Consider the following 72089-nt stretch of genomic DNA (forward strand, 5'->3'; position numbering starts at 1 on the left):
AAGCTCTCTTCACACTCATCCGACCACCTGAACGGAGCATCTTCCCGTTGTTTCCTCTGAAAATCTCCCAAAAATCGCCTCTTCCCGAGCTCCAATCCGTCAAGAATGGAAAATGGGACGAAGTTCCATTTTCAGAACATAAACTCTCTACCTAGACATTTGCTCTATGCGATCGCGAAGAACAATTTTCCACTGCCCAGATTTAACCCTACGCGATCGCGAACATTCCCACGCGATCACGATGCACAACATCACAGACCTTTGCGATCGCGAACATTCCCACGCGATCGCGATGCACAAAACGCGTGACTTCTATGTTCCCCTCGACTTACTCTACGCGAATGCGACCTTCTTCACGCGTTTGCGAGTCACAAAATCCCAGAGCTACGCGATCGCATCCACCTTCACGCGATCGCGAAGCACAAAACTCAACAGCCCCAATTACCAATATGCGATCGCGGATATCCCCACGCGATCACATAGAACAAAACTCCACTGCCTAACTAAGCCTATGCGATCGCGTCCCAATCTTTAAGATCGCGAAGAAGGTTTGAAACCCCCGGTCAAACTTTCCAAAAATTTAACTTTAGGCATTTCAAGCCTAATTCCTCTACGGACCTTCAAATATTTTTCCGGACACGCTCCTAAGTCCAAAATCACCATACGGAACTATCGAAATCATCAAAATTCAAATCCGAGGTTTTTTACACATAAGTCCACATCCTGTCAACTTTTCTAACTTTAATTTTCAATTATGAGACTAAGTATCTTGTTTCACTACGAATTCTTTTCGGACCCGAACCAACTAATCCGGTAAGTCATAAATCAATTGTAAGCATAAATTGAGCAGTAAATAGGGGAATAGGGTTATAATACTCAAAACGACCGGCAAGATCGTTACATCTTTGATACTTTTGTGTCAACAAAAGTGTATTCAACTCAAGGGTGGCTAGCTTCCTTACGTTGAAATCATCCAACTCACATGGTTTGCAGTTAATTTATCATTATTTATTTCAATTTCAAATCTAATTTATCGCTTTGTATCAAGTTTATTCGCATATCCTTAAAACCACTAACAAATTCAATTGTTATCCGATTTTGAGGGTAAACAATTTGGCTCCCACCGTGGGGCTAAGGATAATAGTGGTTATTCGATATAAATTTCCATAACACACACTACTTTACACTTGCTCTTTAATGTGTCTTTGATTTCAGGCTAAAAATGTCAAACTCTTAATTAGCACCCCTACATATCGATAACGAGTCCGGTCATCAGGGTGAGAATAACAACATGGCGCCCGGTAATATAGGGCCACCTGTTGGTCCCGTTGGGATTCAGATCACAGAGCCGATTAATGTTAATTCACATGTGGCCATCGACGCAAACCTGTATACCGACCCCTAAAATAGCGTCTGTGACGAGGCCCGATCGGCAGTTCAAAACATACTAAATAATGAAGAAGACGGAATCAGCCTACGGATGATCTTCGAAATGCTGCAAGCTCAACAGTTGGCGATAGCTCAGTTGCAGGGCCAAAGCCAAGCGTCGAGAAGGGTTGAATCTGATCCGCACCGTGAAGTCACCCGCATAAATGAACCGGTCGTAGTAAGGTCAAATGAGCAAGAATCAGGTACTAACCCAGAGATTATAAAGATGCTCGAGGAGCTGTCAAAACATATAGAATCAGGGGAGAAGAAAATCGAAGTGAATAACAAAAAATGTGGAAACCTACAATTCCAGGGTATATCAAATTCCAAGAGCACCTCTAATACTGAAAGGACTGGATTATAGGAAGTTCTTGAAGAAACCTTTTCCTCCAAGCGCGACTACGAAGCCAATCCCCAAGAAGTTCCGTATGCCCGAAATACCTAAGTATAACAGAACGACCTATCCAAATGAGCATGTAACCTCTTACACAGACGCCATCAAAGGGAACAACTTGGAAGACGACAAGATCGAGTCTGTTCTACTGAAAAAATTTGGGGAGACCATGTCATAGGGAACTATGATATGGTATCACAACTTACCTCCTTATTCTATTGACTCATTTGCTATGCTTGCAGACTCTTTCGTAAAAGCACATGTCGGTGCCATCAAGGTCGAAACCAGGAAATCGTACCTTTTCAAAGTCAAACAAATGGACAACGAGATGCTCAGGGAATTTGTGTCCCGTTTTCAAATGGAAAGAATGGATCTGCCGCCGGTCGCTGATGATTGGGTCATTCAAGCTTTCACTCGGGGACTCAATATTCGAAGCTTGATGGCTTCACAACAATTGAAGCAGAATCTGATAGAGTACCTTGCAGTTACCTAGGCCGATGTACATAACCAGTATCAATCAAAAATCAGAGTCGAAGATGATCAATTTCGGACCCTTCGAAGTCTGTTTATCCCGTCAAAATCCTCGACAAAGTCAAGAAAGACATCGATCGTGAACTATCAAGGATCGATATCTGCTATATAATGGAGATCGGAGGAGTAGTGGGTCCGGACGTAACCCCATAAGAAACGAAAGGAGAAATGACCCAGGTCGAAGCAATCGTGGACTCATGACTAAAAACAGCTTCGACAGGTCCATTGGGGCAAAAGAAGAGACGAGGCTATCGGAATACAACTTTAGTGTCGATGTTGCAGCCATCATACCAGCTATCGGGCGCATCAATAATACCAAATGGCCTCAGCCTCTATAATCCGATCCAGCTCAAAAGGACCCTAACTAGACGTGCAAATATCATGGCACTCATGACCATAGAATGGAAGATTGTCGACACCTGAGAGAAGAAGTAGCATGTTTATTCAACAATGGACACCTTCGAGAATTCTTGAGCGACCATGCCAAGAACCACTTTAGGAAAAGGGATTCTAACAAACAGACAGAACAAGAGGATGCCGAACCTCAACACGTCATAAATATGATTATCGGTGGAATCGATATCCCACTGGGGACGATGTTAAAACGCACCGAAGTACCCATTACTAAGGAAAAACGAACTCGAGACTACATACCAGATGGAATTTTATCTTTCAGCAACGAGGATATAGAAGGGATCGTACAACCTCACAATGATGCACTGGTAATATCTGTACTCATAAATAAAACTCGAATTTAACATGTGTTGATTAATCCAGGTAGCTCGTCTAACATCATTCGGTCGAGGGTTGTAGAACAACTCGATCTACAAGACAAAATCATGCCTGCAGTTCGAATCCTAAACGGGTTCAACATGGCATGTGAAACCACCAAGGGAGAGATAACATTACCGGTAAATACCACCGGAACCATACGAGAGGCCAAGCTTTATGTGATTGAAGGAGGCATGAGGTACAACGTACTTCTCGGAAGGCCATATATCCACAACATGAGGGCGGTGCCCTCAACTCTTCATCAAGTGTTAAAATTCCCAACTCCAGGAGGGATTAAGATAGTCTACAAGGAACAACCAGCTATAAAAGAGGTGTTTGCAGTCGAAGAAGTGATTCTGATATCAACATCCACAACATATAAGGAACCAAATTCAGGTGCAAATCAAGAGGCCAAATAGCAGTCACTGATACTGGCCACAACCTAACCGGGTAAGCAGGGGACTTATGAAGACGATGATTTCGGGGTTCCCCGGTCTTTTATAATCCCCGATGACTTCGACGCAACAAAATCGATGGTCGAAAAGCTGGAACAAGTTATATTGGTCGAGCATCTACCCAATCGGAAGGTATACCTGGGCATGGGGTTAACTCCCGAGCTCAGGAAAAAACTTATTCAATTTATTGTAGCAAATATAGATTGTTTCGCTTGGTCCCATCTTGATATGATAGGGATCCCACCTGAGATAACCACTCACAAACTAAGTTTGGACTCGAAAATCAATTCGGTCAAGCAGAATAGGAGGCCCCAGCTCGAGGTCAAACATGTTTTCATTAAGGGCGAGGTATCTAAACTCCTTAAAATAGGGTTCATTCGGGAGGTTAAATACCCTGATTGGTAAACAAACGTAGTGGTAGTCCCATAAAAAGGGAATAAACTTAGGTGAGGCTGAAACTAGGTACTCCCACCTGGAAAAACTGGCGCTCGCTTCGCTAACCGCCTCTAGGAATCTAAAACCATACTTCCAATGTTACCTCATATGTGTCGTAACTACTTACCCGTTAAGGAACGTTATGCATAAGCCTGAACTCTCGGGCCGATTGACCAAATGGGCCGTAGAAATAAGTGGTTACGATATCGAGTACCGACCTCGGACCGCCATCGAGTCTCAAATTTTGGCAGACTTTATGGCTAACTTTACGCCGCCCCTAATACCCGAGGTCAAAAAAGAGTTATTGATTAACTCGGGGACTTCCTCAGGAATCTGGACCCTCTTTACGGACGTCGCCTCAAATACAAAAGGGCCCGGGCTTGGCATCGTACTAAAATAGCCAACAGGTAATAATTAGGCAATCTGTTAAGACTGTAAAATTGGCTAACATCGAGGCCGAATATGAATCTATGATTGCAGGACTTGAACTAGCCAAGAACTTGGGGCAGAGGTGATCGAAGCCAAGAGAGACTCCCTCTTTGTGGTAAACCAAGTTAATGGGACATTCGAGGTCAGAGAAGAACAAATGCAGAGATACTTGGACAAGTTATAGGTGACATTGCATCGGTTCAAAGAATGGACTTTGCAACATGTGCCCCGGGATCAAAATAGCGAGGCCGATGCCCTCGCTAACTTGGGATCGTCGATCGAAGACAAAGAGATCAACTCGTGAAATATATTCGTTCAAGAAGGGCTCCAAAAGATGTTGATCGTAAATGAGAAGATTGGTTCCGTAGGCTTCGAGCCAACAAAGACTGAGAAGATTGACTCAAGAACCAATTTTATTCTGAGCTCCATTGTAGAATTCAGACCTAACCACTAAGTAAGAAGTGATGGGAACGACGGAACTTGTGAATGCAAAAGATTCTATTGAAAGGCCAAGCCTTTAGGTTGTTTAAGTAGGTTGGGTGACAGATCGGCTATAGGAGTACTCTGGGATATAAACCAGGGCAACAAAAGTGGAGCATACAACGATGCTGCCCGTCGAGGTTCGAACACAAAAGCCCACTAGCCTGAACCCCCTTTCCATATCTCGGAGAAGGTATGCAAGCAAGTCATCTGTGCTAATAAGTTCCTGCCTTTTTTTTATTATAGGTAAGACTTAAAATTGAGACTATTACGATGTGAACTCCTTATATCCATTTATAATGAAAACTTTTCCGATGCCAGGCGAACGGGGCTCCTAGGCCGGGACCTTTTTCACATACACCGGGAGAAAAGGTTACGATAGCAAGCCCCTCCCCGGCCGGAGAGCCTCCAGGACAGATCAAAGAGCGACGTAATTCCCCATTCATCCGAAATAGTATTTTAGTAAAGAAGAGAGGCATTCTGGGCCGACTACTACGACTACATGCCCATCTAGAAAGCATATTAGCTTATTATGAACCTTTCTTTTCCTCTTCTTCGATAGCTTTGCAGAGGAGAAAGACTCTTCCTTCTCTGCTTCACTGTTAATTGATTAGCGCATGAACGAAGCTGTAACGGAGCATGTACGCGACGATCAAACACGGCTTTGCCAGCTGGCTAGTCTAAAGGCCTTGCCTTATGAAAGAAAGGAAGGATAAGAGGAGGGGAGCGAAGAGAGTAGGCTGCACGTGACAGACTCTTTTTTTGGTATACTGCTCCGCTCGCAGAGCGAATGAACATAAGTCAAACCGAATATGAGGAGGAAAGTGAGATCGTTGTCCGATGGCACCGGGCGTGGCTGAACCATCTACGATGGGGGGAGGTAAGCAACCGCTGCTTATCGATTAATAGAGCCAGCTCCACGTCCGAGCCTTAGAATAGAACAAGACATTTGAATTCTAGCGCACTAGCCTTAGCTAGACTCACCGGTTCAACAATTTCAACAAGTATAAGCTGGAGGACTGTTTTCTCATATGAATCTTTTGTCTCCGGCTATTGGGGATCCCATTTCCATACCAACGCAAGATATGCTTATTGGACTCTATGTATTAACCCCAAAAATGGTTTTCAAAAAATGGGTGATCAAAAGATCGAATTACTATGCCTATCTTGGTGGTCGTTACTTTTGGTGGCCAGCTCTCGCAAGAATTGTATGGGAGTCGCCCTCGGAGGGACTTCCCGAATGACAACCCGCAATGAATAGGGAAGGTATAGTAATGGAAACCCTTCTTATTGGACGATCATGATACTTCCCAAAAATTGAAATTCTTGATCAATGGACTCTTGAGTAGATTGCCCATGGAAAGGAGCTTACTCCAAGATCTGACTCCGCCCGTGTAAGAGTTCGGGAAGGCCAGAAGTAAACAAAGAGGTTCCCCCGAGCTACTTTATTAAAGCAGACTTCTTTGGTTAGGCCGGCTACTAGAGGCTAGCTACTTCTAGCTTCTATACTGGCCCTTCAATCTCTATACTCTTGATGCAATGGACTCCCCAAAGCCACTAAATTTTAATTCTTTGAATTGGAATGGCGTCGATAGAAATTCAGTATTTTGCAACGAAAACAATGTAAAAAACTGGAGTCAATTTTTGGATGAAAGGAAACCTCTTTATAAAGAGACGAGTTAACCCTATAAATGAAATAGGGATTGAAAGAGTCAATATTCGCCCGCGAATATCGATAAAATATTTATTTTGAAACCACCTCTATATTAACATAGTGGTAGAAAGAGCACCATACTGCGTCTACGGCGGGGAGCACCTCAGTATACGATCGCGCGCAGTAACTGAGAGTCCTATTACACAGCTTACTTCGATGTTTTCAATTTCCCATATAACCTCCATTTTTCGGGGTCTCAAAGGGGCGTGGAAACGCATAAGAACTCTTGAATGGAAAAGAGATGTAACTCTAATTCCTTCGGAATCGGTAGTCAATCCTATTTCCGATAGGGGCAGTTGACAATTGAATCCGATTTTGACCATTATTTTCATATCCGTAATAGTGCGAAAAGAAGGATCTTTTAGCCCCTTATCGCCGTGGAGGAAAAATCGGACTATTCGAGGGAGCTGGAGTGGGTAAAACATCTTTCTTTCTATTTCAAAGCTTGTGCTTTGGTTCAGATCACTGCTTACTTACTTGACTTGCCCCCTTTTTTTAAGCAAAGAGGAAGTCGTGCAAGCAAGAGAAATGGAATCTATTAGAATAGAAAATAGTGCAGCTCGATCAGTATAAGAATAAAGCCGGGAGAAGTCGTCCAACTCATGAGATCGGTAGTGGAAGAGGGCCACGTCGAGATTCAACTTGACGAGCCTAACTTGGGACTGGAGGAATAAGTACGTGGAATATCTCAGGACCGGAAAATTGCTCTTGAGCCCGAAAGAATCGAGAGCCTTGTGTACGAAGGCATCCCAATTTAACATGTACAAAGACGAAACCTTGTTAAGAAGAACGTTTGATGGCTCGCTGTCAATATGTCTAGGACCGGGGGATACTGAGTACATTCTAAGGGAAATACACGAAGGTACTTGTGGAAATCATTTGGGCGCCGAATCACTGTTTCAAAAAATAATCATAGCCGGTTACTACTGGATCGACATGGAAAAAGATGCAAAAGAGTTCGTTCAAAAATGTGATGAATGCCAAAGACACACTTCGATGATTCATCAACCTGGGGAGCTGCTGCATTCGGTTTTGTCACCATGGCCTTTCATGAAATGGGGTATGGACATCGTCGGCCCCCTCCCACGAGCACCCGGTAAGGCTCAATTCATTTTATTTATGACTGACTTTTTCTCTAAATGGGTGAAAGAACATGTATATGAGAAGTCCAAGGAAAAATAAATCATCGATTTTATCTAGGACCACATCATATGTCTGTTCGGAATACCGGCCGAGATCGTGAGCGACAAGGGGAAATAATTTATTGGCGGCAAAGTAAGTAAGTTTCTCGAAGACCATAAGATCAAAATGATCTTATCCACTCCCTATCACCCTAGTGGGAATGGACAAGCTGAATCTACCAATAAAACCATACTCCAAAGCCTTAAAAAGAGGTTAACTGACGCAAAAGGAAAATGGAAGGAAATGCTACCTGAGGTCCTATGGGGGTACCGTAAGACCTTGAAGTCCAGTACCGGGGCCACCCCATTTTCTTTGGTGTATGGCACCAAAGCTTTAATACCAGTCAAGGTCGAGGAGCAAAGAATCAGACTCTGATATGCAATGAAGGAATCAAACGACGAAGCTATAAGTACGAGCCTGTAGCTATTAGATGAAAGGCGCGAAGCCACCCTTGTCCGACTGGCCGCCTAAAAACAGTGGATCGAAAGGTATTACAATCTAAGGACCAACCTTTGACACTTCAATACCGGGGACTTGGCACTAAGAAAGGTCACACTAAGCCACCAAAACCCGAACGAAGGGAAATTGGGGCCGAATTGGGAAGGACTGTACCGAGTTATCGAGATCACCGAGAAAGGATCCTACAAGCTTGGAACAATTAACGGTGAGCAGCTACCAAAAAATTGGAATATAACTCACTTAAAGCGATATTACTGTTAAGGTGCGGTCCAGTTCTTTCTTTTATTTACATTTTAAACTAACACTTACATGTAACCAACAAAGGATGATTCGAGACACTAGGTCTGAAAGCACGCGTTGCACTCTTTTTACCTTGAATCGGCTTTATCCCAAAAGGGTTTTCCGGCAAGTTTTAACGAGGAAACAAGTAAATCGTGCTAACTTAGAATCGAAGGCCGGCTACGAACCGGTGACAATGATCACAACAACATTCGAGGCCTCTCTTTGGTCAACCTCAAACACTGAGGGGCAATATCCTCGGATATCGAATTTAACAAGGCATTTTGACTTCGTGATTGAAGGGCCTCAATCAATAGGATTTATTGTAAGGGCCAAACAGTCAAATGAACCGTGCCCGCTCAAATCACTCGAGCTCTGGCATAAAACATGTATATATGTACAACTATTATGCACAAGAATAATAAAGAAGACTCTTCTTTGCATATAAACATCTTGTCCTAAAAAACGTTTCTTGAATTTTCAAGGAATTTGCTACACATGATATCCTAAAGATATCAAGCCCAAGGGCCACCTTAATCCGAGTTCGAATATTCACTTTACTCGGGGACTATAGGCATTGCCTAAATTAAAAGGCTACAGCCATTCCGGGTGAACAAAACTCAAGGGCACAAAGCTTATTTGGCGGTCCCCGAATTTAAAGCCTAAGGCCATTCCGGGTCAGCAAAACCCGAGGGAGCAAAGCTTATTTGGCAATGCCCGAATTAAAAGGCTACGACCATTCCGGGTTAACGAAACCCGAGGGCACAAAGCTTATTTGGCAGTGCCCGAATTTGAAGGCTAAGGCCATTCCGAGTCAGCAAAACCCGAGGGCACAAAGCTTATTTGGCAATGCCCGAGTTAAAAGTCTATGACCATTTTGGGTTAACAAAACCCGATGGCACAAAGCTTATTTAGCAGTGCCCGAATTTGAAGGCTAAGTCCATTTCCAGGTTAACAAAACCCGAGATTACAAAAGCATATGAAAACACACTCTCGGCATATCATACCCTAAAAAGTATAAGTGTTTTGGGGATAAGATTTTTGGTAACACCGATAAACTTTTGAATGCAAATAAAAGGAGAAATTCAAAAGCTGTGAAAGGGACAAGCCTTATATATATATATATCAAAATTCTTTACAAGGGCTGAATAGCCCTAATACATATTTTTTACAAAAGACCGAACGACCTCAACAAAAAGATAGTACAAAAAGCAAAAAGATCCTAAATGGCCTAATCTTTATCGGGGGCTACATCATCGCCTACGGGGCCTTCGACACTATCGGACCCACCGACTCTTCATACCTCTCGGAATACTTTTCGGGATAAGCCAGCTTCCGGGCCTTGGCTTCGCATATCTTGGCATTCTCAATTTCAGCCAATATGTCAAAATTTTGAGCATGGACTCCCTTCGGGATTGCCACCTCGCATGCTTCACTATGTTTCTTGCTTGTTCCTGAATGGCCTCGATATCGGCCTTGAACTGGGCCACTTTATCATCGGCCTTGGTCTTGGCCACGACGACCTCTAACTTAGTTGCCTCAAGCTCCTTGACCAGGTTCTCTTGACCAAAAACAACCGAGTTCAACTGAGATTGGAGTCCCTCGATCGTATTGACCTTCACTGAGTATTTATCCCTTATAGACCGAAGCTGAACCACAGCCGAAGACAACTGCGCATAGGTAGTCTATTTTTTCGAGGCCAGGCGGTCCATATTTTTCTTCCATTCTTTGGCCTCTGCATTCATTGTGTCCACCTCCACCTGGAGCTGCTCGATCTGGTCAAGTCTATTTTGAACCTGTGGGTTCGGGTCGTTAGCCAATATGTCTGAATCATCCTCACTAAGTTCGAATATTCGTCTTACCTGCTCGACCAGATCAGCATTCTCCTTCCGAGCCGCTTCTAACTCGACCTGGAGCTTCTCACTAAGAAGCTTGTAAGAATCCTTCTTCTCAGCAAGCTCCCGAGTCACGGCCTCGTGATACTTGAACTTCTCCCGATATTGGAGAAAGGCCTCGTGATGAAGCACCGAGGCCTGCAAGCACAAAGGAAAATGTTACGATTGTTCATGATTAGATCTAAGTACATAATGAAGGGACGTTCGAAATTACCCGATTCAAAGCATGTTGAGCTTCGTTGAACAGGCATGGCGCTTCCACCTCATTCATTCTAGCTTGATCCTCTTCGGTCACCAAGCACTGAAGGTAACTAGCAATCCCTACCGGGGAAGAGAGAACTCTGGCGTCCTCCGGAATTGACATATAAATTGCTCGTCTCTGAGTAGGATCAACACTCGGAACTGGGAACTAATTCACTATTTTTGGGCTTGAAGAAGACTCGCCAGCTCCCGGGGACGGTATTTTCTTTGGTACCGGTAAGTCACCCAACCTGGTGACATCCTCCGAAGCAATAGAATCCAGGTCATCGAAGAAATTGTAGAAAGAATCGACTGCTCCTTGAGCCCCTTACCCGAGGTTACCTTTCAACGTTTGAGCCTCGTTTATCGTAAAATCGGTAAACGAAGGCGATCCAGAGAGATCAATCACCCCAAGCGCCTCCTTAGGCACATTACCTTCTGACCGAGAAGTACCGGTCACAGTCTTTTTTTTATCTCCCTATCTCGGGGCAAAATAATCTTGACCCTCCCTGGTTCGGAGACTTTAGCCACTGCTTCTTCTACGAACTCTATGGCTTGAGGCAGTTCGGAACCGCTTCTCACGTGGGTCACCAATTCAGAATCTTCTTCTTCTTTGGACTCATCCTTCAACCGATGGAGTGAGTCCGATGAGAGTTCTTGGGTCGTGGCATTCTTAGGTTTGCACGCCAGCCGCTTCCTCAGTCTATTCTCTTCAGGGCTCGAGGAACTCAGAGCTTTTCTTATTTTCTTCTCTTTATACTGCTTTGGAGCAGGGGGATCGACATATATTTCGTCATCGGCTGATGGGGGTCTCATTTCGACATCTTTTGGTAAACCTGCAAAAAGAAAGTAAAATGATTCAGAGATCGATGATGTGAAAGTAAGATCAAATATAACTTAGAGAAAACATTCTCACCATGGTTACGGGCCTCCCATCGGCCCTTCGAGAGCTCACTCCATAAGCGCTCGGAATAAGGTATTTGTGTCACAATGCCCTCGATCCACTCCTTGAGTCAAGGAACGACATCCGACATCTGGGCAACAACTTCATCATCACGTAACATCGATGAGAAGGGAGGGAAAACAAAAGCAATAAAAGAAATCTTGAAGACAAAGTTATACTTATGTTTCATGTTCCATTTATCAAGAAATGGCATATCCGCAGCTGGGATTAAGTCAGAGGTCCTCACTCGAACGACTCGGCCCAACCAGCCCCAACTCCGATCCTCGCCGATGCTTGAGAATAAGGCCTTAGTGGCTCGACATGCGAGCTTGATTAATCCCCCTCGGTAAAGCCGAGGTCTATACAAGGGCGTGAGGTGGTCGATGCTAAATAGACATCCCTCGAGCTTGCTCACAAATAAACGAAGCAGAATAATAATCCTCCAAAATAAAGGATGAATCTGCCCAAGCGTCACTTCATAACTTTTGCAAAAGGGTATGATAATTGGGTCCAAAGGACCCAGCGTGAAAGGGCAAGTGTAAACACTTAAAAAACTCTCCACGTAGGTGGTGATCGATTCCTCAGGGGTAGGGACCACTACGAGCTTATTTTCACAGTTGCAGTCCTCTTTGGCCTTATCGAGGACACTAGCAGTAATCGTACATATGTACCTCGAGACCGGCTCACACCAACCCGGTACCAAGGGGTTTTTCTCGATCTTCAAGTTGGCCCGATTGGGCACCTCGCAGAGACATACGACTTTAGAGGGGGTTCCAATATAGGTTCCTCAGTAGCAGCAGGTGTAATATTTTTAGGTGGTTTCGAGAAAGAAAGGTTTTCTTTTTTAGGAATAGATTTTGATTTTTTTATTAACAATGGAGAAGAAAGTGTTGGTAAAAGAGGAGGCGTGCTTAGCGAAATAATTTATGTAAATTTTCAGAAGAACTAGAAGAGAAGGTATAATTATGAGATAACTTATAAGAACTCTCAGAAAACCAGAAGGGAAGAAGCTTGAACTTAAGCTTTCAGAAAATCAGTAGATGAGAGTGATGAAGTTTTCTCAAAACACAAGAGCAAATATTTGAATGTAAAAAGTTCTAATGAATGAATGAAAGGGGTATTTATAGTTTTCTCAAATGGTGGTTCCCTTCCTGTAGCGGCCGACAATCAACTGACACCCATTTAATGCCTTGAAGACTGGATCGACGGGACATTTTCAACTGTTCTTATCACTTACATCATGAATCTGTCGTCATGATTTATCGGAGTGAGAATCGGGAGCCCATATCATTTCTCATCATTTACTCTCCGAAAAATAAGGGGATTTGACGTCGTATTTTTTCTCTTATTGTCATGATATATCGAAATGAGAATTTGAGGCTCATATCGTTTTCCGTCATCTACTCTCCGAAAAATAAGGGGACTATTTATGTACGGGTAAAACCGAGCTCGATGTTCGATCGAGCTTGTGAAACGGAGGGCCTAGGTCGGTACATTTGTAATAGGGTAAAAATCAAAATCCGAGATTCGATCTGACATCCAACATGGTCAGCCGAGAGCGGAATATAATATTCAAGATCGGGCCCAAAGCATCATCAAAACTAGCCATCGAGATTATCAGATTTGCCCTCGAGTCTACCGAAGGCGTAATCGCTCATGTTTCTGACGGTTTAGAGAAAGATCTGCCAACTCATCCGACAGGGGTCCGTGATTCTTGCCATTAACCAACTATTATGGCAGAAATCATAGAATTAGTCAAAAAGGGAACCAACGGTCTTCAAAATCAAGGACCTATATTTTTTATAGTACAATAAAATAATACCCTAAAGGGTAGGTCTCCCTCAATATATAAAGAGGACTTGACAATTCATTAATGACATTATAACATATACTGATAAATAATACATTCTCCAAGTTCTTACTCTTTGATATTTTTGTGTTAACAAAAGTGTATTCAACTCAAGGGTGGCTAGCTTCCTTATGTTGAAATCATTCAACTCACGTGGTTTGCGGTTAATTTATCATTATTTATTTCAATTTCAAATCTAATTTATCGCTTTGTAACAAATTCAATTGTTATCCGATTTTGAGGGTAAACAAAATAATAATCAAATTTTCATATAAAGAGCTTCTTTAATGTAATTTTACCTCTTCTTAATGTAACATGTCTTAACCAAAACCTTAAACAGATTAATAAGGTAAAATAGCATGGGCCAGTCAATTTTCGGACTACTAACTAAAAAATAACCAATATTTGCAAAGTCATTGAAACTACTATTTTACGTGGAGATAAAATCTGGACAAAAATACCCTACTCGAAACACGAAAAGTTCCAATATAATATGCTCCTGCGTATAAACTTCCAGCATATTATGTTGGAACTCCAGAATATTATGAAATTCCAACACATTATGTTGGAATCTCATATGTAAAAAATTCGAACTCGAGCATATTATGCTAGAATTCCAATACTTTACTATCTTGTTGTTTTATTCTTCTTTTATATGGCTTTTTGTTACTGTCCTTTCTTGTCTATATTTTCATTAATGTGGTGCTTATACTTTCCTGAGCCGATGGTCTATTAGAAACAATCTCTCTATCCTCACAAGGTAAGGGTAAGGTCTGCGTACACTACCCTCCCCAGACCTCACGGGTGTGGGATAATACTGGATATGTTGTTGTTGTTGTATTTCAGATTTTTAACGGTTGTTTTTGTTGAGCTTTTATTTTTATATGAAAAATTAGTTAAATTTAAATTAGTTTTAAAACTGTAACTAATTTTTAATTAACAGTTGTAAACTAGGTTAGTTCTGATTCTTTTTCCCATTAAGAAGTTGCATATAGTCATGATATGGTTTTCAAGTCAAATTGCTAATTATAATATCAGAATGAGAGAGACTAATCGGTTGCCATAGATAATATTTCAGTATTTGTATAAACTAAAGTTCAATATTTGCAAATATTGGCTAGACAATCGGTTTGCAAATATTAAACTTCAGTGTATATATTACAACCAAATTAGATATTACATAATGTGCAACTAAACAAGTTACACGTCAAATTATTTCAATAATGAAAAGCTGAAAAGTAGGGAGAATCCCTATATAATTGGGCATAACCAAAATTAATGTATACGGATAACTTCCATCCAAAGCAGCAGTGATAATCTTACTGGAACTTGTAATATATTTATTCTCTCTTCATTAAACTCTACCTCATTCAGAGAGTAATTTGTCCAGATATAACTCTCTTGCTCTTTGCCATAATACTCCTCATTTTTTTGAAAGTTCAAAAAAGATAACTTAATGTTACTTATAGCATATACCATTGAACTTTTCTTAAAACTTATAGTATATTGAATTATACAACTCATTATTCTGTATATTTAGTGATGAAAAAGTAAAAGCTACTGAGAAATATATATATATATATATATATATATATATATATATATATATATATATATATATATATATATATATATATATACACACACACATATATATAAAGATAATATTATATAAGTGTTTAAGTAATATTTTATATAGTTCGGACATTATATACCATATATTAAATATATTATACAACCTATTATTATATATTTTAATTATATAAAATATACAATTTTGTATAAGAAAATATGCAGTATACAATATATTAATGGAGAAATTGGGGGAAAATTGATATGATAGATACTTTTAGGTGAAGAGAATCTTAAGAGAGATGTTAGGGTACATTTTAGGCGAGAGAATGTTAGAAGAGATATATTAGGGACATAAAACATTGTAAATTTTAAAATAAACTGTATTTTATGTAATTTTGTGAAAGTAGTTGTAGAAAATTTAAATAAGTGTTAAAAAGGTTGTATACTATATAAATTCCTCTTGCGGAATACTGGCTAGACCATCAGTTTGCAAATATTAAACTTCAGTATTTAAAATACTGGGGAAAAAAATGATAATCATATTTGAGAAGTATTATATATAACGAGTTTCACTTACAAATCTTCAGAACTTTTGTTTCCGAGTGAAGTTTATGTACAAGCACAACTCAACTTGAATATTCTTTTAAACGTCAAACAAATATTGGCCTATTAAATTACAATAACAATAAACTTTTCTTCTCTTTCAACAGCCTCGTAGGCCGGCTGAAGACCGAATAAAGCAGTTCAAAGCTCGCTTGAGATCTATCCAAGACCTGGCCGATGGCTACTTCCAATTAGCATTGACAAAATACATTCTCATTTCTTAGGGGTCATTTAGTACCCCTAAGAATTCAGTATCACCCTATTCCTTTGTTTGGTTATTAATCTTGGGATAAATTATCCCAGGATTAAAATTTAGTACCGGGATAATTTATACATGTCAGAGGGTGAAATAATAATCCCAAGATAAGTTAACTCAGAAAAAAGCAGTAAAATTGACAATCACAAAATTAATACAACATATCAAACAACTCCAACATAACTAATCGCAGTGTAACTTGTCTTCAAACCAAACTACCCCTTAGAGTTATGATTGCCAGCTTAGCCAACATACTATCCTGAAATGTCTCCCTTCTAATCGCATTTTCATTCTTATGAAAGAAGCAGATATTGAATAAACCAATTCAAAAATAAACAAAAAGCAAACGACAGAGTCAAGCCAATACATTTACCTAATGCCAATAACAGTCTATTCGTCCAAACTGTTTTCCATATAAGAAACAAGAGAAATGTAACAAACTAGCAAATCAAGCACATGATCACTGCCACAGCTCTTTCACCAGCTCCAAACCCACTTGCACAACTGGAGGTTTGCTGAAAAAAATGGGGAAATAGAGAGGTGCCTCATACAAATAAGCACATAACCATTGTTGCTTCAACCAGAGGCAGAGCCAGGATTTTGAAACTTATGGATTTGGGATTCTAGTTCTTTTAAGTAACCTTCAAAATTAATAATTGTTTACATATTCAATCAATTTCACAAGACAAATACAAGTTTGGACCAAAGTTATTGGGTGTGGCCGTACCCGTAACCCACACACTAGCTCCACCATAGGCTTCAACTCTTAATAAACTTCATCTAACCGCGGTATTGGCCTGAGCAGTGTTGGGGTTTGCTTTGTTCTCTGTTCTTGGAGAAGTCCTCTAACAAGCAACTCTTATACCTGCTAAGCAGGTGCCACGGTGCCACCGTTCCTGCTTGACAAGGGCACAAGATATGGGGAGGAATGTGCCCTTGAACAGAAGACTCTATTCCTTACCGTAGTTATTCAGGTTGCCACATACATGGCAGTTGAAGTCTATTTGAATCTTCACAAAAGTTGAAGACTATTTGGATCTTCACAAAATGCTCTCCAAGATTGATGATGCCAAGTGCCATTTCCGCCACGGCTATTATCTCTCTTGAAGCTATGAATTACCAGGAACTCTCATGTGCTTATTTGCAGTTGGAGCAACCGATCGCAAGAAAGCAGTAGATTCTCCACCACCTGGTGTCCTGATAACTTTTGCTCCTTCCAAATCTATGTGGACGCAGGAAAAATGCGCCAGATCTACCTGGGACAAGCAAGAATCAAATATTCAGTTGTTTTGCATCACCTAGAGAAAGCACCATGAACCGCTTAAATTAATCAATGGTCAACACGTTATTAGAATATCAAGTGAATATGTGTCTAGAGTCATCCATGTCTAGATTCATTGCACATGAATAAGGAAAACTTTATAGAATATTCTATAGGCTACCTTTTTATGATAACCAATATTCTATAGGATACCTTAGCATATTCTATCTTCAATATTTACTTACCAAGTTAATGAGAAGCTTCTTTTCTATTTTCACACTCGTGTTACAAGAAGTCCACGGATATATTGACACCTGCACTGGAATTCTTGATACCTAGATTATCCACGTGTCATAAGATAGCATACTACTTATTCATGTAACATGGATTGATAAGATTGAGCATTGGTACAAAAACTATCGATTTGGCAACATGGACGATATGATCATCAAGGAGCCTACAATCAATGATGAATGAGCTAACCATGCACTACTACACAAAGCAAAACAGGAAAAAGGGAGAACTAAGGAAATAAAGAGAGATGGAACAGCAGGCAGAGCAGTCTTGTCCTAATACCTTTGCCCTTTCTTATTTCACTTTTGGAAGTAATGGATCTATTATGATCAAAGCAGTTACTCCCAAAAATTTAGGAAATGCATAACTGACTGCCGAAAGAAATTAAGAGAACCTAATAATTGATCGAGTATAAATTGTTTCCCTTCCATGCTTTAAAGGATGGACAGAGAGTGGTTGGGAAGCTGTACTCAAGACTTGCCTTGGTCACAAATTTTAGCTACTGTCTGCTGCAAATTTTCCCTGGATGCCATCAGTGTCAGCAATCGAGAACCCACTAGAAATTCAGTGTGCCCATGAAAAGAGTATCTACTTTGAGATGCATGCGCTGACGCACCATTCTGAACTGTGGACTACCACCTGCGAGGAACAAAGAGTAGTGGGAAGGAGACTGCAGAAACCACATCATCCAATCCTTCAGGTTTCCTGACCTTATCTTTCCCTGTTTGTCACAAAAAAATTTCCAAGGCTCACTCCTCTGGTTTAGGTAATACTATCAATTATACAAGACATACATTACTGAGAGGAAAACCAAAAGATAATGGAGTTTGAGACAGACCACTTAATTCATTTTATTCCTTAATCAGCATCTCTCCAAGTAGCTCTTCGCCAACTTGTATTCTTTCCTGCATTAGCAGGAAAGCAATTTGACTAATAGTCTAAGACAGAAATGAAGCCAATAAAGAAGACAAGGATCATTAACTTCAGAACAGAAGGAAACTGGTGCACTATTTTTTAAAAAGAAAAAATAAGTCAACTTGGCTGTTTCGATTAATGCACCAACCTCGTCATAAATAAATCCAGATTGTGTAAGAGCTCCAACAGCACAAAGAAGTGGCTATCCCACTAGAGAAAACGAAAGGACAGCACATGGCTAAGCTCTAGGTATGCGCAATTTACTATATTTGTGCACACAAGGCATGTTCAGATAAATCAGTAAATGAACTTGTCAATGACATTTCTTCCCCTTGGAATGTCCAATCATCACATTCCAGCTTTAAACTCCAAAAGAGACACTCGGGACCACTTCCATACCTTCTCTCTTCTTCTACAGAAGTCTAAAACAACCTCTGATAAAGGAGAGTATCACCGACGCATTTCCTCCAATCGCGAAAATCAGAGACCAAAAAGCGACTGGGCATTTAAGGTTACTATTGCATTCATGCATAAATTTATTGGCAACATAAAATATTGCCAGGAAAGGAAAGTTCCTATTTGTAGCCTAGCAGCCTCGGTGCTTTTGTGAATAACACATACTTACATATTTATCAATAAAAGTTTCAGAGGTCAAAAAACAGTAAACTTAAATAAATTGGCAATAATCCAATTGGTTTGGTTGGTCTATTTGTGTTTTCTGCCTGTTTAAAGAAACTATTGCATGAAATATATATACCGGATTCATGTAGTCAATCCCAATAGTTTGGCTTTAAGGTATAGTTGTTGATGTTCTCATATTACTTTAATGCTTAAGCTATTGAGTAGCGAAAACAGATTTTAGATGAGAAAAACATTATCAATTTGCTATTCAACTCTTCATCAACATCAACTACAGGTTTCGGGACCGATGATATTGGACATTTTGGGGACCCCCTGGCTTGATAAAAGACTTGGAGATGTGTGGAACAGGCTTGGGGAGCGACCATATTTTCTCTTTCTGCTTTTTAGCCCTTTTTACATCCTTCTCTGTGGGCGTGGATCCCAAACCAAATGTACCAAAGTTTTCACGTGGGCACACTGGATGCACAATACCCTATAGAGCTGAACCCAGACCTTTACCCCGCACAAAACCATTCTTCAACATCTCATTTGCTACCATGACGGACGCGGAGGATAGCCTCGGCCCCGGAATGCATTCTCTTTCAGGAATCTTCTCAACAGACACTGTTTCGAAAGTTTGGTAGACCCAAGGTCCTTTTTCATCTTCAGCTTCAATATATGGAACAATCGGGTCATTATAAGCAGATATGTCCTCATCACCATACACAACTATTTCCTTCCTGTCCCATTCAAATTTTACCATTTGATGCAGAGAAGACGGAACCGCCTTAGCCGCATGTATCCAGGGCCTGCCCAACAACAAATTGTAGGAGACGGGCCAGATATAGTACTTGAAATTCCATAGTGAACTCAACTGGCTCTATCAATAATTCGAGCATTATATCACGGTAGAATCTTTTCCTCCCCCATCAAAACCTCGAGCACATACACTATTCATGTGGATTCTTTCAGTGCCGATCTTCAACTTTTGCAAAGTAGACAAAGGGGAAATAGTTTCACTAGAGCCGTTATCAACCAGTACCCTCGTGACAACAGAATCCTCGCACTTCACCGTGAGACAAAGAGCTCGGTTGTGTTCTGTACCCTCCATAGGAAGTTCATCATCTGAGAAAGTGATCGTATTTGCTTCGAAGATCTTGCTAGCAATCTTTTCCAAGTGATTCACTTTGTTCTTATCAGGAACATGTGCCTCATTCAAAATCTTCAACATGGTATTGCGGTGTTCATCTAAATGTATCAGTAAAGACAATAGAGAGATCTGAGCCGGTGTTTTTCTTAATTGCTCCGCAATGGAGTAGTCTTGCACTTTCATCTTTTTCAAGAATCTTCAGCCTCTTCCTCGGTGACCGGCTTCTTTACTGGCATTTGGCTGTCCTTGAACGACTTGGCCTTCCTCAATTCTTCTGGGGTAAAATACCTCCCAAAACGAGTCATTCCTCCGGTCTCATTGACTTCTTCCTCCACTTCTTTCCCATTATATGTCACTATTACTCGTTTGTAGTTCCACAGGACAACCTTTGTATCAACCATTGGTAAATGGGTCACTGGCTTAATAACAACAGGGGTAATTGGAGTAGGAAACAAAATAAAAACAAGGCTCAATTAGTTTGGTTGGTCTGATAATTACTCCAAACCAAAGTAAAACTGCAAGCAACAAAAGGTTAGTTATAACTGCTTCCAGCAATTGCTAGAAGTCCAGAATGACATATATGAACAGATTAAAAGCTTAACTAGCAAATTTGAGACGAAATTGAAAGTCAGGAAGCACTTACTAGTTCACCAGTAATCTTTACAGGAGCAAACTCCATCTTTGAAATGGTGGAATCTCTTTATATCTCTTAACACAATCACCCTTTGACTCATCTTGCTGACATACTTCATTAGCGAATGGCAGTCGCCACACACTCTAAGATTCTTCACAATCATAATGATCGCACCAGGACCAGTACTAATGAGCCCAAACGCAAGTGCTAACTTTTCACTATGACTTCCCAAAGCTCCTTCCTTCTCTTCCTCATCAATGTTATGAAGCACCCACTCGGTTTCAGGCATGTAACCGTGTTGTTTAGCTCCCGTAATAATTTCCTCCAATTTCGAGTATATCTCCTGCTTACGTGTATGAGCATTATCACCAGCAACAAATGTATGCAATTGACCATCCACCTCCATCGAACTCCATCCAGGATCCTTATCAACATTTTTGTTCTTCATTGAACTTCTAACTCTTTCTACATCATCCCATCTCCCTGCTCCTGCATAAACATTAGACAGAAACACATGGCCCCCAGCATGATTTGGCTCAAGCTGCAGGAGCTTCTCTGATGCAATTTTTGCCATTTCAATGTTCTTGTGAGCTCTGCAAGCAGAAAAAAGTGCACCCCAAATGACACAATCTGGCTCCAAGGGCATAATTTCGATAAATTTAAAGGCATCATCCAATCGGCCAGCCCTGCCAAGTAGATCTACTACTACAGCATAATGTCTCATAGTAGGCTCAATCGACCACTCGTGCTGCATGCTATGAAAGATTTGAAGGCCCTGATCCACCCGTCCAGCGTGAGAGCATCCAGTCAAAACAGCAAGGAAAGAAACTCCATCAGGTTTGATTCCTGCAACCATTAGGAAAAAAAAAAAAAAAAATCAAAGAATTTTCTAGTTAATCCAAATAACTTGATGGACAAAAGGATATATGTAAAGTACCAGCCAATTTCATCTGTTCAAAACACTTAAGAGCTTTATCTACATGTCCATGAATTGCCCAACCCCATATCATAATACTCCACGTACGAATATCCTTTTCCTTCAATCCACTAAAAACCAGGCTTGCAGACTCAATATACCCGCATTTCGCATACATATCAAGCAAAGCATTACCAACCGCTACGTTCAAATGGAGCCCATTGTTCGAAATATTTTCATGAATCTTTCTCCCTGCCTCTAGTGCCCCGGTTTTTGCACAAGCAGAAAGTGCAGATACAACAGTTAAACCATTCGGCTTCGTACCTTCTTCCACCATCTTGAAAAACAAATCTAGAGCCTTTTGGTGCAACCCATTTAGTGTTAATCCATGAATCATACTAGTCCAAGAAACCACATTCTTTTCCACCATCCCATCAAAAAGTTCCATCGCTTTATCCACTTCCCCATTCCTCAACAGCCCACTAAGCAAAGTATTCCAAGAACCTGCATTCCTCTCAGGCATTTCCTCAAACAACGCCAACGCCTTACTCACCTGTCCAGTCTTACAACACCCATTAATCGCGACGTTCCACAAAAGCACACTCTCAGCCTTATTTCTCTCAGGACTTTCATCAAACAGTTGGAGTGCAAACTCCACCAACTCAATTTTCACATACATTTCAACCAAACAAACCCTCACAAACACATCATACTCCAATCCCATCTTTAAAACACCACAATGCACACTCCCACCAACTCCTTTTTCACCTAATGCCGTTAATGATTTCAACACGAACGGGTACGTTAGCCTGTCAGGCTTAACGCCCATCTTAAGCATTAGCTTAAAATATCCAATTGATTTTTCAAAACAAGAGTTCTCCTTCAATCCTCTAATCAAAGCATTAAACAAATACAAATTCGGGCCACGAAAATAATTAAAAATAGACAATGCATAGTCAATGGATTTACGTAAAGAAGCTGAAGATATCAGCTGAGTAATGATTCTGCTATTTGATGATAAGTTTTGGCGAATGATTTGGGCATGGATTTTTTGGAGTTGAAGGGTGTTTTTACAAGTGTGAATTAGAGATATGAAATGGGTTTCATTCAAATTCTCATTATTATTATTCTTAGAGTATGATGATCTATTAGGTGGGGGGGGATTGAGGATTTTGGGAGATTTTCTTGGAAGTTTGAGTTTGGGAATTACTTTCATTTTTGAAGATTGGTTTGTAACAGTAAAAAGCAACAGATTCAGAAATGAGAAGGAAAAATGGAAGTAATGCTACTGCAAATGTGGCGGAAAAAGAATACTAGTGTACAGTGGTGGATGGAGAGTGATGAAAGATTCTTCTTCTTCTTCTTCTTCTTCTTTTTTAAAAATATTCCCGGCATTAATAATTACAGTTTAAATTATTGAGTAATCGCGAATAAAAAATAAAAAAGAACGTGAATATAACTGCAGACTATAGGAGAACATGTTTTGGACCGAGTAAATTGTAATTGACCTATTAATTTTTCCATAAATATTTGCCCAATTTGTCAAATGATACTGAAACTGAAAGGAGTAGCTTTTTAAGAGAAAAAAAATTAGATAGTATAAATTAAAAACATTACTTGATTTATTCACTTGTTAGGAAGCATTATGACTATTTTCGTTTTAATTATTAGGTTGGTAGGACGTGATTGATCATAGTATCACTACATTTTAATGATACAGAAAATAAATGTGCACGCACAAGTGCATGTGTCAATGTTTCAGAAACAAAACAATTATATCTTTTTGAACTAGCAAGGTACCATTTTTATCTATCTTAAACGTTTAATTTAATTAACACCCCCTATTTAGAGCAATAATATTAGCTTTGATAAAAAAAGAAAAGAATAAATAACTTGCTTTTTGTTTGCCAAACGACTAAATACTAATACTTGAAACTAGAAGTAAGATAAAGATGCGTTAGGCGAGACAGTGATAGTTCGGACATGTAAAGAGGAGAAACACAAATGATCCAGTTAGAAGGTACGAGAGGTTGCCCTTGGTGGGTATGAAGAGACGTAGAGATATGCCAAAAAAATATTAGGGAAAGGTGATAGGCAGGACATGGTACAACTTGAGTTTACCGAGGACATGACCCTTAATTGTGGAGGTCGAAAAATTGGGTAGAAGGTTAGTAGGTAGTCAAGCGTTTTACTTTTTCTTTCCTGTACCAGTAGTTTAAGTATTAGTATCACTACTAGAAATTGGGCAAAAACCGACCACGGTCGACAGACCAATTTTGGTCGGTCAAAAAACCGGCCAAAAAACAGACCAAAGTTGGTCGTTTTTTCAAAATATTTTATTTTTTTTATTTTTTTTACGAAAACCGACCAACTTTGGTTGGTTTTCTTTGGCGCAAAAATGCGGGAAACTATTTTTGAGTCCCATGAAATTTATTTTTCAAGAAACCGACCAACTTTGGTCAGTTTTTCATTTAAAATAAATTAAATTTAATATTAAAAAAACCGACCGAAATCGCTCGGTTAATTAGGCCGGTCATTTTTAAAAACCGACCAACTTTGGTCGGTAATTTTATTTTTTAATAAAACCAACCAACTTTGGTCGGTTATTTTCGTTCGAAAATACAATTAAAGAGTATAAATGAAATAAAAGACATTTTTAAAACAAAATGCACCAATGGTCTAATGGTAGAATAGTATCCTGCCACAGTACAGACCCCGGTTCGATTTCAGATGGTACATTTTCTAATTACATAACTAAAATACCGACCAACTTTGGTCGGAATTTTTTCGGCAATATGTTTTTTTTGAATTTAACTGACCAACTTTGGTTGGTAATTTCCGACCAACTTTGGTCGGTATGCCCTTCCGACCTTCAAAATACCGTCCACATGTAAATGGTCGCGTTTTGCACTGTTATTGGCCATTACCGACCAACTTTGGTCGGTTGTGGACAGTTTTGCCTGAATTTCTAGTAGTGTATGGTATCTTTTTATTCTTAGATTGCTATTACTACCTACTGTTTGATTGCTATCTTTCGTTTTGGTTTTCTTAATATCTTGCTATTGCTACTGCTTGTTGACACTGCTTCTTTCCATCTTTTCTTTAATTGAGGGTCTATCAGAAACTACCTTCTGCCTTACCCAGGGTAGGGGTCTTCCCTAGGGTAGGGGTAAGACCCTCCCCAGATCTCACTTATAGGAATTTACTACTTTGACGTCTTCTACTAACATGCATGCAAAGCTAAACAAAAATAAACACGACTCGTAAAGAAAAATACATCTGTAGGCTATAGCTACAAGATAATTCAGAAAGGAGAAAAAACTTTCCAATCTCATCACCAGTACTGATCAAAATCCCTGCATAATCTCAATCCACATATTAAAGAGAAACCATGTCATACTTAGAGTTTTGTATATGACTGAATTATGAGAGACTATCCTTTACAGTTGATATTTTTTCTTTACCTAAATGTATGGATCATAGGATTCAAAAGAAGGGATTTTTAATTGCACTGTTCAACTCATGTCCAGCTGAATAAAGCACATCCATGTCCACTTTTTCTCTTGGCAAGTACAAGAATTCACCCCCTTCAATTTTCTCAAATCCGCAGAGCTCAAGAAATTCGATGCCTCCTCGTAATTTGCCAACCCTATCCTGTAATCGAAATGTCAAAACAGGATTAAGTGTCATGAAACTACTTTTGGCCAAGGTATCCATGATAATTGCTTATAGAATTCTGAGAACATTTTCAAGAATCCTATCCAGTGGCGAAGCCAGAAATTTACTCAAGTATGTTCAAACTTCAAAGAAGTGAAAAAATGTCACGATAAAGGGTGTTCAGTATATGTTATGTACTTCTAAAATCTCATATCTTACCTATATATGCAGTGCAATTATTTGGCAAAGGGTAGTCAATTGACTACTCTTTAAGACATATAGCTTCGCCCATGATCCAATCGGTTTAACAAGATTCTACTTAGCTGATATAATTGTATACAATTAGGTGATGATAACACATAGCCAACCAACCAACACTCCCATACAGTGGCAAATGCAGAATTTAGACATTGTGAATTGAGAGAGAGTTCTGAAAGATATAACAAACTCTTATCTATAATTGTTCTTCGCACATGCATATAAAGTTCGACTCGAAGCATTGGATTCTGCCGAATTGGAAAGCCTGTGGTTGGATCCCCACTGCTCCCGTAGACCCTTTTGGGAACAACTCGAAACAACAGAAGGGGGAAAAAGGAGTGTCGGGTATTAAAAATGGATCAGGGTAATAGTCTTTATGGGGCTTGGGAGCTGACTTAGCGTTAAAACATTCTGATCCAAGTACTTAAATTGGGTTGGGATCCCCTCCAGTAAAGTTTGCTCTCAGTATCTTTCAATAGGGTTCTGATCCCTTGACACGTGTCCTGCTCACTATTGATCGACAAGATTTCTTTAATTAAAAACTAATTTAACCATGGTTATGTTTCTCCTTTCTCATGACTAACCTCCCCAGGTCTCTCAGATATTCTTCTTATTAAATCTAATTCAAACAGGCCATCCTTGCTAAACGAGTCCTTCATCTTCCCTTTTTTTGTTCTTTTCTTCTTGTTTCCCTTCTCTGATTTCTACAACTAGTGTTTGATAAATTTGCAGGGTTAATTAATGGGTGGTGAAGAGAGGAATCTTCTTAACAAACATCTGCACTTACCTCACCTTAATACCTATGAAAATACTTTTAAGTCTATTATGATCACCGTTATTTCCACTTTATTCGTTCTAAAATTTAAGTATAAAGAAGATGATTTTTTTCATTTTGCCTTACTGTTGGTAAGGATTTCCAATATCTACACACTAAAATTACGTTTTTCATAAAATATTTGATGAGGTATTTGTGTCGAAAAACGGAAGAAATAGGCGAAGAAAGATGCTCCAAAGGCGTTCTGCCAGAGTAGCCAACGGAGTTTTGTTGTCTCTGTTTCAAGAAGAGAGACGTAACCATGGTTAAATTAGTTATTGAAGTAAAGAAATCTTGTCCATCAACTAATGAGCAGGACACGTGTCAAGGGATCAGAACCCTATTGAAGGATACTGGAGCAAACTTTACTGGAGGGAATCCCAACACCTTAAACCTGCCTTCCACCCCTTCACTACTATAAGGAATTATATGAACTCGAGCTCTAACGATGTTATAGAAAGGAAGGATAACAGGAGCTTTCCTCTTGACTGGATTTAAAGGTTAGGGATAAGCACAACTTATAAGTAAATAAAAAGCAAAAAAAATGGCCACACTCGCTTTTAATTCATAAATACTCACCTGGAAAGCAGCATTACTGAGTCTAATTTTACGGTATTTCTCCTCATCTGGATTTGTTACCACATTCTTAGCATAAGTTAGCAGTGTGTTGAAAGAGCTCTTGACTTTGGCCTCATCATCCTAGTCCACCAAAGGAAAATCAACAAAAAATCAGTTTAAAACAATAAAAGATTGAAAGGACAATTCATTCAATTGTGGAACAAAGCCACACAAAGTAATAGTAGACTCGAATCATAGGCCATTTCAGTTCCTAAGTGTGTTTGTTGTTGGAAGACCCTTGTTATTGTATACTTCAAAAACTTCAGCGTTTTATTAAAGGTCCACTAGATCCCTTATGGCTCTAACTATGACTATGAGAAAGAAGAGAAAGTTGGACGTAAAATAGCAGAAACATTACCATGTGAGTCTGTTTGATAGTCCGGAGGCACTCACTCATCTGCTCTGCCTTTGTAGCTGGACTGACTGGCAATGAACTCTACAGCATTAATTTAAAAAGCAACTTGAGTAGGGACAAGCATGTCCGAATTGGATCAAAACCATATCCACAGATTTCAACAGCACAAATGCACACCTTTTCTTCCTCCAAAAGAGGTCTTAAGAGTTTCGCGAGAGCAGGATTTCGTGGTGGCAAACCAAACAGTTTTCTGGTTTCTGCCTGTGAAATAAATATATTTGTTCATCAGATGGCACTTGATTGATCTGGATGAGGTGTAACATGGTCATCAACACATTGGCTAAGTTGATCGTAAAAAGCAAGAATGTGCATATTCTGAATAAATATGTTTGTGCATGAACTGACATTCACCGATACATTTCACTTTCAAAGACAAAAAAATAAGAATAACAAACAAAAGAAAGATCCAAATCAAGAAAAAAACCAAATAGGATTACGTGATCCACATCAGACCTTACATTTTCCTAGATGTACCAAATCCTACACATTTACCAGCATCCTTGTCATTGCCCTTTTCGTTTTATAAACTTGGAACGACAAACAGCGAAAGATTAGGTTGCATTTTCTGCAAATGATCAACCTCATAGTATCCATTTTAAAGCTTCTGTTCGGTTACAGTTAAAGAATGCAAGTATTTGGTAATACACGAGTGGAGTGCATTACAGGTGCATAATGTGCCATAGTAAGAAAAATAAGGCAATAATTTGTTCGATAAGTAATCAAAGATTTTGTAAATGCTTGTACTAAGACAGTGCGACAAGGTGTAATTACAGGTTGTGCAGATCCCCTATTGTATCTAAAGTTGCATCATCATCCTGTACAATTACGAGGTTGCACCAAAAAACTAGCAAAAAAATACATCTTTGTTTAAGGCTATGGATATTTCTCCCATTGCCTTATAAAATTCTGCTATTTCTTTCAAGCCAAACAGTCCATCCAACGGCTTGAGGAATCGCATACCTCTCTTAAGGCAATAATTTGCATACTTCTGTTAAGAAGAAAATCATTGTTTAGTATCCAAGCAAACTCAGGAAGCCCTACCACCCCAAAACCAAACCATTAAAAGGTAAAAAGGAGTCAGCTTAATGCAAACAGGAAAATAACAAGTTGCCTGATAGATCGTATTGGAAATTTAAAAAGTCAATCTCAATCACAAAATTACCAAGTAATTAAAATTTGCTAATTTGCTAGTTAGTGTCTGTTTACAATACAGTAGAAGTAGCCAGAACAATACGATTTTCAGACATTACGTTTCAGTATTCCTTGACCTGGTGAATTGCAACTTCAGGTCACAACAGGTTACAAAGAGCAAAAATGCCAATGCAGCTAATTAAAAAATAAACCGGTAAAAATCTGACAGCAAAAGGTCAAAGCAGGATATAAGCTCACTCCCTGAGTAACACACCGAAAGGATAATTAATAGTGTGGGGAAAGTCTCACCCTAGAATGTTTACCAAAAATCGATAGGAAAAGTATAAGTTATCACACCTGAACGCAAAAGAATCTTTGTCAATTTGTACGAAATGCAAATTTTCATTTCTAGCCATTTAGACTGTCTTCCAACCATTTGGCAATCAGCATAACTTACTGACATGTTCTTAGCATAATCAAAATTCTTAGACACATTAGGATTTCTAACCTTAATAATTTCTTCGAATTGCTGACGAAGTTTCTCCCTGGCTCTTCTTTCTTCCTCTTCTGCCACCTCTGCCGTCTTGTCCTGAAATTTAGTATGCCCAGTCCTCTTTGCATGAAAATCAAACTCCTTCATAAATCAAAACCCAAAAGTTCCCATAAGCTGCATGTAGAAGCTATACCAACTATTGAACATAATACCGTAATTTAACTATTGGAACTCCTATCAAAACTAAGGCGTAGTTTGATTAGCAGACACACTATATACGAATTACAGTACATGGATCGTACTGCACCTTAAATGCTGGATTATTCAGTGGACTTGTACTTTTATTATGGGATATTTGTTTGATCCTATTAAAATATGGATATATGATGTATAATCTAAAACATGTGCTTTGTTTTAAATTGAAAGTTTGTTTCAAATAATACGCTCACCTAATATTACATTGCTTCATGTAATCTAGTATTAGCATGATACGCGATTAGACACAATTATGTAATATAATCAAAATTTAAATTAATCATCTCTTGTTTTAAACAGAAACCTTAAATTAAATCAGATGAATAAATTAATCCTGCATTCCTCCTCTAAACATGGAGCCTTTGATATAAACACTTTAATAATGTTATGACAAAAATGAGAGATGGTTAACTAAACAGGTAACAGTTTAAGGGAAGCTTTTTTCCATTTTACGAGGTCTTATGCAGGAATTGCAAATATATGCACTGTTATTTTATATCATATTTGCTATAAAATAATACAAATCTACATCATAATTGATGCAGGAATTGCTAATATCCAAACCAAAGAAAGGTAGCCAGACACCCAATACTAATGTGGAATATTCCAAGATTATTTCACGTAACAATACGACCAGTAAGAATATTAGGCCTAGATTTCCAAGAATTGCAATGGCAACATTCTCAAGCTATATCAATGGTTCAATTTTCATAGCAATACTTAGTAACTGGAATCATCAAAACTTAAAGTATTAGCTACAGAATTCAGCAGCACAACGATGCATATGTTCCCGAGCTATGTACTGCATTCAATTCTCATAACTGCATAACCATAACTATCAGCATCCCTAATTGCCATTAAAGTTTAGAATGTTAGGTGCAGTTATTCCCAAATTGCATCAGCTACATTCCAGAAGCTATATCAACAGTTCACTAGCATAGCTTAAACATTGAAACTCCCATTGAAATTCAGAGTATAAAGCATATTATTTCATCAAATTGCAGTGTCTGCATTCATAAGTTACTTATATCTACAGTTCATTGAATTGCTACGTCTACATCAGGGGCGGATCTACAATGTAAGCTATGGGTTTGGCCGAACCCAGTAGCTTTGGCCTAGACACTATATAAGTGTTAAAAACTTTCACTAAATATGTAAAAATATTAAATTTCGGACCTATTTATTAACACTCGAGATCGCGGTCCTAGAATTCCGAACCCATAAAGTTTAAATCTTGAACCCGCCTCTCATCTGCATTCATAAGCTACATCTAAAGTTTAGTTGTCGCATAGCATATATAACAATTATAACAACTAGAATTCCCGATTTTTCATCCAAAGTTAAGCTATTGTTATTAGTTATCATCAATTTAATCATTCCATCAACTACGCCTCAATCACAAACTTATCAAAAATATCTCATCCAAATTTTGAGTATCAGCCCTACATTCTCACAAGATATCATAATAATCTGAAGGAGTACACCTTAACTAATACAGTTTTTGAGCTCGAAACAACGAATTTCTTATCATGAGTTTAAGTTTTGTACCAAAACCGTGTATTAACTTTTTACGCTATCAGGTTAAGCTGCCTGCAATAACAGCTAACTGTTTAAAATAAGCATGATTTAGTAACTTGAAAATACAGTAAACAACATGCAATAACATGTTAAATATGGTAGTGTAAAAATTCTTTAAACTATTAGAGGCGGACAGAGGCGGATCCGGGATTTAAATCCTATGGGTTCAACTTTCAAGGTTTTAGCATTGAACCCATTATACTTTTAAAGTTATGGGTTCATATCTACTATTTTTGCAATTTTAATGAATTTTTCCTATAAATCTTTACTTCACGTCGAATGTTATGGGTTCAACTGAACCCGTCGGTTCAACACTACATTCGCCCCTGAAGGCGGAATCAGGATTTGAAGCTTACGAGTTCAGGATTCTAGTCATTTTAAGTTACTTGGTTCTAAAGTAATAATTTGTGCGTATTTAATCGATTTCTTAAGACAAGTACTTACTGATCTACACACTAGCTCCGTCCCTGAGTGTATATAACTTAAACCACTCAATTATTACAAAAACTTAGCGAATGATAAATAAGAATGAGGAAAAAGGCAAAAAAAAATATTACGGTTTTACAGCGGCAAGGTTTGCCGCAAACGGTGCAAACGAGGTGGCGAATTGGCTCTGTGGACTCGCAGAAGTTGGTGTGGGAAGTGTGCTTTACGTGCTGTTCTGCTTCTTCTACGGACATTAGCAGAGTTCCGCAGTCACCGCATTGCAATAATAATTTCTCTGCCGCCATTGCTGCTGCTCTCTCAATTTGGTTTTCTTAACCAACCGAGTTTTGGGTATTTATAGTTTTTGCACGTGACATCGCTAGCCACTTTTAATTGTTCGATTTAAAACATAGCCATAATTTACAATGTAGGTAAATTTTCGCCGGATTAGGCAAACTTTGGGAGATTTGCACAAATAGGATGATTTTAGGCCATTTTTTTATGTTTTGTCTCCAATTTAAGGAAATTTTACAAAAGTAACATTGGCGCTATACAACCGGAATAATGGAAATGGTTGTTGACAAACGTTAGACAAACGGATAATAAAACTTGATAGTAAGTAGTAGTTTTGAATTGGTCACTAATAACGTGTTTGGCCAAGCTTTTCGGAGAAACACTTTTGACAAAAATATATTTATAGCCTGTTTGGCCAAACTTCTAAAATCTGCTTATTTTGAGAAGTGTTTTTTTCAGAAGTACTTTTCAAAAAGTACTTTTGGTGAGAATCGATTTGTGTTTGACTAATTAATTTGAAAAGCACTTTTGAGCAGTAATTAGTGTTTGGCCAAGCTTTTGAAAACTGATTCTAAGTATATTTTTCTCAAAAGTGCTTCTCATAAAAGTGCTTTTGGAAAGAAACTACATTTTTCTGCCTCTCAAAAACTGCTTCTGCTTCTCCTCAAAAGTATTTTTTTTTCCTTCTAAAAGCTTGGCCAAACACCTAAAAACACTTTTGGCCCAAAAAAAAAACTTGGCCAAACATGCTATTAGAAGCAGTTTTCAAAAGTTTGACCAAACATTAATTACTACTCAAAAGTGCTTTTCAAATTAATTAGCCAAACACAAACTGCTTCTCACCAAAAGCACATTTTTGAAAAATACTTTTGAGAAAATCACTTCTCAAAATAAGCTGAATATTGTTGGATGGACAAACATGTGATTTTTAATTGTTTGCAAGTTTTATGATTTTTTTTTGTTTATGAACAAGCAAGCGAAAAGAAAATTTGCTCACTTTCCCTTCTTACCTCCCTAATTGTGGCTATGCTTTTATATTTTCCTTTATTTGCGTCAACAATAGAAAGAGGAATTTGGAAGTATGATTTTCTTGACGCACTTGTATGGAATTAACCCAAATAGCCCGTCACGTAATTGCTTAAGCTATAAATAGCCGATGAATGTATATTATAAGTATAATTCATGTTTTATATGTATATTACTGTATATAATTAATGTATAATCTATGTATACCGGCTAAAAAAGTAAATAATAAATATGGCTGGCTATTTGTGTTAAAATCCCATATAATCATAGAAATGCTAGCCATTTTTAGTAGGCGTTTGGACATAAGAATTGTAAAATTCGAAAAAATGGTGAAAATATTTTTCAAGTGAAAATAATATTTGAAATTTAGAGTTGTATTTGGACACAAATTTCAGTTTGGGTTGTTTTTGAAGTTTTGTAAGTGATTTGAGTGAAATTTTTAAAAAATAATTTTTTGGAGTTTTTCAAATTTTTGAAAATTTTCAAAAGGCATCTTCAAGTGAAAATTAGAAATTTTATGAACAAATACTGATTTCGAAAAAAAATATTTTTTTTTGGAAAAAACTTCCATCAAAATTTATGTCAAAACGGGTCCGTGCTATTTAAAACATAGCCGCAATTTATAATGTAGGTAGATTTTAACCGGACCAGGCAATTTGTACAAATAGGATTAATTTTAGGCCATTGTTTATATTTTGTCCCTATGTAAGAAAGTGTTTTAAAAAATAGCCTCGACGCTAGATGAAACTTAATACATATTGAATCAGGCACTAGTTTTAGTGGATGAATAAATTTCACATGTGTTGTTCACACATTTATTGAAGATCTAATTTTATTTTTTGGTCATAAACCAGCAAGTGTAAAGAAAATTTCATATGACCTTTTTTTTATATACATAAAAGATTTAATTTTATGCATGAGAGATATATTTTTTTACGCATAAAAAAATCTAAAAATATTATATTTTTAATTTTAAAATTGTAAAATGGTATAATGTACAAATAGGCCCCGTTAATATAAGGTTTTGTGTTCTCAGTAACTTAAAACAAAAGAAAAACTTGAAAAGAAAAGCTGCATAAATAGGAAATACTAATACTATATTTTTGCAATATTCTAATTCCTCTCAGCCTAGACACCCTTCCACACCCATTTCAAGAAAGTGATCAAACAAAAGTGGAAAAACCATTCGATCCAAATCCAAACACAACCCCCAAAAATAAGCAATAAACCCATCTTTCCCCTTTTCAATTTCCTTGATTCTCAAAACCCTAATTCCAATAATTCTCCTAAAATATTTTCTTGACTTCTCAAAATGGGATTTTGGGTACCTTAATTTTTCAAGATTTGAAGTACCCATGATGAAAAACCATGATTTTCAACTACCCTTTTTGAATTATTTAAAACTTCAATCAAAATCTTGTGGTTTTTTAGTTGTGAATGGAATCAAAGAAATTAGCTTTAATGCAAAATCAGGAAGACCAAAAAAATGTGAAGTTAATAATACAATGGGAAGATTATGAACAGGAATTAGCTCGTTTGTGTAGCCTCACATTTGCTCTTAATGAAGCTAAGCAGAAGAAACAATTGGTTCAGCAGAAATTACAGTCCCTTATACAGGTAAATTACTTTTTACTTTTTTTTTCCCTCTGAAGTTTGCTTGATTTGAAGATCATGTTGTGGTTGTTTTGAATCTTAGTGAAGAGAAAATGAAGTGAACATTAATGGCTAATCATAGGGGCAACAACATTTTTGGTGGACCTTAGTGATATTAATAAATTTGGATTATTTTCAATCGCAGGGTAGCAACATTCTTCATGAACCTTAGTGATATTAATTAAAAAAAAAATTCATTTTTTTTATGAGCTCACCAATACAATACAAGACGAGGCTGCGCGGTGTATGCTATTTCCTGATAATATCGTGTGAGTGTCAACCAAAAGCTTGATGTGGAGAAATACTCTTGAGAGTAAGGATTTCAGGATGAGTAGAAGTAAGACCGAATATACACTGCAGTCAACATAAGAAGAACAAAATCGAGGTGAGATTAGACGGGATTGCGATGCCTAAAAGCAAACAATTCAGATATTTAGGCTCGCTGTTCATAGAGAATAGAATGGAATGATAGATGAAAATGTGACACGTAGAATCAAAATCGAATAGTTGAAATGGAGAAGTGCTATTGGTGTGTTATGTAATAAAAGGATACCCACCAAAATAAAAGGTAAGTTCTATAGAATAGTTATAAGACCAACAATGTTATATGGAAGTGAATGTTGGGCCGTTAAACTCTAACGCATCCACAAGATGAGTGACGTTGAGGTGTGAATGCTAAGATGCATGTGCAGTCATAAAAAACTAGACACGATAAAATGAGAGAAGATCTCTTGAGATGGTATAGTCATGTCCCGCGTTGACAGCCAAATCCACATGTTTGAAAATGTGAAACTATGATTAATGAATATGTTAAAAGAGGACGAGGTAGACCTATAATCACTTGGAAGGAAGTTGCACAATGGAAGCAAAAGATCTATATGAGACATACCTATTAGTTGAGGATGTGCTTTAGTCATGTTAGTACTTTATTTATCTTTTGGAGCTTGTTTGTGTTTACCTTTTACTTCCAAACGATTATAGAATATTGCCCGATTGTAGACCGGAAAACAATCAATTAGGTCATCTTAATTGAACTTGGTTAGGTTTTCATGTTCCTATATGCCAGTTCTTTGCTTTTCTGAGTTCTTTTAGAAAACATAATTGATATGCCTTTATGATGCAAGGTGTATTAGCTAATATCTAATGCATGGTTTTAGTAAAACCTAAAAAAAAAACATTAACTTTTTGTTCTTCTCATTCTGTATTATGCTGAGAAATAATGGTAGGTGACTGCATGACTTTGACAGATTCTGGATATCATATTTTAATTTTGTCTTTCTGTATTTTCAACCTTATTTGGAGAGTGATCTATTGTAGATTAGGTTGTAAAATGCAGTGTAAAATACTAGGGTAAGGTTTTCAATGGATTGTTAGTTAAGTAATTGAGTCAGTACAATGAAAATGAGGAAGTTTCATTGTTTTTAAGTTCTTTATGCCCAAAGTTCAGACTACCAAGTCGATCTGTAATTCTCTTTCTTTGGTGTATATGTAAACTGATGTTGGATTACAGGGACTCACTAGATAAATAACAAGATCAGAAATTTAATTTTAGCTTCAATGTGATTGTGACGTTTGTTTTGTTTTCTGGTTCTATATGAACAAAAATAACATCTGAAACTTTTGTTATAATTGTTTGATCAACTTCGCTGATAGTTTAAGCTGTGAGAGTACTCTTTTTTATTTGTACTATATTTTCAACATGCCCCTCATGTGGATGTGTGTTTTATTTTCATGGACCAAGCATGTGGAATTTGTTTTTTTTTATTTATGATTGGTTGGGGTGAAGATTGAATTCAGAATCTTCTGATGACACCATGTTGAAATTTGTTTGTTGATAACTGTGATGTCCGGGCCACCTTGTGCCCACCTCAACTAATTGCGAAGGTACTTGCTACCTTCAACCAACACGAATACCGGGTAACTCTCCACCAAGGCCTGGCCAAAGAAGAAATCACCTAGTATCTTTATCTCCGCTGGGATTTGAACCTGAGACCTTATGGTTCTCAACATATTTCATTGACCACTAGGCCAAGTTGAATTATGTGATCACCTCATCTAAAAACTTAAGTTGTTAGAGAGGGCATACTTTTATTTATCTAATTATGTCTTCAACAACTTTGAGTTTTAACTTTTTAATTTTGAACTTGACTTCCAGTTGTAAAATGAACATAAGAATTTGGAACATCTCTTGAGAGTCAACTATTTTTCTTCTTTTTCGACATAGTGAAAACCACCCTCCAACAACCCCGCTGGGATTTGAACCTGAGACTTATGGTTCTCAACATATTTCATTGACCACTATGCCAAGTTGAATTATGTGATCACCTCATCTAAAAACTTAAGTTGTTAGAGAGGGCATACTTTTATTTATATAATTATGTCTTCAACAACTTTGAGTTTTAACTTTTTAATTTTGAACTTGACTTCCAGTTGTAAAATGAACATAAGAATTTGGAACATCTCTTGAGAGTCAACTATTTTTCTTCTTTTTTGGCATAGTAAAAACCACAACCCCCCCCCCCCCCCAAACGATGGCTGTTACCACTTTTCATCATTTCCTCCAACTTCATGATTAGAGGTGGAGGGTCTTGCCACTAGGTATCCCACACTAGGCTCTTGGAGATAACTACTTCAGACTTGACTAACCTCTCTTTTGATTTAAATGAGTTTAAGGTGCAACAAGAGTGTAAATTTGGATGACAATGTGCTCCTGATTGTGACATTTTATCAAATATTTCCACATTGTTTTGCTAAGTTATATGAAAAAGTAACGGTACCAAGGGAGATGTGTAGTCAATTATCACAGTTATATTCTTGTGGTACTATAATTTGAACATGGAGTAGCAAAGGAAAGTGGTTATTCTTCTTCTTTAGTCTTAGAGGTACAGCTGTTTCTCTTTCTCTATGGCCTCAACATTGTGTTGGTAAATTCCTGAAGGGAAATTAGATAAAAAGTTAATGTTGAGATTCATACTTTTAGGGCTCCCTCTCTTTCCCCTTTGTTCTTACCATTTTTGTGCAACTAAATTTTAGAGAAGTGGAGATAATAAGTTGCTTTTTTATGCTTTTGACTTCTATGTTTTGACACTGTCTCTCCTTTCCTTTTTATTTTTTGGGCTTTAATGAATTAGCCCGCTTGTTAGCGGGTGGCGATATGGTTTCCAGGTAGAAGCAGAATCACTGAGTCGTTCGAATGAGCTTGATGAGATGAAAGAAAAACTGGATTCTAGAAAATTGGTGATGGGAAACATGTCGATGCATTCTAAAGTTGTCAAAGAGAAAGTCAAGAAGCAAGAGGAGCAACTCAGTAATGACATCAGGTCACTGTTGGTTGCAGGGACTTCTCTTTCTGGAGCTAGCAAGCGCTTGCAGGTATCTTAGTATTTCAAAACTGTTTACTCCCCCCCTCCCCCTCTCTATATACATATATCTACATCACCTTCTATAAATGTGTTCCATCCCAAAAAAATGTTTAATGACCTGCTTTGCATTATTTGCAACCCATAGAAACCTTTATATGATTTTGAAATAGAGTGGGGCAATTGGAGATATGGAAAGCCTTCCAATTGATTCTTGTCAGATGATAAAGCCTGTCTTCGGAGTGGCTAGCGTTCCAGCTCCTTCAAATTGATTTACTCAACTGGTTTTCTATTGAATTCCTAATTGTGCTTCTTTAAGCACTTTTTAGCCGGATATATAAGGAATTTTCTATTGTTTAAGTGACACTGTTGGTTTATTCTGTGACGTCTCCTTTGATAGAGCTTGAGTGACACTCTATCTGTCCCTTTATTCCCCATACCCTCCTCCTTCTCGCCCCTCCTTTCTGCTTTAGCTTCGATGACTTTGGTGTTCTGAATTAAGAATATTTGTCAGATGAAAACAGTGTTGTGTTCGTCATGTCAAATGGAAGATTGAATCATAGAGCACGGAGACCAAAATATTCTGTTGTGCAATGGGTGTTTCAGCATTTTTTGATAGAAGTTTGTTCTAATCGGTGAAGGGCAAAGCATGGTACTTGGTTGTTGGTGAAATTGGATTATCTGTGAAAAAAGAATTATATTTTCTCTGTTGTCTAGAGTAGTTAATTGGCCTTGTCCTTTGGTTATTAAAAAAATTAGTTGGCCTTGTCCTGCATTTTTCTGGATGTTTCTCTATTCGCTGGTAATAGGGTTTTCATTTATTTTCTTCTGATGTATTACTCCCCCTTTGAGTACTTCACGGTGCCATTGGCCATCTGGACCACTGCTGGTTTCTGCTGTGGCCTGTGTTTTGCTGCTCCTTCGATACTTCGGGGCACCATGTTGACCACTATTGATTTTATTATGCTTTTTAGCACGGATTATCTTTCTAAGTTCCTTGTTAAGTTGAAAATTTTACATTGTTATCTGTCTGTCCTCTTGTTTTTCGTAACTTCACTTAACCATTCTCTAATTCCGAAAAGTCTCATTTTCTCCATGCAGGATGCAAGTAGGTCCTTTGCTGGAGAAAGGGGTTATGGTCATCTCAGAACTTTGCAGAGAGTATTCAGAATGAGACAACAGTATATGGTGTCTCAAGTTCAGCTGCTTTATCCTGTGAGGATTGCAATTGGACAGGCACCTGAGCAAGAACTTGAATTTTTCAACAACAGTTCCAACTCAGGTAATGGATCTTATGAAAAATGGATCTTATGATGACTTGTTTTGTCAATATTGCCACGTGTGCGCTCATGCATGAAAAATTTGAAAAAGGGTTGATTATCAAGGCAGGGTTTATCAAAAGATTTAGTTACCTTTTGATACTACATTATCACACCTTTCACTAGTTAGAAATAGGACCACAGTTGCGACCGAAAAGTCTTAGAGACAAAGGTTTAATAGCTTGGTCTGCTTCTTTTAGTATCAAACTTAAGATCATTGTGACGTGGCTGCTACTAGAGTGAATTTGAAAGCCTAACGTATGGAATGCTAGGCAAAGTCCTTGTTTCTTGCCTGGTATCTGGAATAGTTTCTTTTGTTGCAGCATTAATTGGACCTAAATTCTCCTTGATCCTTGCATTAAGGCATTATGTCGAGCAAAGTTGAAGACGTACACACAAGTGTTCGCACAAGAATCTATTCATTTGTCCTGAGAGCATAATCTCTTCGTTAGTGCGGATCGTTCTTGTTTGCTTTTATTGATCCATTTATCATAATAGAATTTTGAGTGGAGTTATAGTTGGAAGTGATATAACTAAAGGAGAAAATGTATCGAGGATCAATTTTTCTTAGTGAACATGGGGTGTATAAATATGAAGAATACCTATTTATAGGTATAAGAGCTACTCTAAAATATACCTACCTATGAAGACAATCCCACAAAGATGTGGGTAGTTCAGTGCATTAGTGCAGTGATTCCAGTCTTGAGCTCAAGATATTCAGTGTATTGAATATTCAATAGTGGTTTGCTCATAGATAGTTATGATGAAACTGTTGCCAACTTAGTTGAATGCTGTGGACACCTATATAAAGAGTTTCGTAATACCTTTCTCCTTTAGTTTGAATGCATCTAGGGCTACTCATTTTCATTTCTCCCCAATAACCTGACCTAATGTTGACATTCTATTTCTTTTCATTGGTTTGTTTTCGGGCTTCATTTTAAGAGAATCCATGGGGTTTGTTCTTTTTTGATCTTCCATGATCCTGCTCTTTTCTGTCATTTATCGACTCTCCCGCCCCTTTACCAGAAGCTGCATCAAGAACATCTCCACCTTGGCTGTGACTCAAGTTTCTGATGTTGGCCATCCAAGTTTGGAAGCTCAGTGCACTCTCCTGAGAAAATTTCACCTCTGTTCCGCGAAGCCTAAAGGCTATTGATTTGCAGATATTCATGAATTTCAGGAATGGATTCTAGTTGCTTAATTCACATCCTAGAAGAATCCTGCTTTGTCCTTTGGATGCAGTGATGCATATCATTGTTCTCTTTTTGTTTTGATCAGTTGATACATATCATTATTCTTAAGATGTCGTAAAAGTAAATACCTTAATTTTTGTTTCATTAGGTTTTGAGGAGGATTTTATAGCTGATGGTTCGAGTACTCTTAGTCTTGCTTCATTGGATGTCATATCTTAGAAATAGTGGTGCCTTCTTGCCTAATCTACCAAGTATTTGGTAGTAATGGTTTTTTGTTGTTTTGATCATATGTTAAAAATGCAAAGAAGCAACCCAGAGTAGATAGTATCGAATAAACAAAGCAAACACCCATCTAAGTTTCCTTTATTGCCTTTTCAGGTAACTCTGCTGGGTCCAAACCTTTAGACCAAGGAGCCTTGACCATTGCAGGTCTGCATTTAACTGTGTTCACGAAGATGAGTTTCTTTACTGATAAGAAGGAGGTTCAGAGGTCTGCAACTGCCCTGGGATATGTTGCACACGTGTGTTCTTTCTCTTTGCTTCACAACCTCTTTGTCTTAAATTGTATTTTTTTTTTCATTTTGGTTGTTTCATATTAATGTAGTATTTCTTAAGTTGTCCACTTCTCTGTGTCTTCTCTGTGTGTGTATTCATTTGCCTTGAAAGTCATTCAATTTCTTTCTGTGGAATACACCAATGGAAATTTTACCGAAAAAGGGGGAAATTGCCAATGATGCTTTGGTTCCCTTTTTGTCATTTTGTTGATCATTGTTTGTAATTTAACATTATTCTGCTAGTGTATATCAATCTAGCTTATCGATCTTCATGCAGGTGGTCGCACTTATTGCATCTTACTTACAAGTTCCTCTACGTTATCCTTTGAGGTTAGGAGGATCTCGATCATATATCCGTGATTATGCACCTTCAATAGAGCCTTCATCATCTGATTTAACATCTAGTTCCTCAGTTTCCGCAAATTCAAGGCCCGTGGAATTTCCTTTATTTTTAGAAGGCCAAGATTCAACAAGAGCGGCTTATGCTGTATTTTTGCTGAATAAGGTCTGCTTTTTTATTCTCTATCTCTGCATATTTTTTCTCACGGCCTTGTAAGAGTGTTTAAAATCCATGCACGAGAGAGAAATTAATTCTCCATGTACTGTCTTTTCAGTCAATTGTACGATGCAAACTGCTAAGTGTTCAATGGAATTGGATCTCTGATGCCACTTGCATTTTTTATTAGATATCCGTCTTTTGAATGTCGGTCTGGAAATTAATCTTGGTATATTTGTGGAAATTGCCTTGAAGCATAAGAAGAGAAAGTTGTAAAACAGTCTCCTTTCCCTGACATATCTGTCCAATTTGATTCCGAGATGCTAATGAAGCGTGGAGTCATAGTATTGTTATCCACCATCAATGAGACGCTATGTTATGTGATCTTCTTGACGTAACTTTGCTCTCCTGTAACATTGAGAAATAATAAGTTATGATCCCATGAAGAAACTTAGAAAGCCAGGTGGAGGCACTCCTTTGTATATAGGGTCTCATTTTGTAACCTTTTAATAGTAAAACCATTTTGCAGGATTACTACTGATTAGCAAAATTTACACTTCCAGAAAAAGAGAGTGGAATTTGACTATTGTTCCCTTTATTTTTCCACTTTCCACGTGCCCAGGACAAATTATTTTGCACATGTTAGTAGATGCTTGCACATGTTAAGGTCTGCGTACACACTACCCTCCCCAGACCCCACTTGTTGTTGTTGTAGTAGATGCTTGAGATTGTCAATGAGGTCTTTCAGCTTCAGTTCTTGCCGTTCATACACTTTGACTTTTGTTGGTGCAATAAAATGACTTGTACAAGAAATCTTGTGAAGTTTGCTGACATGCATTAATTTTTTGTTTTTGGTATTTTTGGTTGAAGTTAACATTGGCAAGTTTAATTTGCGGACAGACATTAATTTTGTTTGTTTTGCTTGTGGTTCAGCTCTTCCCCGGACCCCGCGCATAGCGGGAGCTTACTGCACCGGGCTGCCCTTTTGATATTTTTGGTTGAAGTTAACATTGGCATGTTTATTTTTGTTATGCAGGATTTAGAGCAACTTCTGAATTATATTGGCGGCAGAAGTTTAGGGCCAAGACATGTACTTGCTAATTTGAAAGAGCTTCTTAGGACAATCCTTTCGCCCGAGTATATAGACACATGATTGTGAGATTTAAGTTCATGTAAAAATGTACATCATTGTTATTTTTTTGCAGGTGCCAAATTTTCACATACAGCACCTTGCCTCATACCCTTTGTCTGATCTATATATTAAAGACATTGAATCCTAAAAGAATTGTAATGGTTTTGTTGGTTATGCAATTGTATCTCTATCATTAAGGGTGTACGCAGTAATTTTTGTAAGCGGTGTCGAAATTTATAGAATGGGAATAATAACTTTAATTTATCATACTTTTAGCAAGAAATAGCCTTAGTCCATTGGTTTTGTTGAACTTTAAGTTAGAAAAGATCTCGAGTTCAATTCTTCTACTTCATCACAGTTTTTAATCACACAGGCTCTTTCAAATATTTACAAAAAAGATGTGCTATTTGAGATTTGAACCTCAGACATCTTTGAGCAAAATAAAAAACATAACCAACGCCGAAAGACAATTTATGTCAAGTTGTGTTATTTTTTCCTACTTATCCGTTTTCTCACAGTATATATTAATACATATATTTACTAAAATTTTCCGACGAAGCGGTATTCCATGACACAACTTCATTAGGCGTGCATCCGCCCTTATTTATCATGGCTTCTATATTACTGTATTCATTTTTCATTATTGTTTGTGCTTATGCTTTTCTTGAGCCGAAGGTATATTGTGCTCTATAATTTATTTATTTATACGTTATTGTTGTTTCCAATATAAAAATATTAGTGTTTCCGTAAAGCAAAACTCTAGGTCCGCCATTGGTGCAAGTTGTACTTTTTTTCTTATTTATTTTCAAAATATTAGCCGTTTAATTATATTTTCCAAAATGCACTATTAAAAGTTTCCAACTTCTTATAAGTAGCTTATTTTTCCTTATTTTCTTTGTAAGACTTTGTCCGCACACACCCAATATCATATTGACCTCTCAAATGACTATTTCTTTTCTTCCATCCTTTCAGCGATTCGCAAAATTAAAAACTTCATATGAGAATATTTTTTCACCACTAGCAAGAGCACAATGTTAATTATTTTTGGATGTAAATTGGACCCAAAAAGAGTTATAGTTTGGTTGTACACTTCTTCAATTTCTCTACTAGTTTTAACGAGTTTCAAACAAGTATGATTTTCTAATTGGCAGGTGCAAGTAATAATAATAATAATAAAAAAAAAATATATATATATGTGTGTGTGGGGTTTTCTACCCGGTGTCCGGTACTCACATTGGAGTCGGATTATATCCAGATTCGCGCCACGTAGGGCCTCATTCGGGGGAAGTGCTCCCTACTTTTCCAACCAGAGCTCGAACCCGAGACCTCTGGTTAAGGGAAGAGCAGCCCCATCCGCTTCACCACATCCTTTGGCGGTTGTTTCCCTATATGTTTACTCGTAGATATGAATTTTAATACATTAGATGAAAATATAAATTGATTAATTACACAAATAGCCGGTCGAATTTACTGTTTATATTTTTTAGCCAGTATACATAAATTATATATAATTATACACATATTATATATGGATTATAAATATGATATACATTCGCCGACTATTTTAAGTTTAAGCGTTTGGGTAGACGCTTATTTAGGTTAATTTTTCTTTAAACTTTGTGTATCAACCGATACAAATGAGACATAAAAACTAAACATTAACTCATCAAAATTGGAAGATTAAGGCAAACAAACAATAGCTGATTTAATGAGTCATTCATTGTTTCAGTGTCTGAATTAATTCATACTTACTGTCATGGGCGGCTTTCCAGCCATGCCCCATGACCCCTTGGACGCGCCCCGTGGCGTCCTGGCCAGCCTCCCAACGCCCGTCGCCACGGTCGGCCCCGTGGTCTCGGCAGCTCCAAGTGACAAGCGCGCATGTGCCTCTGTCGCCCCACCGATAGCCATCGCCAGCGCCCAGCCACAGGCAAAAGCCAACAGCGCCGCGCGCGCAGACAATGCCGCGCGCGCAGACCCTGATGCTAAAGACAAAGTTGCTGCCAACGGACTTGCTGCTGCTTTGTAGAAGACTAAGTCCTTTTCATTGTAAATATAGAGTAGTTTTGCTGCATTTTCTTTAAGTGTGATTTTCCAGCTTTCATAGGTCTAGTCATGTAACTTTGGTTTATTTTTTTAAGCATTATTAAGGGGGACCAAGCAATCAAAACTTTCAAGCAAGCAAACAATTCTCTGTACTGGTGTCTCTCCCCCCGACACCGTCTTGTTTTCTGTAATAGCTTTCATTCAATGCAATCAAGCTTTCTTTCATTCTCAATTCTCTTTTCTGCTCTCTTTCAATTGCTCATGACATTGGTTTTCCCGTACGACACTGACAATCTAGTCTAGCGTACGGAGGGGACCTCAGTTGGCGGACATCAACCGTACTGACATCAGTTGCCTAGCCTTACGTCGCCCTTCCAAGGAACTTCAAGAAGGCACCGCGTAACAGTTGGTATCAGAGCCTAGGCTCGACATCGGACGAGGGATTACATTGCAATTACCACCATTTCTGACCATGGTGAATTATGGGGATCGCATCGCGACCCTTGAGGGAACAGTTGACGCATTACGGCCCATCGTGGAAATGGTGCCCGATCTAAAGACCAGCCTAGTGCAAAGGTTGTACGACCTGGACCGCAGACTCATCCAGGCCGAAGTTGACATAGAAAACATCAGCCGCGACTCTGAAGGAGACCGGAAAATAGCAGCCACAGAGGCAGCTGAAATTTTTGGTAAATTTGAGGTCCTCCAGCAGGAGCGTGCCGAGGATTTAGCCAACAGGGAACAAGAGGCAGACAGGGTGACTGCCATGCAACAAACCATATACAACTTGACAGGCCAGCTCAATGTTGTCAATGCTGCTTTACAAAGCCTACTTCGAGGAGGCGGAAACCAATTTGGGGGTGGTGTGAACCTCGCCCCCATGGCACAAAAGCTGAAAATTCCTGAGCCAAAGCCATACAGTGGAGCTCGGAATGCCAAAGAAGTGGAAAATTTCATTTTCGACATCGAGCAATACTTCGATGCTGTGGGAAGCCTAGAAGAAGCTAAGAAGGTAGCAACTGCTACCATGTATCTTCAGGGTGATGCCAAACTCTGGTGGCGGGTGAAGTACGAAGCCATCAAGGCAGGTGAAGATGCCCTCGAGACATGGGCGGAACTGAAGGCAGCCATACGCCTACAGTTCTTCCCTGAAAATGTTGAGTACAATGCCAGGAGAAAGTTGCGGGAGCTCCGCCAGAACAAATCAGTGCGAGATTACGTGCGGGAATTCTCCGCGCTCATGCTGAACATCCGTGACATGGGGGACAAAGACAAACTCTTCACCTTCCTGGAAGGGTTGAAACCTTATGCCCGGATGGAGTTGCAGAGACAAAGGGTAGACACGTTGCCTAAGGCAATCCAAGCAGCAGAGTGCCTTGGGGATTACCAAGTGGAAGCCCGGAAGGATAAGCCTCAACAGCCTGTCCGAGGAGGATACAAAGGGGGCCAACCAAACACTAGTGGCCCTAGCAGAAGTGGAGGAGACCGGAGTGCACCAAAATCCAAGGCTCCCTCTTCCGGCAGTACTAGTGCTGCATCTAACAACAATGATCGGGGGAGGAAGCCCCCCTCAGGATGTCGCCATTACGGCGGACCACATTGGAATAATGAATGTCCACATGCACAGATGAACGCCCATCAAGCTTTTGAGGATGGGACGGATGACGACGCCGATGATGCGGAGCAGACCGAGCCAGTAGGTGCATTCAATGCAATTGTTGGCTCCATTTCTGAGCCCTTAGCGGGAACCAGTGCCGGTATCCGTAAGAAGAAGGACCCCTGTCCAATTGCCAGGAAAGGAAATAAGAAGGTGAATTTGAGGACTCCTCCTCATCAAGAGAGGACCCTAATGTTCGTTGACATGAAGGTAAATGGCAAGCCCATTCGGGCAATGATAGACACGGGTGCCACCCACAACTACTTAGCCTCGACTCAGGTGGAGCGTCTTGGACTAGTTGTAGGAAAGGGCAAAGGTCGTGTGAAGGCTATCAACTCACCACCTCAACCAGTGGGTGGAATAGCCAAAGAAGTACCAGTGAAGCTTGGCCCTTATGAAGGAAAGTTCAACCTGCGCGTAGTGATCATAGATGACTTTGAGTTAATCGTGGGGTTGGAATTCCTGAGACAGACCAATACCATGCCCGCACCGTATGCAGACATGCTACTGATGATGGGGGCAAATGGGGCCAAGCCCTGCATTATTCCGTGCATTCCCATGAAGATGGTAGCCGAGAACATCTCGGCCTTGCAGTTGAAGAAGGGGGTAAAAAGACATGAACCCACGTTCCTGGCTACCCTCTGCATGGAAGATATAGAACGCTCCTCGGGTCCCATTCCTGCACCCGTGAAGGAGTTACTTCTGGAATTTGAAGACATCATGCCACAAGACATGCCAAAGCGTCTTCCGCCTAGGCGAACTGTGGACCATGAGATTGAGTTGGTGCCGGGTGCGAAGCCACCTGCCCGGGCGCTATACAGAATGTCACAACCCGAACTCACCGAGCTTCGGAGACAATTGATGGAAATGCTAGACACAGGGATCATTGTGCCCTCTAAGTCCCCATACGGGTCCCCTGTGCTATTCCAAAAGAAACATGATGGTAGTTTATGACTCTGCGTGGATTACCGGGCTCTAAACAAAATCACCGTGAAAAACAAGTACCCTATTCCGCTAATGGAAGACTTGTTTGATAGACTGGGTGGTGCGACGGTATTCACCAAAATAGACCTGAGGACAGGTTATTGGCAAGTTCGGATTGCAGATGGTGATGAGCACAAGACGACCTGTGTGACAAGATATGGGTCGTACGACTTCCTGGTTATGCCCTTTGGCTTGACTAACGCGCCAGCCACATTTTGCACCTTGATGAACCAAGTCTTCCGAGAATACATTGATGAATTCGTCGTGGTTTATTTGGATGACATTGTGGTATATAGCCAGACACTAGAAGAACACCTGGAGCATTTGCGGAAGGTCCTAGCCCGATTGCGGGAGCACGAATTATATGCGAAGCTATCCAAGTGCTCCTTTGCTCAGAAACAAATTGACTTCCTCGGACATGTCATCGAGGAAGGGAGGATCAAGATGGACCAGCAGAAGATTCAGGCCATTACAGAATGGCCGCCTCCTAAGGATATACATGCCTTGAGGTCGTTCCTTGGCCTATGCAACTTCTATCGGCGGTTCGTGAAAAGTTACTCCCTCATTGCAGTGCCGCTGACAGAACTTCTCAAGAAGGCCACCCCGTGGGATTGGGGCCCCAAGCGGGCAGAGGCCTTCGACGCATTGAAGATGGCTATGTCTAGTAGCCCAGTCTTGGCCCTCCCTGACTTGGCCAAGCCATTCGAAGTGCAAACGGATGCCTTCGACTATGCACTTAGTGGAGTATTGCTACAAGAAGGGCATCCCGTAGCGTACGAGAGCCGAAAACTGAAGGATGCAGAGCGGCGCTATGCCGCCCATGAGAAAGAATTATTGGCTGTCGTTCATTGCTTACGCCTTTGGAGGCATTATCTACTGGGAGCCCCATTCGTGGTCAAGACAGACAACACAGCGGTTAGCCATTTCATGACCCAGCCAAAGCTGAATGGACGACAGGCTAGGTGGCAGGAACTCCTAGCAGAATTTCACTTCAACCTGGAGTACCGAAGTGGAAAGACCAATCATGTTGCTGATGCACTCAGTCGAAGAGCTGATCTAGCATCGATGTGTGTACTCGCCGCCCTAAAGGGAAGCGAAGTAACCACCACCATAAAAGACCAGATACAAGATCTACTCATCAAGGATCCTGCTGCACAGTATTTGGTTGACTTGGTAGGACAGGGCAAGACTCGCCAGTTCTACACCGAAGATGGGTTCCTGAAGGCGAAAGGGAACCGACTTTATGTTCCTAAAGGAGGAGATTTGCGACGGACTCTTCTTGCAGAATGCCACGATACTTTGTGGGCCGATCATCCCGGCGAGGAACGCACCATGGCATTACTTCGCCGTGCATATTATTGGCCTCAAATGGTCGATGACGTCGCTCAGTATGTGAAGACTTGTCTAGTATGCCAGAAAGATAAGTCAGACCGCTTGACGCAGGCAGGGCTCTTGGAACCACTTGCTGTACCAAAAAGACCTTGGGAAAGCGTTTCCTTGGACTTTATCACCGGATTGCCCAAGGTCGGAGATCTCACAACTATCTTGGTTGTAGTGGATCAGTTTTCCAAGTATGCTACCTTTATAGCAGCCCCACAATATATATCAGCAGAAGATACAGCTCGACTATTCTTCTCTCATGTCGTCAAATATTGGGGCTTACCTAAAGACATTGTTAGTGATCGCGACTCCCGCTTCACTAGCAATTTTTGGACCCAACTCTTTAAGTGCCTCAGGTCAAAATTGAGTCATAGCTCAAGTTTTCATCCGCAATCTGATGGCCCGACGGAGCGATTCAATGGCATGCTAGAGGAATATCTCCGGCACTTTGTGACCGGATCGCAGAAGAATTGGGTGAAGCTTCTGGATGCTGCTCAACTGTGTTTCAATTCACAAAAGAGCTCAAGTACCAACAAAAGCACTTTTGAAATTGTTACCGGACAGCAACCGCTACTCCCACACACAGTGAACGCACCAAACATGTCAAAATCTCCTCGGGCTGCTAGCTTCTCAAAAGAATGGAAGCAAAATTTGGAGATAGTGCGGAGCTATCTTGTCAAAGCCCAAAAGCGGATGAAGAGGCACGCTGATCAGAATCGCCGCTTCGTGGAATACCAGGTGGGAGACAAAGTGATGGTTAAAATCCCAAAGCGGTACTTGTTTGCAGGGGTCCATGACCCTCGCCTATTGCAAAAATATATTGGACCCTTGTCCATTGAAAGGCGCATTGGGAAAGTTGCATACCGGGTGGATACCCCAGCTTGGTGGAAAATCCATCCTGTTTTCCATGTCAGTCTCCTGAAACCTTTTCGGGAAGATATGGAGGATCCTTCACGAAGCCAACTCACAATACCAAGTATTCGAGGCCCCAATTCAATCGGGAAAAGGCGTGCTGAAGCTATTCTTGATGATAGAGTGATTCACGCCTCAAGAAAAGATCACCAGGAGTTCTTGGTGAAATGACAGGGATGTGATGCAGAGGAGAATACTTGGGAAAGGGGAACAAACCTCAAAGCCTACAAGAGCCTGATTGATGATTACCTTGCAAGGAAGGCGCCGAGGACGTCGCCAACTCAGGTGGGGGAGAATGTCATGGGCGGCTTTCCAGCCATGCCCCATGACCCCTTGGACGCGCCCCGTGGCGTCCTGGCCAGCCTCCCAACGCCCGTCGCCACGGTCGGCCCCGTGGTCTCGGCAGCTCCAAGTGACAAGCGCGCATGTGCCTCTGTCGCCCCACCGATAGCCATCGCCAGCGCCCAGCCACAGGCAAAAGCCAACAGCGCCGCGCGCGCAGACAATGCCGCGCGCGCAGACCCTGATGCTAAAGACAAAGTTGCTGCCAACGGACTTGCTGCTGCTTTGTAGAAGACTAAGTCCTTTTCATTGTAAATATAGAGTAGTTTTGCTGCATTTTCTTTAAGTGTGATTTTCCAGCTTTCATAGGTCTAGTCATGTAACTTTGGTTTATTTTTTTTAAGCATTATTAAGGGGGACCAAGCAATCAAAACTTTCAAGCAAGCAAATAATTCTCTGTACTGGTGTCTCTCCCCCCGACACCGTCTTATTTTCTGTAATAGCTTTCATTCAATGCAATCAAGCTTTCTTTCATTCTCAATTCTCTTTTCTACTCTCTTTCAATTACTCATGATATTGGTTTTCCCGTACGGCACTGACAATCTAGTCTAGCGTACGGAGGGGACCTCAGTTGGCAGACAGCAACCGTACTGACATCGGTTGCCTAGCCTTACGTCGCCCTTCCAAGGAACTTCAGGAAGGCGCCGCGTAACATTACTTGGGCAACGTATTTTATGGTATTGTTTGGTATACGCGTGTGACCACCTAATTTTTGATTATATTTAAATTTTTATCATCTTCTAATATGTAAATAATTTTAAAATTTTAATATATATTTTTTAGTTTTGTTACACTTTTTTTTATATAGGGTAAAAATTAATAATAATTTAAAAGGTCAATTATTATTATTTTTATTTTAAAATAAAATGAATTAAAAACCGAAAAAAGTTAAATATTTTTTTTAAAAAAAAATCGGATGGGAATTAAAAAATTGTAAAATTAGAAATATAGAATTAAAAAGTAAAAGTAGGTGGAAATTGTTTAATAAAAAGTAAAATAAAGTGAAAAATTAAAAAATAAAAGTAAAATAATGTGGAAATTAAAAAAATAAAAAGTAAAAGAAAGTTGGAATTAAAAAATAAAAGTAAAGGTAGCTGAATTTTTTTTAAAAAAAGTAAAAGTAAGTGAAATTAAAAAAAAGAAAAGTAAAATAAGTGGGAAATAAAAAAAGAAAAGTAAAAAAGTAGAAATTTAAATATAATAAAAGTAAAAAAATGGAAAATTAAAAAATAAAAGTAAAGGAAGGTTGGGAAATTATTTTTGTTTTAAAAAAGAAGAAAAAAGGGAAGTGTGAATTGTTTTAATTAAAAAATAAAAACAAATAAAAAAATAAAAAAACAAAATCTGAAAAAATTTCGAATTTTTTTTCTATAAATAGAAAAGAAATATGATGAAAAAAAAGGAGAGAGAAGGAGAAAAAAATAGGGAGGAGGGAATTGAGAGAAATATTTTTGCTTATTCTACGCTAAGAGAATTTCTATTCGTGTCATTCTTTCTTCGGCTTTCTTTCGAAAAATCTAGCAATCCATCACCAAACTCTAACCCCGAAACCAACTGGAAACCAAGCTAAAAAGCAAGAAAAAACGAGCCGAAAATCCAGAAGAACAATCCCCTTTTGTACAGAAAATAACAGCTCCAAAGTTGAGTCATCGAGTTCGAGCTCCGTTTGTCGATTTTGGTCGAGGCTCCATTTGCATCCTTGTCCATTATCCGAGCTTCAAAACAGTCTTGTAAAGGTCAATTTCTCCCATCATTGTTTTGTTAAGATATTATGCTTGAATATATAATTTGATCTTATTTAGTTTCATGAAGATTGAAATATTTTTCTATATTAATTGTTAAGTCTCATTAGCTTTGTTAAATTTTATTACTTTCTTGTTTGATTAACATGAAGATTGATGAAAATATAATTTTTGGGCACGTAGTGAATGTTTGAACTTTGGGGATAAAATTCATGTCTGCTAGTTAAAATTAAAAAATGAGATTTGGACTTTAAAAAAAAAAGATGATTCGGCCCGGTGATTGGGCTTTGCTTAATGAAGCATGTACTACTGCAATTGGATAGTGGAGTAGCTTGATGAACTAGTAACTAGGCATACTCATTAATTGACTTTTAAAAGCCAATTGTGCTATGATCAATTTTAAGTTATTTGGGCCAGAATAATTAAGAGCAAAAGCTGATCCTTTTTCACAATTGATTTCATAATTTATCGCCTCACAATAATCTCAAAATTAGTAATTGAATAATATTCGAACATCGTAGCTTGCTTTAGGCGCGATTAATAATAAATTATCATGACTATGGGTACGGTTCCTGTGGCATAGTCATGATACGTAAACCCCAATTCAAGTGCGCGTTTCACGCGACTTGACCATAACTTCAAATAATAATAAAAATAAATATGTTGCAAATCACAGATACGTTTCACGTGGCACAGTTTGCAATGTGTATAAAAACAATGAGTGCACAACATCGTGACTTGTTCAAATAATTTTCATAAATATTAAAAGCGGTTAAAAAGTAAAAATGCACGATAAGTTTAAAACATGTAATAAGTCAGATAATTAGGACAAATATTAATTGTTAAGCGACCGTGCTAAAACCACGAAACTCGGGAGTACCTCACACTTTCTCTCGGGTTAACAGAATTTCTTACCCGATTTTCTGTGTTCGCGGACCGTAAAATAGAGTCACTTTTCTCGATTTGGGATTTTAAAATAAACCGGTTTCTTGGGACACCATAACAATTATTCCAAGTGGCGACTCTGATTTAAATAAATAATTCCATCACGAATAATGTCACTTTAATTGGAAAAACTCCCTATCCCCCGAAAAAGGAGGTGTGACAGCTCTGACGACTCTACTGGGGACACGAACCCAGAATCTCTTGTTCAGGGTTTAGAATTCGAGTTTAGAATAACTGTTATACTTGATTTTTTTTTATTATCTGATTTTTTACGTGTTTGAGGCTAATGTGCTAAATGCCGCCTTTTACCGCTTTAATATTGTTTGAACTGTATATAAAAATGTTGCGAAACCCTTCTTCTCTCTGAGTTTTCTAAATCTTCCGGGAAGTGCACGTTGGTGTGACTTCTTTTCTGTTAGTGTCATACCCTAATTTAGAACGAGGATCGGATCAGTTACAAAGCTGGATGGCCTTTTGGTTACCGGTACGTTTCTCCTCCCCTCCCCCCGACTCGAGTTGTCCGCTCGGGTAAGCCAGGTCTAGAACAATACACCCAGGTTTTAAACATAGAATGACATAGCCTCATGCCAGATCCCTAGTAGGTACGTTTATTTGCATCACGTGCATTTCACTTTGGGGACTCAACACAGGGGTTGGGTCCGTCTAGGACAGGTGTACCCAATTTAAAAGACCATCCTGATGCATTTTACGTGCTACTTGTGCATTTATTTGTTTCGTCTTGCATGTTGATCGACTTCTAGAATAGGAAAATAAAATCAAGAACAACCAAGAGTGAGATAGGAGAGAAAACACATTGTTCTGAAAATCCTGGTATTCAAAATATCCTGAAACTCTGTCGAAATTTTGAAAAAAAAAGAAGAGAAAAAGTCATTTCAAAATAAGTCATATTTTTCAGTTGCGTCAAAACTTACCGAATTACGCGGGTCTGATTCTCAACGGATGTGAGATACGTAGGCAAATCTCATAGGTTCCGGCCCCCAATTTCTTTCTTTAAAAAAAGAAATCCATAAAATATTTTCCTTTAATTTCTTCTTTAGGAGTCTTTTCATAGAAAATCCCAACTAAATAATAATAAAAAAATTTTAAACCCAAAAATATTTTCTTTGTAGAAGTCTTTCTTTCGAAAATTTCGAATAAAAAAAAAAATTCTAAATCCAAAATATTTTCCTTGTTAGGAGCTTTTTGCGGTACGATTTTTTTTAAAAAAGTGATGAATAAAAAAAAAGAGTTAGCTTAGTTACTTTATTCATGATCTGACCGAACTGCGCGAGTGTGATTCTCACCGGATGTGAGATACGTAGGCAAACCTCATCGATTCTGACCCTAATTTTCAAAAAACAAAAAATCAAAAATATTTTTCCCTTTCCTTAATTCCATCTTTAAAATTCTTTCCTTAGAAAATCCAAAAAAAAAAAAACTAAATCCAAAAATATTTTCCTTCTTTTACGAAGTCTTTCATTAAAAAAAAAAAGAGAAAAAAACAATTTCAAATCAAAATCAAAATTTTTTTCTTCCTTCTTTAGAATTCCTTCTTTATAAAAAAAATTCAAAATTCCATAAAAAATAATATTTAAAAGTCTTTATAAAATTAAAAAAAACATGAGTCAGCTATTCCCGATCTTCCCGAACTACGCAAGATCTGATTCATGCGGCGTCATGATACGTAGGCAATCCTCATCGGATTCGATCATTGACATCAAATAAATAGAGTAAAAAAAAGGAAAAGAGAAGAAAGAAAAGAGTGACAAAAATAACAAAGAAAACAAAGAGCGAAAAATAAACAAATAAAAAAAAAAGAAAGCAAGAGTGAAAAATCCAAAAAGAGAACTCTGTGTCTAGTTTGACAAAGAAAATCGCGGAATGGTTTTGTGAATATGCTGTAAAATGGTGCGAGCAAGCCGCCAGGGTAAAGCCTCAAATTGACGAAGCATAAATGGTTACAGTCTTCCAACAGGCCCAACAAGCGGACTACTTCCAGAACATGATGTCCGATATAGGCAATCCGTTCGCCGAGACTATCAAAATTGGGGAGATGATCGAAAATGATTTAAAAATGGGCTGAATCTTGAGTCATGCTACCTTTAAGGCCACATCAAAGACCGTTATGAATGGTTTGGGGGGTTTTGATGAACAAAAACGAGAGAGAAGAGAGAGCCATAGTGGCTTCAAGCTCGAGGGGCCCCACATGTCATTCAACCAATCATATATGCTTCCTAAGATCCCACAACACTATTATCCCCATCAAGATGCTGCTTATGCCGTGGCACCGCCTCCTTATGCGGTGATGAACGTGCAACCTTACCCACAACCACAACATTATCCACAAAATCGAGCTCTGCCTCCCAGAAATGCCCGTCCCTACCAAGCTCCATATAATCCCCAACAATATGTTTCCCAATATAATCCTCGCCCAAGAGAGCCCTTCAGAAGGAATCAGTTCACCCATATTGGTGAATCATATTCAAGTTTGTTTAAAAAACTGATTGGGCTAGGTCTGCTGTAGCTAGTGGTCCCGAACCGGCCAAACCCCGAGTCCCCCTCGCACCAAGCTGATGCTAGATGTGAATACCACTCTGGAGCAGTGGGACATGATACATAGGACTGTTGGACCCTCAAAAGGGCAAATGAAGAATTGATGATCCAGCATTGAAAGCCACAGTAGCCATTGCCGCGGCAGAAGAGAAACCTAAAAACGGGCGCCAAACCTGAAAAGTTCTCTGTCAGATGGGAGTCTCGGTAGCCGGTCTTGCTGTCTTTTCTGCGTTCGGATTATTTTAGGTTGTAATCCGGATATTTACTTTTATTGTCTTACTTTCTGATGTAAACCCTTCTATCTTTAAATTTTTTTTTAAAAATCAAATCAAATGAAATTAATATTTCATAGTCCATGAATGTGTGTTTTCTTAATCTTGTGACCTTCCTTATTCTCTTTTTAGTTCTGTTTATGCAGATTTTAATAACATGATATACTTGCGGACTTCATGCCCAGATCCTAAAACGCTGTCAGACCTCGAAATAATGAATCAAGAAGCAGAATGTATTGAAGATAAAGCTTGTGAGAAAATAAATAAAGAATTGGAACAGTAGGCCTAAGCCAAGTCCGAATGAAATTGGAAGAAGTTGAAATTTCCTCTCTTCGGATCATTGTTGAAGCCGAGATTGAGGATAAGGATTGGGTCAATAACCAATTGGAACAATTAATACTGATTGATGAAAAATGATTGGCCGCAATTTGTCACGGGTAGTTGTACTAACGAAGAATGAATCGTGTCTACAATAAAAAAGTGCGGCCCAGGAAATTTAAAATAGGACAACTCATCATGAGACGTATCCTCCCACCTCATGAAGAAGCTAAAGGAAAATTGGCTCCAAATTGGAAAGGTCCATACATTTTAACGAGAGTACTATCAAAAGAGAGCGTTGTACTTTGGAAGCATCGAAGGAAATGTCCCTGAAACAACTGTCAACGCGGATATAGTCAGAAGGTACTATGTTTTACCCTCTATGTATCATTAATGTTCTCTGATTGGGATGACGAAGGCTTTCATTCTCACTACCCAAACACTATCAACCCTTTACAAACCCTTTGAGCCGGTTACCTTTTCTTTGACTACCCTTTTTGGAACCTGAAAGTCATGTTTTTTTTTTAAAAAATGAATAAAAAAAAAATGAAAAGAAAAAGTAAAACAAAACAAAATCAAAAACAAAGTTCCTTGAACTATGTTTAACTTGATTCCGAAAGGATACGTAGGAAGCCTTTCTGTGGGAGTTCAGTCACACCAAAACAAAAATCCAAAGTCCCCCAAAAGTTGAAACTAGGGCAGAAGTTACAATGATTCGGCGATGGGTTTGCCTAGTTGATATTTTTAGACATAGGGTCTCCACTCCCTAGTCTCTTTTCCAACATAGGATCTCCACTCCCTAGTTGAAGTTATTTTAGACATAGGGTCTCCACTCCCTAGTCTGCTTTTCCAACATAAGGTCTCCACTCCCTAGTCTGCTTTTCCAACATAGGGTCTCCACTCCCTAGTTGATCTTATTTTAGACTGTAACGACCCGACCGGTCATTTTGAGCATTTACGTTCCTTTCAACTATTTGAAGTCTTGAATAACTTCCTATAAGGCATTATGACTTGTGTAAATTGTCGGTTTTGGTTTTAAGATATTTCAGAGTTAGTTTGGAAGAATGAATTTTCATGTTGGAAGCTTGGGTTGAAATAGTTGACCGGATATTGACTTATATGTAAACGACCTCGAAATTTAATTCTGATGATCCAATAGATCCGTATGGTAATTTTGGTCTTAGGAGCGTGTCCGAAAAATTATTTGGAGATCCGTAGTGGAATTAGGCTTAAAATGCCGAAAATTGAATTTTGAGAAGTTTGACCGGGGGGTTGACTTTTTGATATCGGGGTCGAAATCCGATTCTAAAAATTTTAATAGGTCTGTTATATCATTTATGACTTGTGTGCAAAATGTGAGGTCAATCAGACGTGATTTGATAGGTTTTGGCGTTGTTTGTAGAAATGAAAAGTTTCAAAGTTGAATAAGCTTGAATTGGGGCGTAGTTCATGGTTTTAGCGTTGTTTGAGGTGATTTGAGGATTCGACTAAGTTCGTATGATGTTTTAAGACTTGTTGGTATATTTGGTTGAGGTCCCGGGGGCCTCGAGTGAGTTTCGGATGGTTAACGGATCAAAAATTGAACTACAACAGCTGCTGCAATTTCCTTTTGTGTGAAATTTCTTCTGCCAGAATCGAGCCCAGAATCGAGCCCAAATAAATCGAGCCCAGAGTTCAGGATCACGATCGAAGGAAGGGTCGAGGATCATGATCGAAGGCAGTGTCGAGGATCACGATCGAAGCCACGATCGAGTCCAGGGTCGAGGGCCACAATCGAAGGCAGGGTCGAAGACCAGGGTTGAATACATGATCGAAGGCCAGGGTCGAGGGCCATGATCGAGGCCCAGGATCGAGGACCTCGATCGAAGGCCAAAATCGAAGGCCAAGATCGAGGCAAAATCGAGGTAGTCTGGGCAGAATTATAAAGCAGGGACTTCGTCCCATTCGCCATTTTTGACAAATTGGAGCTTGAGTAGAGGCGATTTTTGATAGATTTTCAAGGAAAACTTGAGGTAAGTCCCTTGTGATCATTTCTACTCCATAATATTTAATTATCATTGAATAATCCGACTAGATTACATGATTTTGCGGTGTAAATCGGAGATTGGAAATTAAAAATTTGGAAAAAAGATTTGTAGATTTGAGGGTTGAGTTGAGGTTGGATTTTGGTAAAATTGGTATGGTTAGACTCGTGGTTGAATGGGCTTCCGGATTTTGTAACTTTTGTCGGGTTCCGAGACGTGGGTCCCACGGGCGATTTTTGAGCTAAATTTCGGATTTTTATGAAAAATTAGTATTTTCTTATGCAATTAATTCCAATAATTTTTATTGACTGAAATGAGTTATTTGTGACTAGATTCAAGGCATTCAGAGGCCGATTTTTGAGGCAAAGGCATAGCAGAGTAAAGAATTTCACGTTTTGAGGTAAGTAGCTATTCTAATCTTGGAGCTGAGGGTATGAACCCTGAATATATGTATTTCATGAATTGTTGGGAGTTGACGCACATGCTAGGTGACGGGCGTGTGGGCGTGCACTATAGAAATTATTTCTGTGAAGTTTTGTAGTTAAATAATCTTGGCATTTTCCATGCGGTTTTATGTGTTAAAGAAATTGAGCTGAAAAGCATATTAAAAATCATGTTGAGACTATGTGCTAGTATTATTGGGACCCACATAGGTCATATTGCTGTGAATTATTTGTTTTAAATTGAAAATTATGCTCAGTCATATTCATGTCATTACATATCATATCTCAGTCTCTGTTATTATTTATTGATACATCATATCATTATTTTTTTGGGCTATTTTCATGACATTGTGAGCTCATGAGAGAGAGACTGTAGAGATTGATGACTGAATGAGGCCGAGGGCCTGATTGTGAGGATTATTATGTGGATCGGGGCTGCCTGCCCGCATCAGGCCATGTTGGCTTTATATATATTATACTATTGCACGTGAGTTGGCCGTGCAACACGTGAGTTGGCCGTGTGGATACATATATTATACTATTGCACGTGAGTTGGCCGTGCGGATCCATATATTATAATAGCACGTGAGTTGTCCGTGCAACACGTGAGTTATCCGTGCGGATCCATATATGATATTATAGCACGTGAGTTGTCCGTGCAGTACGTGAGTTATCCGTTCTTATAGCGCTTGGGCTATAGGAGCCCCTCATGAGTCTGTACACACCCCCAGTGAGCGCAGTCGACTATAAACAGGGATCGGGCTGCACGCCGCAACAGGTATTGTATAGCGCTGAGTGATTGAGTGTGCCGAGCATAGTGAGAGAGAATGCAAGGCAGTGAGATTGAGTACTCTGAGAGTGTGAGTACATGAGTACAATCTCTGAGATACATTGCATTGACATGTACACATGACATATATGCATAGAGATGTGTTTTCCTCATGCTGTCCGGTATCACATTATTCATGATTTCTCACACATGTTGACAGATGGGCATAGTGATGTATTTGTTTTACACGGGTTATCTGGAAAGAAAATGAAACCTATCATTTATTATTGAACGGATTTTGGGAAAATTATTACTTTCAAACTTATTCATATTTTTGGAAATTTCGGTAAACGATTTGGGTTTTTCACTGATGTACTTAAAAGGAAGAACTATTATTTTTGAAATCATGATTTGGCTGAGCATTTTATCTCTGAGTTACTTCTGCTATTATTTGCTTTATGTTGTTATGGACTTTTGTGGACTAGTGGTTTAGGACCTGACCTTGGTAGAAGAGCGTCACTACTTTCAACCTAAGGCTAGGTTTATTACTTACTCAGTACATGGGGTCGGTTGTACTGATACTACACTTCTGCACATTGCGTGCAGATGTTGGCTGTTGTTGTTGCTGTGCTCGATGGTTGCGGGATTTGAAAATGTACCTGCGTTCCTGTTGTGGCTGCCTCTTGTTCATGGTAGCCTTAGATTTATAAAAGCTCTGTTTATGTATTATTCAAACAGACTATGTATTTATTTCATTTCCTCTTGGTATACTCTATTCTTAGAAGCTCATGATTTGTACTACCAGTTCTTGGGGTGTATAAGATTAAGATCTTTATTCACTTAAATTGCTTTAGTAATTGTTATTTGAAATTGGATAATTGAAAGTTGGCTTACCTAGCGGGTTGGGTTAGGTTCCATCACGACTAGTTGGATTTTGGGTCGTGACATAGACATAAGGTCTCCACTCCCTAGTCTCTTTTCCAACATAGGGTCTCCACTCCCTAGTTGAAGTTATTTTAGACATAGGGTCTCCACTCCCTAGTCTGCTTTTCCAACATAGGGTCTCCACTCCTTAGTTTGCTTTTCCAACATAGGGTCTCCACTCCCTAATTGATGTTATTTTAGACATAGGGTCTCCACTCCCTAGTCTCTTTTCTAACATACGGTCTCCACTCCTTAGTTGAAGTTATTTTAGACATAGGGTCTCCACTCCCTAGTTTGATTTTCCAACATAGGGTCTCCACTCCCTAGTTGATGTTATTTTAGACATAGGGTCTCCACTCCCTAGTCTACTTTTCCAACATAGGGTCTCCACTCCCTAGTTGAAGTTATTTTAGACATAGGGTCTCAACTCCCTAATATGCTTTTCCAACATAGGGTCTCCACTCCCTAGTCTGCTTTTCCAATATAGGGTCTCCACTCCCTAGTTTGCTTTTCCAATATAGGGTCTCCACTCCCTAGTTGATGTTATTTTAGATATAGGGTCTCCATTCCCTAGTCTCTTTTCCAACATAGGATCTCCACTCCCTAGTTGAAGTTATTTTAGACATAGGGTCTCCACTCCCTAGTTAATGTTATTTTAGATATAGGGTCTCCACTTCATAGTCTACTTTTTCAACATAGGGTCTCCACTCCCTAGTTGCTGTTATTTTAGACATAAGGTCTCCACTCCCTAGTCTCTTTTCTAACATAGGGTCTCCACTCCCTAGTTAAAGTTATTTTAGACATAGGGTCTCCACTCCCTAGTCTGCTTTTCTAACATAGGGTCTCCACTCCTTAGTTTGATTTTCCAACATAGGGTCTCCACTCCCTAATTGATGTTATTTTAGACATAGAGTCTCCACTCCCTAGTCTCTTTTCCAACATACGGTCTCCACTCCTTAGTTGAAGTTATTTTAGACATAGGGTCTCCACTCCCTAGTTTGATTTTCCAACATAGGGTCTCCACTCCCTAGTTGATGTTATTTTAGACATAGGGTCTCCACTCCCCAATCTCTTTTCCAACATAGGGTCTTCACTCCCTAGTTGATGTTATTTTAGACATAGGGTCTCCACTCACTAGTCTGCTTTTCCAACATAGGGTCTCTACTCCCTAGTTGATGTTATTTTAGACATAGGGTCTCCACTCCCGAGTCTACTTTTCCAACATAGGGTCTCCACTCCCTAGTTGATGTTATTTTAGACATTGGGTCTCCACTCCCTAGTCTCTTTTCCAACATAGGGTCTCCACTTCCTAGTTGGAGTTATTTTAGACATATGGGTCTCCACTCCCTAGTTGATTTTTATTTTAGACATATGGTCTCCACTCCCTAGTTGCTTTTCCAACATAGGGTCTCTACTCCCTAGTTGATTTTATTTTAGATGTAGGGTCTCCAATCCCTAGTCTCTGTTTTCTTAGGGTGCACCAATCCCGACTTTTATTGCTTTCAATAAAAAAGTAGTTTACAATTTTGTTACAATAACTCACGAAATTTTCCTAGTGCAATCTGGGGCAGAAATATTTCGTTTGCTTGTTTGTTTTGGTTATGAGTAGGTTTTACCTCGAGGCACAGAGTTCGAGATGACCAAAAGAAGAAGTCTCAATTCAAAAAAAAGAAAAAAAAAAGTGAATCCAAAATGCAAAAGCAGTTGAAAAGATGTGGAATGCTCAAGACATGATTGAAGCCATAAGCATCAGAGTCCCGTTTTGATTAGAAGAAGCTATAAAATAATGAACTAGAACCTACAGCTAGCGAGTATCATGGTTTAGATCAGAGTTTGCATGAAGAACCAGTCAAGACTCAAGATCAAGTTTTAGAAAACTCAAAGATAGGAATCTTGTAACTCATAACTGATATGCTTGTTTATTTTCTTTTTTATTTTGATATAATAGCAGGACAGCTTACCGGGGACTTGACGGAACCTCACCCGACTCCTCAACTCATCATTCCACCATTCTCCTTGAACTACACGCGACCTGATTTCCCTATAACCCGAGATATATAGGCTGTCCAAAACCAAGACTCGGTTGCACCATATCTATTATTTCTTTTCCTTTTGAATAATGGTTTGGTAAAATATTAGTCACATAGCTCACCTAGTCTTTGCCTGAAAACTTTTCATGTTTCCAAGCAAAGAAGGGCAGTTGTGAGCACCTAATTTTTGACTATATTTAAATTTTTATCACCTTCTACTATATAAATATTTTCAAAAATTTAATATATATTTTTTTAAATTTGTTACACTTTTTTTATATAGGGTAAAAATTAATAATAATTTAAAAGGTCAATTATTTTTATTTTTATTTTTATTTTAAAATAAAATGAATTAAAACCCGAAAACAAAAAAGTTAATATTTTTTTAAAAATAATTCGGATGGGAATTAAACAAATAGGAAAAGTAGAAATATAAAATTAAAAAGTAAAAGTAAAAGTAGGTGGAAATATTTTAATAAAAAGTAAAAGAAAGTGAAAAATTAAAAATTAAAATTAAAAAAATGTGAAAATTTAAAAAATGAAAAGTAAAAGAAAGTTGGAATTAAAAAAATAAAAGTAAAGATATCTGAATTATTTTAAAAAAAAAGTAAAAGTAAGTGGAAATTAAAAAAAAGAAAAGTAAAAAAAGTGGGAAATAAAAAAAGAAAAGTAAAAAAAGTGGGAATTTAAATATAATAAAAGTAAAAAAATGGGAAATTTAAAAATAAAAGTAAAGGAAAGTGGGGAATTTTTTTTTTAAAAAAGAAGAAAAATGGAAAGTGGAAATTCTTTTTAATTAAAAAATAAATAAAATAAAATAAAATAAAAAAATAAAAAAACAAAATCTGAAAAAATTCTGAAATATTTTCTATAAATGGAAGAAAAATGTGAGGAGAACAAAGGGGCAGAGAAGGAGAAAAGTAGGGAGAAGGGAATTGAGAGAAATATTTTTGCTTATTCTACGCTAAGGGAATTTCTATTCGTGTCATTTTTTCTTCGGTTTTCTTTCGAAAAAATCCAGCAATCCATCACCAAACTCTTACCCCGAAACCAACTGGAACCCAAGCTAAAAAGCATGACAAAAACGAGTCGAAAACCCAGCAAAACTGTCCCCTTTTGTACAGAAAACAATAGCTTCAAAGTTGAGTCGACGAGTTCGAGCTCCGTTTGTCGATTTTGGTCGAGGCTCCATTTGCATCCTTGTCCATTATCCGAGATTCAAAACAATCTTGTAAAGGTCCATTTCTCCCATCATTATTTTGTCAAGATATTATGCTTGAATATATAATTTGATCTTATTTAGCTTCAAGAAGATTGAAATGTTTTTCTATATTAATTGTTAGGTCTCATTAGCTTTGTTAAATTTTGTTACTTTCTTGTTTGATTAACATGAAGATTGATGAAAATATGATTTTTGGGCACGTAGTGAATGTTTGAACTTTAGGGATAAAATCCATGTCTGCTAGTTAAAATTGGAAAATGAGATTTGGACTTTAAAAAAAAAGATGATTCGGCTCGGTGGTTGGGCTTTGCTTAATGAAGTATGTACTACTGTAATTGACTAATGGATAGTTGAGTAGCTTGATGAACTAATAACTGGGCATACTCATTAATTGGCTTTTAAAAGCCAATTGTGCTATGATCAATTTTAAGTTATCTGGGCCAAAATAATTAAGAGCAAAAGCTGATCCTTTTCCACAATTGATTTCATAATTCATCGCCTCAAAATAATCTCAAAATTAGTAATTGAATAATATTCGATCATCGTAGCTTGCTTTGTGTGCGATTAATAATAAATCATCGTGACTATGGGTTCGATTCCTGTGGCATAGTCATGATACTTAAACCTCAATTCAAGTGCGCATTTCACACGACTTGACCATAACTTCAAATAATAATAAAAATAAACATGTTGCAAATCACGGATACGTTTCACGTGGCACAATTTGCAATGTGTACAAAAACAACGAGTGCGCAACATCGCGACTTGTTCAAATAAATTTCATAAATACTAAAAGCGGTTAAAAAGTAAAAATGCACAATAAGTTTAAAACATATAATAAGTCAGATAATTAGGCCAAGTATTAATTGTTAAGCGACCGTGCTAAAATCACGAAACTCGGGAGTGCCTCACACCTTCTCCCGGATTAACAGAATTCTTTACCTGGTCTTCTGTGTTCGCGGACTCTAAAATAGAGTCACTTTCCTCGATTTCGGATTTTAAAATAAATCGGTGACTTCGGACACCATAACAATTATTTCAAGTGGCGACTCTCATTTAATTAAATAATCACATCATGCATAATGTCACTTTAATTGGAAAAACTCCCCTATCCTCCGGAAAAAAGGAGGTGTGACAACACATCTCTTAATTTTCACCTTTGTTACTCTCCTTAATTATTTACCGAAAAACGATTGTTATACAAATAGCCGGTCAGATTTATAAACAGTTATTTATGTATTGCACATGAATTATACATATATTATATATCTGCTGGCTATTTTAAGTTTAAGAGATTAAGTGGATGATTATTTTGGTTAATTCTTAAATAAAGTAGAAGTTTTAGAAGGAAACGGAACTTTTTTTAGTTTCACCAAAGAAAAAAATTTGCCCTACTTGTATTTAAGGTCTGCTTCTTAGTTTAGCCTTCAGCCACCTTCTAAACGGGAAAAAGAAGATGAAACCTACTAAAAACAATTCTCCAATTCCCCGAGAAATAATTATTGAAATATTCTAATGGCTTCTTGTTAAATGAAGATGGAAAGGCCTCTAAATGGAATTTTCATAATCTTTACACAAATTTTCTGACGAAGGGGTATCAATCAACTCTGCATTTGGACCCACAAGAAATTGGGTTTTTACATTAGGTATAGACGAATCATGGAAAGAGATTGAAACCATGTTTGACTTTGTTCGCATCAATGGAGTTATCTATATGTTGGATTACAAGAGTAACTTCGTAGTTGCATTTGATGTTAAAACTGAAAATTTTAGAATTATTAGATTGTGGGCTAATTTAAGTACTACATAGTAGTACTTAAATTGGAATTACGATCTAATAGAAGTGAAGGGAGGATTAGCAATCGTGTACACTTCTTTCTTTGGCGAAGATGATTTATGTTTTTTAAGAAATTCGATGAATGGGAGAGACATAGTCAGGTTTTTTGACCTTTTATTTTTATGATGCTGGGAAAAGTAGTTGGAGAAATTTGGAAATCCATGAATTTCTAGAAAAGGGTTGCATTCATGGGGCATCTGCATCTATACCCAGTTTTTGGGTCACCTTTTAACTTATATCTGCTTTGCAAAAATAATTGCAAGCGTACCCACTTTTCGCGTAACTTCAGACATACGAACTTGAAGTAACAAATATTTATGTTTGAAGTTTGAACTTCAGAATGTTTTGTCTGAAGTGTAGCAAAACTTTAGATATTTTTGCCTGAAGTTTGGTCGACTTGCAAAGGCAATCACGTAAACTTCAGTTCATAGTGCAATGGCAAACTTCAGTTTCAATAAAACTACAACATATTTTGGTTGAAGTTTTTGTGTTGTAATTGATGAACTTCGGCATTCCAGGAGCTGAAGTTTTTATTTTGTAATTGCTGAACTTCAGCATTCTAGGAGCTGGAATTTGTTTTGTTATTGCTGAACTTCAGCATTCTAGGAGCTGAAGTTTGTTTTGTAATTGCTGAACTTGAGCATTCTAGGAGCCGTAGTTTGTTTTGTAATTGCTGAACTTGAGCATTTTAGGAGCTGAATTTTTTTTTATTTTTGCTAAACTTCAGCATTCTTAGAGATGAAGTTCTAAACAACAATGAATTTAATAGATCATGATTAGCAGCGGTTAATGCTGTTCATTTTAAAGATTAAAGAATGAAAAATATTTTCGACATGAAAACAAGTTATTACAGATAAATTAGAATCAAAAACCAAAGTGTCTGTAAAGCTAAAATATCTAAGAGGTTAAATTATTGTGAATAAGACCAAACTGAACATAATGGGACAAACAGATATATATGAATATCTCAAGCTTGCAGTAGCAGCTTCCTTTCTTCTATAAATAGAGGAGAATTCAATTCATTATGTACATACGTTTGAAGTTTGAATAATATATCAGTTTCTCTCTATACTTGTCTTTACTTTACTGTCTTTATTTTATAACACGTTATCAGCACGAGACTCTGCCATCTCGAGAAAATACTTTGAAAGTATCAGAGATACGAACTTTTTTTTTCTAAATAATGTCAAATCTTTCTAAACTTGAGTTTGTAGCCCTGGATATATCGGGCAAAAGCTACATGTCTTGGGTGCTTGATGCCGAAATTCATCTTGATGCGATGGGTCTGGCAGACACCATCAAAGATAAAAATCAGGCATCAAACCAAGACCGTGCCAAAGCAATGATATTCCTACGCCATCACCTTGATGAGGGCCTGAAAATGGAATATCTTACTGTTAAAGATCCAATCATACTGTGGAATAATTTGAAAGATAGATATGACCACCTGAAGATGGTCGTTCTTCCACAGGCACGTTATGATTGGACTCATCTAAGGTTACAAGATTTTAAATCTATCAGTGAGTATAATTCTGCTATGTTCAGAATTATTTCCCAATTGAAACTATGTGGTGATAATATTACTGATCATGATATGTTGGAGAAAACTTTCACCACTTTTCATGCCTCGAATATGCTCCTGCAGCAGCAATATCGAGAGATGGGATTCAAAAAATATTCTGAACTTATCTCACATTTTCTTGTAGCTGAGCAACATAATGGGCTATTAATGAAAAATCATGAAAGTCGACCTACTGGTTCTTGTCCATTCCCTGAAGTGAATGAGACGAACTTCCACCAAGCTAAGCGTGGAAGAGGACGTGGCCCCGGTCGTGCTCATGGCCATGGTCGGGGAGGAAACTCTAATCGTGGTAATAACAATGCACCAAAGAACCCTGCTCACCACCAGCAGTGGAAAATAAAGGAATAAAAGCATGAAGCGGTGCAAGCAGCAAAGCCAGAAAATGCATGCTATAGATGTGGAGGAAAAGGGCACTGGTCACGTACATGTAGTACGCCAAAGCACCTGGTTGATATGTATTAAGCCTCCCTGAAGAAGACAGAGAAAAATGCTGAAACAAATTTTATTTCTGAAGATAATTTAGACTTCATGCATTTGGATGTAGCTGATTATTTTGCACTCCTAGAAGGAGAAACAAGTCATGTGATCGGTAGTGAATCTGTAGAAATGTAAATATTTTAATTTTTGTTGTTTGTAGTAGATAGTATGGTTATGTAATTATTGTACATAAATAAAAGTTATGCTTTAAAAATGATGTTTACTATCATATTAATTTTGTTTATGTCATTTTGAAGAATATGGATAATCCTCAAATTATGTTTGGATCAAAGACCAATCATGAAGATATTTGTGTAATTGATAGTGGAACAACTCATGCCATATTCAAAGATCAGAAATACTTTTCTTATTTGCATAAGGAAAAAGCAAATGTTTCAACAATTTCTGGTAATATAAGTTTGATTGAAAGCTCCAGAAGAGCTACTGTATTTCTGTCTAAGGGAACAAAACTTATTATCGACAATGCATTGTTCTCCTCCAAGTCCCGAAGAAACTTGTTGAGTTTTATAGATATCCGCCGAAATGGGTATCATGTTGAGACAATAGATGAAATGAACGTGAAATATCTTTGTATTAAAAAGAATATTTCTGGCCAGAAATGCATTGTAGAAAAGCTACCAACTTTATCTTTTGGCTTATACTATTCAAAGATTAGTACAGTTGAAACACACTCTATCGTAAACCAGAAGTTTACTGATTCAAATACTTTTGTGCTTTGGCATGGCCTTTTGGACCATCCTGGATCAATAATGATAAGACGAATTACTGAAAATTCGAGTGGGCATCCATTAAAGAACCTGGAGATTCTTACAAATGATGAATTTTCTTGTGATGCTTGTTATCAAGGCAAAATGATCACTAGACCATCACCAATGAAGGTTGGCATTGAGTCCCTTGCCTTTTTAGAACGTATACATGGGGATATATGTCGATCTATTCACCTACCAAGTGGGTTGTTTAGATATTTTATGGTCCTAATAGATGCATCTTCAAGATGGTCTCATGTGTGCCTACTATCATCTCGTAACCTGGCGTTTGCAAAGTTATTAGCCCAAATAATTCGATTAAGGGCACAATTCTCAGATTATCCTATAAAGGCTATTCGCCTTGATAATGCCGGAGAATTCTCATCTCAGGCTTTTGATAATTACTGCCTATCAGTTGGAATAAAAGTTGAACATCCTGTAGCTTATGATCATACTCAAAATGGCCTTGCAGAGTCATTTATTAAACGGCTGTAATTGATAGCAAGACCACTACTTATGAAAACAAAATTGCCCACTACTATTTGGGGCTATGCTATCTTGCATGCAACATCACTTATTCGTCTCAGACCAACACATTATAAAAATATTCTCCGTCACAATTAATTTTTGGTCATGAACCAAATATTGCCCATCTACGAATTTTTAGATGTGCTGTATATGTCACAACGCAGTAAGATGAGCCCCCAAAGAAGGTTAGGAATATATATTGGGTTTGAATCACCCTCTATTATTCGCTATCTTGAACCATTGATGGGACATTTATTTACTGCTCGATTTGCAGATTATCGATTTGATGAAACAAATTTCCCACAATTAGGGGGAGAGAAAAAGGAAATCAAAAGAGAAATTGTGTGGAAAGTTTTATCATTATCTTACTTTGATACACGTACCCCTATATGTAATCAGGAGGTCCAGAAGATTATCCATTTACAGAATATAGCAAATCAAATGCCAGACGCATTTACTGATTTGAAAAGGATAACTAAGTCACATATCCCTGCAGAGAATGTGCCTATTCGAATTGATGTCCCAGCAGGACCATCTACTAGCATGAGAGCTAGTGAACCTAAAGCCAGTTGGTCATAAATGGGTTTTTGTGCGAAAAAGGAATGATAAAAATAAAGTTGAAAGATACAAGGCTCGCCTTTTTGCACAAGGATTCTTACAACGACCTGGAGTCGATTATGAAGAGACATATTCATCAGTTATGGATGCCATAACATTTCGATATCTCATCAGTTTAGCCTTACGTGAAATGCTTGAAATACATCTAATGGATGTGGTTACAACTTATCTGTACGGGTCACTTGATAATGAAATTTACATAAAAATCCCTGAAGGGTTTAAAATGCCTGAAGCATATTTAAAATCTCGGGAAATGTACTCAATCAGGTTACAAAGATCTTTGTACGGTTTAAAGCAATCTGGGCGCATGTGGTATAATTGCCTCAGTGAATATTTGCTGAAAGAGGGTTACATAAATGATGTTATTTATCCATGTATTTTTATAAAGAAAATGGCTTCAGAATTTGTTATACTTGTTGTTTATGTTGATGACATAAATCTTGTTGGAACTTCATAAGAGCTCCAAAAGGCAATTGCATATCTTAAGAAAGAATTTGAGATGAAAGATCTTGGAAAGACAAAACTTTGTCTTGGTCTGCAAATTGAACATTTAACAAACGAGATCTTTATCCATCAATCTGCCTATACAGAAAGGGTCTTAAAACGCTTTTACATGGACAAAGCGCACCCATTGAGTACATCAATGGCTATTCGATCACTTGAAGTGAATAAAGATTTGTTCCGACCTCCAGAAGAGGATGAGGAACTCCTTGGTCCCGAAGTACCCTATCTCAGTGCAATTGGTGCACTAATTTATCTTGCTAATGCTACAAGGCCTGACATAGCATTTTCTGTTAATTTACTAGCAAGATATAGTTCTTCTCCTACACGGAGACATTGGAACGGGATTAAGCATATATTGCGATATTTAAAGGGAACTCTTGATATGAGTTTGTTTTATGCTAACAAAGATAGTGAAGATCTTGTTGGTTATGCAGCTGCAGGTTATTTATCTGATCCCCATAAAGCTAGATCTCAAACCGGGTACGTTTTTACATGTGGAGGTACTATCATATCATGGCGCTCCACAAAGCAATCTATTGTTGCTACTTCTTCAAATCATGCTGAAATAATAGCTATTCATGAAGCAAGTAGGGAATGCGTATGGTTGAGATCAATAATTCATTTTATTCGAGAAAAATGTGGTTTGGAATGTGAGAAAAGACCCACAATTTTATACGAAGATAATGCTGCATGCATAGCCCAATTAAAGGGAGGATTTATAAAAGGAGATAGAACAAAGCACATTTCACCAAAATTATTCTACACACACGATCTTCAGAAAAATGGTGATATTGATGTGCAACAAATCCGTTCAAGTGACAATCCGGCAGATTTATTCACTAAATCTTTACCAACTTCAACTTTTGAGAAAATGGTATGCAAGATTGGAATGCGGAGACTTAAATATTTGAAACAAGGTTTTCATCAGGGGAGTAAAATACGCGATGTACTTTTTTTTTCTTACTAAGATTTTTTCCCACAAGGTTTTCCTTATAAGGTTTTTAATGAGGCAACTAGCAATGCGTATTACTAAATATGTGTACTCTTTTTCCTTCACTAGGAATTTTTCCCACAGAGTTTTTTCCTAGAAAGGTTTTAATGAGGCACATTATTTTTTAATGAATATCCAAGGGGGAGTGTTATAAATATATTATATTATGGATGTTCATTTAGTACTCCGTTGTAAATAAGCTTCCTGAAAAAGCTTATCCATATAAGACTGCGCCGTAAATATATTTATCTATTTAGTACTCTATTGGAAATAAGCCTCCTGAAGAAGCTTATCCTTTCAGTACTCCGTTATGGATAAATATTACCCATATTAGAAGATTATCTATATCTGGCACAACAGCTTGCAGTAGCAGCTTACACAGCAGCTTGCAGTAGCAACTTACACATCAGCTTCCTTTCTTCTATAAATAGAGGAGAATTCAGTTCATTATGTACATAAGTTTGAAGTTTGAATAATATATCAGTTTCTCTCTATACTTGTCTTTACTTTACTGTCTTTATTTTATAACACATCTTATTCTTTTAAGACTTATGAAGTTTTCTTTATAAAATGCTATTAAAGCGCCTATTTGAAATAGGATTGGAGCAACCAAATATTAAACGTATCTCTTTTATTTACAAGTTCCCGAATATGGTTATGTATCTACTTCACCTAATAATATTACTTGTAACTTTAGGGTGTGTTTGGTAGAAGGAAAATATTTTTTAATTTTTTAATGTTTGGTCGGCTTAAATATGTTAGAAAATATTTTTGTCTTGAACTCATTTTCCTCCAATTGGAGAAAAATATCTTCCCTATTCTCCACCCCTCTCCACCCGTCCCCCACCCTCGCCAGCCCCCTTCCCTGCTACCCCCCAACATCACCATCGTCACTCCGGTCCTTGGACCCTGACCTATCACCCTCTCCGACCCTTACTTTTTTCATCTCATATAATGTTTGCCTAAATTATATATTTTTTAAAGTTATTTTTTACTACCTAACGAAACACCGAAAAATAAGTAAGAAAATTACTTATTTTTCAAAAAAATATTTTCCTTCGTACCAAACACACCCGAAATTGTACAGTTTCTTCCCCTCTTTCCTTTCTAGTTTCTAACACTCCTCCCCCAAAGAAAATCACAGTACAACATTGGCTGAAGTAATGTTGGTTTGATGGTTAATAGAATTTGTTCTCGGACCAATGACAAAAAAATAGAATTTGTTCTGACCAATTTGATGAGTTTGCGTTACCCTCAGTATTTATGTCTCATTAGTTTCTGTTGATACCGATTAATTATATCATATTATATTATAAGTAGAAACCCTCTAAATCTAAATCTAAAGTTGAATTATCGAAATGACCAGAGGAATTTAAATGACTTTTTTACTCTTTACTTAAAACTCTACTCCTATAATATTTTTAGATTCCTTCTCCTTGTGTGTATTGCTCATGGGTATCTAATACATAATTATGATAATGTCTATCCATATAAATAGTTTGAATGCACAAATGATATATCTGAGAGAGGCTTCTGTTTTTTTTTTTTTAAAAAGAAACTTGATTTAAAGTTTGCGTACATTGATGGTATATTGGTCTATGTTATTTCTATCATTTTTAATGTTATTTTTTTCCTTTATTAATGTTCATGCTATAAATTTTTTATTTACGGTCACATAAGCTATATTTGTTTTTCATTGAAAATATTACGTTTAGAGTTAACCAATAGTTAGATTAAAAATTTTATGTGCCTATTAACATCTAAATATATAAGAAATGTAATATAGATAAACACATATGAAAATTCAGTTTATTACTTTTTACTTTTGGAGAATTTTTTTTT

General features: G+C 38.1%; 3 protein-coding genes across 10 annotated transcripts; 1 reads left to right on the forward strand and 2 right to left on the reverse strand.

The window, feature by feature from the left end:
• Nucleotides 1-16065: 16065 nt before the first annotated feature.
• On the reverse strand, nt 16066-23151 carry LOC107800995 (pentatricopeptide repeat-containing protein At1g04840-like). 6 transcript variants are annotated; one of them, XR_001651554.2, is made up of 6 exons: nt 21731-23151; nt 20803-21639; nt 18537-20578; nt 18312-18378; nt 17955-18194; nt 16066-17174 (listed from the first exon to the last, which is right to left on the reverse strand). XR_001651554.2 is itself a non-coding variant. In XM_016624419.2 (3 exons), the coding sequence occupies exons 1-2, from the start codon at nt 22923-22925 to the stop codon at nt 20807-20809; spliced, it is 2028 nt and encodes a 675-aa protein (XP_016479905.2). In that variant the 5' UTR covers nt 22926-23151; the 3' UTR covers nt 16069-17174; nt 20803-20806. The 6 variants fall into 6 exon arrangements, 1 of the variants encoding a protein (XP_016479905.2); XR_001651547.2 differs by having other exon boundaries at nt 18312-20574; XR_001651542.2 differs by having other exon boundaries at nt 18312-20578.
• A 1822-nt stretch (nt 23152-24973) lies between these two features.
• LOC107800720 (uncharacterized) lies at nt 24974-31749 on the reverse strand. The gene is made up of 6 exons (XM_016623974.2): nt 31486-31749; nt 29111-29236; nt 27589-27672; nt 27415-27492; nt 27018-27137; nt 24974-25363 (listed from the first exon to the last, which is right to left on the reverse strand). Exons 1-6 carry the CDS (start codon nt 31657-31659, stop codon nt 25196-25198), a joined length of 750 nt encoding a protein of 249 aa, XP_016479460.1. The 5' UTR covers nt 31660-31749; the 3' UTR covers nt 24974-25195.
• A 2022-nt stretch (nt 31750-33771) lies between these two features.
• On the forward strand, nt 33772-42572 carry LOC107800797 (vacuolar protein sorting 38). Of its 3 annotated transcripts, none has more exons than XM_016624139.2 (6): nt 33772-34291; nt 37459-37699; nt 38788-38968; nt 40577-40719; nt 41030-41257; nt 42285-42572. In XM_016624139.2, exons 1-6 carry the CDS (start codon nt 34236-34238, stop codon nt 42399-42401), a joined length of 966 nt encoding a protein of 321 aa, XP_016479625.1. In that variant the 5' UTR covers nt 33772-34235; the 3' UTR covers nt 42402-42572. The 3 variants fall into 3 exon arrangements, with proteins under 3 accessions (XP_016479625.1, XP_016479689.1, XP_016479552.1); XM_016624203.2 differs by having other exon boundaries at nt 37471-37699; XM_016624066.2 differs by having other exon boundaries at nt 33773-34291; nt 37493-37699.
• The last annotated feature ends 29517 nt before the right edge of the window (nt 42573-72089 follow it).

Source organism: Nicotiana tabacum, chromosome 14, assembly GCF_000715075.1.
Source record: "Nicotiana tabacum cultivar K326 chromosome 14, ASM71507v2, whole genome shotgun sequence".
Taxonomy (NCBI): Eukaryota; Viridiplantae; Streptophyta; class Magnoliopsida; order Solanales; family Solanaceae; genus Nicotiana; species Nicotiana tabacum.

What these genes read in the sequence shown, in the direction of transcription:
- LOC107800995 (XM_016624419.2), bottom strand. Translation starts at nt 22,925, where the DNA reads ATGAAAGTAATTCCCAAACTCAAACTTCCAAGAAAATCTCCCAAAATC. An exon ending in TGAACAGATGAAATTGGCTG is followed by an intron (nt 21,640 to 21,730) that starts GTACTTTACATA and finishes TAATGGTTGCAG; the next exon opens with GAATCAAACCTGATGGAGTT.
- LOC107800720 (XM_016623974.2), bottom strand. Translation starts at nt 31,659, where the DNA reads ATGGCGGCAGAGAAATTATTATTGCAATGCGGTGACTGCGGAACTCTG. An exon ending in AACCTTGCCGCTGTAAAACC is followed by an intron (nt 29,237 to 31,485) that starts GTAATATTTTTT and finishes TGATTTATGAAG; the next exon opens with GAGTTTGATTTTCATGCAAA. An exon ending in CTCTTTTGGAGGAAGAAAAG is followed by an intron (nt 27,493 to 27,588) that starts GTGTGCATTTGT and finishes TTAATGCTGTAG; the next exon opens with AGTTCATTGCCAGTCAGTCC.
- LOC107800797 (XM_016624066.2), top strand. Translation starts at nt 34,112, where the DNA reads ATGGAATCAAAGAAATTAGCTTTAATGCAAAATCAGGAAGACCAAAAA. An exon ending in AATTACAGTCCCTTATACAG is followed by an intron (nt 34,292 to 37,492) that starts GTAAATTACTTT and finishes TATGGTTTCCAG; the next exon opens with GTAGAAGCAGAATCACTGAG. An exon ending in GAGCTAGCAAGCGCTTGCAG is followed by an intron (nt 37,700 to 38,787) that starts GTATCTTAGTAT and finishes TTCTCCATGCAG; the next exon opens with GATGCAAGTAGGTCCTTTGC.